The 70,100-nt window shown below is 43.2% G+C and overlaps 4 protein-coding genes across 9 annotated transcripts in view; 1 reads left to right on the top strand and 3 right to left on the bottom strand.

Annotated features, from left to right (window-relative positions):
• CCKBR (cholecystokinin B receptor) overlaps positions 1 to 6,660 on the bottom strand; it is a 15,913-nt gene extending 9,253 nt beyond the window's left edge. Inside the window, exon 1 of the mRNA XM_031962071.1 lies at positions 6,459 to 6,660. Within this exon, the coding sequence (XP_031817931.1) occupies positions 6,459 to 6,597 (139 nt within the window). The 5' untranslated portion in view covers positions 6,598 to 6,660. The remainder of the gene's footprint in view (positions 1 to 6,458) is intronic.
• Positions 6,661 to 17,580: 10,920 nt separating this feature from the next.
• CNGA4 (cyclic nucleotide gated channel subunit alpha 4) lies at positions 17,581 to 29,453 on the bottom strand. 3 transcript variants are annotated; one of them, XM_031962068.1, is made up of 7 exons: positions 29,275 to 29,453; positions 25,768 to 25,860; positions 25,420 to 25,521; positions 25,137 to 25,243; positions 21,506 to 22,151; positions 18,855 to 19,204; positions 17,581 to 18,393 (listed from the first exon to the last, which is right to left on the bottom strand). In XM_031962068.1, the coding sequence occupies exons 2-7, from the start codon at positions 25,827 to 25,829 to the stop codon at positions 17,975 to 17,977; spliced, it is 1,686 nt and encodes a 561-aa protein (XP_031817928.1). In that variant the 5' UTR covers positions 25,830 to 25,860; positions 29,275 to 29,453; the 3' UTR covers positions 17,581 to 17,974. The 3 variants fall into 3 exon arrangements, with proteins under 3 accessions (XP_031817928.1, XP_031817929.1, XP_003765370.1); XM_031962069.1 differs by lacking the exon at positions 29,275 to 29,453 and adding an exon at positions 28,739 to 29,233; XM_003765322.4 differs by lacking the exon at positions 29,275 to 29,453 and adding an exon at positions 27,120 to 28,706.
• A 189-nt stretch (positions 29,454 to 29,642) lies between these two features.
• On the top strand, positions 29,643 to 51,195 carry FAM160A2 (family with sequence similarity 160 member A2). 4 transcript variants are annotated; one of them, XM_031962063.1, is made up of 12 exons: positions 29,644 to 29,769; positions 35,299 to 35,583; positions 35,972 to 36,610; positions 36,850 to 37,008; positions 37,365 to 37,451; positions 37,725 to 37,892; positions 42,337 to 42,416; positions 42,765 to 42,931; positions 43,403 to 44,218; positions 47,900 to 48,078; positions 48,475 to 48,637; positions 50,641 to 51,195. In XM_031962063.1, the coding sequence occupies exons 2-12, from the start codon at positions 35,350 to 35,352 to the stop codon at positions 51,009 to 51,011; spliced, it is 3,063 nt and encodes a 1,020-aa protein (XP_031817923.1). In that variant the 5' UTR covers positions 29,644 to 29,769; positions 35,299 to 35,349; the 3' UTR covers positions 51,012 to 51,195. The 4 variants fall into 4 exon arrangements, with proteins under 4 accessions (XP_031817924.1, XP_031817923.1, XP_031817926.1 ...); XM_031962066.1 differs by having other exon boundaries at positions 29,683 to 29,764; XM_031962067.1 differs by lacking the exon at positions 29,644 to 29,769 and adding an exon at positions 29,791 to 29,996.
• A 148-nt stretch (positions 51,196 to 51,343) lies between these two features.
• C3H11orf42 (chromosome 3 C11orf42 homolog) lies at positions 51,344 to 54,221 on the bottom strand. Its single transcript, XM_031962070.1, has 3 exons — positions 53,133 to 54,221; positions 52,183 to 53,044; positions 51,344 to 51,645 (listed from the first exon to the last, which is right to left on the bottom strand). Exons 1-3 carry the CDS (start codon positions 53,202 to 53,204, stop codon positions 51,515 to 51,517), a joined length of 1,065 nt encoding a protein of 354 aa, XP_031817930.1. The 5' UTR covers positions 53,205 to 54,221; the 3' UTR covers positions 51,344 to 51,514.
• Positions 54,222 to 70,100: the final 15,879 nt, after the last annotated feature.

Below are 70,100 nucleotides of genomic sequence, written 5' to 3'. Positions count from 1 at the left end.
CTAATCAAGATGCTTTTAAATTGAAAAAGGAAAGGGAGAGAGAAAATGGCATGCTTGCTTGAGCATGGGCTTGCACACACACACACACACACACACACACACACACACACACCAATCCAACATTCTAAAGAGGGAGGTCAGTGCAAAATAGGAAGAAACCTTTCAATAAAAAGCACCAGTAATTCACAAAAAACAATATCTAAGAAGAGAATCAACAAGAAAATTCATGACCTCAGATGTCTATACACAAATTCACAAAGTACAGGAAATAAATTGAGAGTGAATGAAGCATTCTAATGCAAGGAGGCAAATCTGATGTCATGGTTATCACTGAGAATTGATTAGGATGGAACTCTTGGCTGGATTAGAGCTATGGCAAGGTATATCTATCTAATACAAAACGAATAGAATGAATCAAACAGGATTATATTATTGAGGATACATTTAGGTGAAGAAATCCAGGACTCGAGAGAAAAAAGCCAATAACATGAAAAGGAGAGCATTTGGGTAAGAATCAGTGAAAGGAAAGACAGAAACCACATTATCGTGAGTGTTGTATAGACCATCCGGACAGAAAGAAGAGAGAAAATGTTTGGAAAACACATAACAAACCTGGGATGGCAGCACAGTATTGTAGTGATAGGAAGACTTTAATTATTCTAACATTCATGGGAGCTCTTTCTCTACCATGACAGAATGGTTGATAAATGGTTGCTTTGCCTTAATGAGAAAAATCATTCCACAACTGGCTGAGGAAATGATAAGGGAAGCCATTGTTTTGAGGCTAATACTGATTAACAAGGAGAAAGTAGTTGCTTGAAGTAGGAATGATAGTACCCTTTGGAGCAAGTGCCCCCTCCACCTAATGTCTGAGATGCAGCTGAGATTATGGAAGAACGGATTTCAGAGAATTCAAACAAAGAAACAAAGTCTTATTAAGAGCAAGATATACCACACTAAAAGCATTTTCTTTCTTTTTTTTTTAAAATAGAGTTCCTAGGATATCAAGAGACTATTATAGGCACAATATACTTAGATTTAAGCAAAGCATTTGACAGTTTCTTAAAACTATATTTTTGAACAACAGCGAGTTGTGGGTTAAATGACTTTATTTATGTTATGATTTATATATATTAATAACAGCCTTTTATTTTCAAAATACATGCAAAGATAGTTTTCAGTATTCACCCTTGCAAAACCTGTGTTCCAAATTTTTCTTCCCCTCTTCCCCTGATCCCCTTCCTATACAGCATAAATGACAATTTAGTTAGGTGAATTCAGGAATTTGTTGAATAATGAGACCCTGAAAGTAATTATTGATAGCTTTATGTTAGGGTGAGAAGAAGGTCATTAAAAAAGAAAAATGAGTGTTTATTAAATGCCTACTATGTGCCAGGAAGTGTTATTAAATGCTTTATAAATATTACATCATTTGATTCTCACAACAACAACAATTTTAGGAGATAGGCACTATTATTATCTCCATTTTATAATTGAGGAAACTGAGGCAAGGTTAACTGACCTGCCCAGGTCAAACAGCTAGTAAGTGTCTGAGATTGGATTTGAACTCCTGTATTCTTGACTAGACCGAGAACTCTTATCTATTGCACTATTATATTCTTGTTTCTATGCTATTTAACATTTTTATCAATAAAACACAGATGAAGGTTAGAATGATTATCAGATTTGCAAATGACAAAAACATATTAGATAACAGAATAAGGACTTAAAAGATCTCAACAGGTTAGAATGATGAGTCAGCCCTTAACAAGAGGAAATCTTACAGGAACAAATATAATGCCCTGTTTTTGAGTTCAAAAAAATCAGCTTAATAGATACAGGATTAGAAAAGGCATGGCTAGATATTGGTTTGTCTGAAAATGATTCTAGGGATTTTAGTGGATTCCAAGGTCAATATCAGGCAACAGAGGGACATGGTGGCCAAAAAAAATCTAAAGTGAGCTGAGACTGAATTCAGAGAAATATAATGGCTAGGACAAGGGACATAATAGTTTAGGCTATTGTTCTGCAAGGATAGACCATGTCTATAGTATTGTACTCAGTTTTGTGTGCCACATTTTAGGAAGAATATTGATAAGTTAAAACAGTTGAGAAACACAAGGCCTGCAGGCTTATAATATTTATGAATGTTATCTGAGTAATATTAAAATATAATTGGGAAAAATTTAATTAAATCCATAAAAATACAATAAAATACAGATAACGTTAATATGTGATTTTCTAAGTCAATATGTGCCCACAGAGATTCTTATGTATGGTTTAGTGATTCTCATTTCTAATTGAGCTTGACACCACTGAATCAGTGTCCTAAAGAAAATAACCAGAATGGTATGGTCATTGGAAATCATTCTATTACACAATTGGGGATGTTCGGCTTGGATCGGAGAAAACTCAGGAGAGACATGCTAGCTAAGTGCTTGAAGGGCTGTCACTTGGAAAAGAAATTAGGCTTGTTTTGCTTAGCTCCAGAGATTAGCATTATGATCAGTGGGTGGGAACTGCTGAGAAGAAAAATTCAATTTGATGTAAGAAAAATTCTCTAACCATTAGAGCTTTTAAAAGTAGAATGGGATGCTTTGGGAGGTAATGATTTCCTTTTCACTGGAGGTCTTCAAGTGGAAAGACTGGTTTTCTACTTGATAGAGATATTGTAGAAGGATTTCCTGTTCATGTACAGGTTGGACTAACTGGCTGGGAGATCTCTTTCAGCTCTAAAATTCTGCAAAATCAGAAGGGGAAGTATTATTAGCACATATGTCAGAGGAGGAAACTGAGGTTCACAATAGTAAAGGACTTGCCCATAGTCCCACGACCAGTAAGTATCAGGACTGAGAGCATCTATAGATCATCAATGAAGTGCCAGAAAAGATCTCAAAGGCCATCTAGTCCAACAAATCTCATTTCGCTGAAAAGGAAATGGAGGCCCAGAAATGTTAATGTTAGTTAGGATACAGAGCATTAGCAGTAGGTTCCGAATCCAGACCCTGGGATTCCAGAGCCTTGGCTTTTTCCTGTTAAACTGCTTTCCCATGGGCCCAGTCAAAACTTCAACTTCAAGTGTAGAGCTTCTTCCATTACATCTCAGTGACACTTTGTTGTGGAAAGCAATTTTTCAATGTGAAAACATGTTTACTTCTCTGTATTTTCCTCTAAAATAGAGTCAAGCATTCTTGGTCCCATCAATATGTTAACAGCCAGTGCAGCATTGATGACAAATTATTGGACTTGGGGGAAAAAAGATCTCAGTTTGAAGTTTTTCTCTAAATGTTTCTAGTTCTAGGATCCATGACAAGATGCTTCCGTTCTCCAAGCCTTAATTTTCTCATCAATCAATCCATTACTAAGAATGTTTAAGTGCATACTACAGGACAGATCCTATGCTAAATACTAGCATTACACAGATGAAGTAAAAAATTCTTGCCTATGAGGAGTTTATTTTCTGTCATCTGTCCTGCCCACTTTTAAAATGGCAGCAATGATATTTACACATTTATATTTACATACTTGTTATGAGAAAGTGCTTTGTAAATCTTAAGAACTATAAAAATGTGATTATAATTTTTATAATGATGTATTTCATGCCCAATTCTTTTTTTTTTTTTTTTTTAAACACTGACATCTCTTTGGAACTCACTTCATTATACAGATCAGGAAATGAAGGCCTACAGGATACAGTGACTTGTCCAAGGTCACAGAGCAAACTAAGGACAGTGCAGCTGTAAAGAATTTTAAATCCTATCTCTAAGGCATACTTCTTGTGGGACCTTAAGCAAATCATTCCCACTTGTTAGACCTCAATTTTCCTATTCAAAAATGGGGGTGGACTAGGTGACCTCTGAGGTCCCTCCCAGATTTGGATCCATGATGCTAGCATCTTTGCAGGACATCAGTGCAGCACTCTCCAGCAGCCAGAGGGGTGGGTATGGAAACCAGGAGGGAAAGAACTTTTCTCTGAAGGGGACAAGAGGATTAAAGAAAGTAGAATGCTAAAGAAGGAGATGGGATTGAAGATCAAAAAACCAGCTACACTTGGTGATCTTTGGGACCCTGGGACAGGGCTCAGCCTGGGAAGGAAGAAGCTAGCTTGGCTGTCTGAACTCTCTTCATCAGGGATGATGACCAAAGCAAGTTTAATTACCAGGCTAAACTAAATATATGAGCACAGGGCAGGGAACCTCCCCCTTTTTTCATTAGCTGAGTCCAGCTACTGGATCTAATGTCTAAGTCTGCCTGTCTTCCGGTCATCCACCTCACTCTCTCACTTTCCTGTTTTAACCTCACTCCCTCTCCCAAGCTCCACAGGCTCACTTACATGTATACTCACCCATCTCTGAGAACCCTCCTTTCCTCTCATATACAAACACACACATATTCCCCTAGCTTAGTCTTCCTTTCCACTCTTTCAGACACTCTTCCACCTAAGAAACCCTCCCATATACTCTAGTACACAGTTTCCTAGCTCAGTTCTCTCTCCCTCCTTTCTCTTTCCTCCTCTCTCCCCCTCCTTTCTTTCTTTCTCTCTCTCTCTCTCTCTCTCTCTCTCTCTCTCTCTCTCTCTCTCTCTCTCTCTCTCTCTCTGTCACACACACACACACTCCTATCTCTCTCACATATATTTCTGTTTCTAAGAGAAAATTAGTAATTTGCCCCTGATATTGCATAAAAATCAGACATCTTCTCATGAGGTTTTACAAATATTGCTCCTCTTCTCCAGGGATATATACATATATATAATCTGAGGAATTCCTACATGTGGAAACTCCTTGGTTTATAGCTTGTAGTTGGGAGAATTGCCTGGGTGACTAAGAAGTCAAGCCACTTACTTGCCCCTAGTTTTCTGGGATCCAAGGCTGACCTCTCCACTAGCCCAGGCTAATATTTATCATTGAAAATCCCTTCAAGATTGGAAAAGTGCTGTGATGCAACGTCTCATTCAACCTGCATGACAATCGTGTGAAATGGACGCTCCATTTTTCCCTATTGTAGGTTAGTTATTGATTCAGACCTAGAAGGGACTTACAGGGCATCTAGTTCAATTCCCTTATCATGGAGCTAAGAATCTGAGAATCTGAAGTATCTGAGGCCTAGAATGGCTAAATCAATTGACAAAGATTATTTATTAGAAGGTGTCATAAGTATTATTCAAATCAGGGCTCCTCCAAATCCACCATATTATGTTTGTTGGGGGTTCATAGGGACATGCCATAGGAAGAAGGAGAAATCCCTTGGGGATCTCTGATCAAAGTGGTGCTTGGACTAAGAAAAGATTGAAAGCTTCTATTCTGCCTCCATTCATCTCTGTATCTTTCCTCTATCTTGATCTCTCTAGGTAACTAGTTTATTACTTTTTATTCATTTCACATGATTTATTAGCACTTGATGATTTTCAAAGTTTTTACTGTTCATTTATCCCAACATCCTTTCAGTGATACCTGCCCCAGAAGGTACATACCCTAAATAGAGAGAGATGAAAACAAAGCACAAGTGCAAACTAATTGCTCGATTTCTATATGCCCTGAAGAATTCCCAGATGAAGGGCATGAATAAAGTGGAGTCAAATTGGGAAGGCACCTTGGAAAAGGTGACTCAGGTCTTCCAGGAAATGAAGGAGAAGGTGAAAGCGCCAGGAGGGGCACAAAGGCCGGGGTCCTATGGAAGGCCAGAGGATACTGAGGGGCAGGGGAGGAGAAACCAAGAGCACAAGGAGGATGGGTGGGGGCAGAAAGACCAGAATCTGGAGGTGGATGAGGGGTGGGCAGGGACATCAGAGGGTTCTGCGATAGTGGCCAGGGAGGCCAGGAAGCCGGAGGAGCTAAGGAGGAGGAGGGGAGTTTGACTGAGGAATTTAAGGGGATGGGGCTCTGAGTAAGAGTGTATGTGAGAGCATCCCACAATCTTGGACATGGGGATGGGGTGGGCACTAGGCTGCCGGGGGAGGGAGAGGACAGGCCATGGGACAGGGAGGGTGGTCAGTTAGAGAGACTCCCCAAGGAGAACGTTTTGGGGAGAAAGGTACCAGATCCTGGCAGGAGGAGGAGGTCTGAAACACTGGGAATTCAGTAAACTGGGGTGTTTAGTGCTCTGGGCCTCCAGCGCCTCTTCCGCTCCGGCAGCTTCTCGGGGGTCACTATCAGGTTTAACATACACTCCCTTTGGGCCCTGCACGCAGAAGACTTGCAGGTCAAGAGTTTTTGTCAGGGATTTCTTCGGGCGCTCTCGCCCTTGTGCCCCCCGACGCTCTCCGTCAGCCTCACCACCCTTGCTGCTGCTCCCTTCGCCCCAGTCGCTGGTGGGGCCCCCGGGGCACCGAGGCTGAGGGACGGGCAGGGGAAGCCGGAGAAGGGAGGGGTGGGGGGGCAGGGACTGGGCTCCTCGGTGGGAGAGGCACGGGCACGAGAGAGGCGGAGCAAGGGGCACTGAGCAAGGGGAGCGCTTACCTCGGGGCGACCTGCCGGCTCCGGAGCCTCCCCGGGGAGAGTCGCAGCTGCTGTTGGCGCTGCTGTTGGGGGACGGGGAACCCGGGCCGCACTGGGGCTCCGGCCCCGGCGCGCTCCGGTTCAGCCCCAGCAGCTCCATGTGCCCGGGAGGGAAGCGGGCCTGGGACAGACCCCTGCCGCCCGAGAGCCGAAGGGGCCGCGCTTCCACCTGCTCCGGCGCCTGCCCCCGAGTCCCCCGCACCGGCCCCTCGGGTGCGCGTCCGCTCCGCCCTCTGCCTCCGGCCGGCACCTTGCGCTCCCACGCGGATCTCTCCCCCCTCCCGTCCCTTCCCCCTAGGTCTCTGCCGGACTCGGCAGATCTCTTCCTGCGGGTTTCTTCCGTGCCCCCCCAAACCCCCCGTCTCCCTCCCCTTCCCAGGGGCTCCCAGCCTCGCTCCCCCGCGGCGGGATCCGCCGCTGCTGCTGGGGCCGGGGGGCCGGGAGCCCCGCCTCTCTCCTCCGGAGCCTGGCGGAGCCGGGGTCCCGCCCCCCTCTCCGCCGCGGGGCTGCTGGCCGGGGGCGGGGGGTACAGGACCGGGGGGGCGGGTTCTCTTTCCTGCCGCTCGGGCCCCGGAGTCGGGCGCGGGGCTGCGGCTGCCGCTGCGGCGGGGGAGCGGGGGCGGGGAGGCGGGAGCGGGGGGCTGGATCCCACGTTTTAATTGTACTACTTAAGCCCTGCTACCGTATCGGCCTAAGGGGCGCCAAAATGCAGAGCAGGGACCCGGGAGCCTTGTTCCATGCGGGGGCGCGGACCCGGGTCCTCCGTCCCAGCGCACCCCGTCAGCTCTGGCGAGCCCGGCAGTACCCCGGGTACCCAGTGACCTCCCCAATAACCCTTTGCCCCCAAGACAGCTGACTGAATAACCCCCCGGGACACCCCTTCGGTGACACCCTGGGCTCCGGGACAGCCACTGCCAGGCCCGGTCGTGTTTCTGGTCCCGCAGCCCCAGGGACACACCAGGTGACAATGACACTCTCCAATGGTCCTCGGCACTCACTCGCATACTCTCCACCGGGGACAGACTTCAGGGAGCTGTGACCTTAGAAAGGACTCTGCCTGGGGGAGGGGGCTCCCAGCGGCCGAGGACCAGTGAGCGCTCCCCTTGGTACCTGGCAGCAGCAGCACTCCCTCTGTTTGTTCTTGGGAGCAGGTGGAGATGTAGATAACCAGCCCAGACTTCCCACGGGGAGGAGGGGAGGGCGGAGGGGATGGAAGGATAAAGATGGAGCCAAAGTGGGCTGGGGGCACGGGGTTAGAGTGGGGTCCCTCCTCTAGCTCACAGGATCCACTCTGGGCTTGTTCGGAGTCCTCAGAGGTAAGAAAAGAGACTAGGAGGGGATGCTTGCCAGGGGGGCCTCCAGCCACACCTGTGAGGGCATCTTCCCACTCCCCCTCCAGTCTCTTCTATCAGCTGCTTGGCTCCAGTGCCCCCTCCCCACATCTGGGGGGGAGTCTCATTAACGCCCCTTCCCCCATGGTCGATAGCCCCCAAAGGCTGGGGATGGATGCAACTGAGGGGATGATGAGGGCAGGAGAGAGGAAGGGCAGGGAAGTGCTCTGTTTAGAGTATTCGGTTCAGGAGAAGGAAAGTTGAGCCCTGGGTATATTACAGCAGGGAAAAGCAGGAAGTGCAGAAAGAGCTGGGATTGATGGGAGGGCACACGCTGTGCGGGAAGGGTGCCCACCTCTCCCCCACCTTTGTCCTCTTCAGTCTCCTGACACTGCTACCTCACCCAGCCCTGCTGACTCTCAGATCTAGGGCCTGCAACCCTATTTGCTCTAGCTAAGGAGTCCCAGGTGGAAACACTGATAACCAGACGGTATTTTCCCACCGAGAAGGGGGAGGGGTGAATGAAATTGGAGGAAGACAGATTACCCGCCTGGGAATAGGGGGTAGAGCCCAAGGGACTAGGAAGGAACAGAAATGAAGAGACTAGGGTGGGAGTGGGGTGAAGAAAATGAGACAGAATGATGGGGAGGGGGTGACATGAAGATTGAGAGGAGAGAGAAAACAAGAGTTAGAAATTCGGCAATTAGGGACAAGAAATGATGAAAATCCTAAATTATAGCCTAGTAGGAGGGTCAATCCAATTCAGCCCAACATATATTGTGAATTCTGAGCAAAGCAGAGTGCCCTAGGCACTGGAGGTATAGATAGGTAAATATAATGTAGTATGAGGGATGATTGAACCAGATTAAGGAAGACTTCACTAAGGAGGAAGCACCTGAACTGAGACTTGGAAGAAAAGACACAAGTGAGATGGTAGGGCATCCTGGGCATCAGGTACACTTATAATATACAGATATAGATGGGGTATATTGGATGTTTCTGTGGGAAGCCCTTTTTGGAAGTGTTCATCCACATTTGGTGTTCTTTTAGCTCTCACCTGTGGCTGCAAGAAGCTGAAGCCTTCTTGGCTTTGTGTAGTGACCAAAACCTACTAAAGCAGTTTCAGCAGACAAGCTACACTGGGCTTTGAGACTAACCAAAGACCTCAACCTATTGGTGAGTTGGGGTTATCTACCTGGTGGAATGGGCATATGAGAACAATGTGTTCCTATGACCATGAAGATAAGCTGAAGCAAGTACGGTGGAAAGCTTCAAACTTGGTCAGACGTGGAATATTCCAAGGTCATCCACTGCATTCTGGGCCATCATCAGTTGTCTTGCCATTTGTCTTGCTATTGGACTTCTTCAACCCTGGAAGAAAGAGTAGTACTGACAACTTTGTAAATTCATTTAAATTCAATTCTTGCACAAGTCAACATATCATCTCCTGATAGCACAGCAACTCTTCAAGGTCATCATACACCTAATACATATTAGAGAAAAATCTCTCAGATATCTCTTCTCCAAAAGGATCTATCAAATCATGAGTCTGAGATAGTCATAGCTTTTCTCTGAAGAAGGAAAGTATTTATTTCTAGAGCCCAAGCTCTTTTGAGACACAGAACAGCCAGATAGCCAAGTTACACCCATAGGTAATTGAGAATTCTTTATCTGGAGCCAAATTGCAGGATTTTGATTCAGGAAATTATCTGACTTAGGGTTAGAAATTTTTTGTAACTCCTGCTCTACTCCTTCTGGAGTATTTGGAAGGAATACCAATTTTGGATGGAAGAATCTTGCCAAGAAATTTCACTAGAGTTGGTAGATTACTGGGACTATGATTTTTCTCAACCACATAATCTTTTTGGTTTCCCTTGTAAATGAAAAGAGGAAGGTTTTGGGAAAAGATGAGAACAGAAATTCTAGGTAGAACAATATTGTGAAGAAGTATTGTCTTCCATTTCAATCTTGTGTGTGTGTGTGTGTGTGTGTGTGTGTGTGTGTGTGTGTATCCAGAAACAAACCTAGCCTTTGAGTTTTCCCATAGAATGCTGAGTCTGAGGAACTACTAACAATCTAATTTGTATGTCTCAGGATGGGTACTAAGCACTTTATAAATAATCGCATTTTGGGGGCAGCGAGGTGGTGCAGTGAAGAAAGCGCCAGCCCTGAAGTCAGGAGAATCTGAGTTCAAATCTGGTCTCAGACACTTGCTGCACGCTTCTTAGATGTGTGACCCTTAACTCCAATTACCTCAGCCAAAAAAAACCAAAAACCAAAAAACAAAAAAAGCAAGAAAATAAAACTCATTTGACTGGAACAGAAAATTATTAAGGAGAGTAAAATAAAATATGCTTGGAATGGAGGCAAGTAAGATGAAATACAGGTGGAAATGTAGTTTGCAACCAGATTTGGCATCCCTGAGTCCCCACTTCTATTGGCTGAAATCATAACATGTCCTGCTGCATGGCTCTCGAGACAGAATCATTCTCTTACTTTTAAGGTTTCTCTCATTCTTGTGGTCCTAGGATAGACAGATTATGTCAAATGACTCCCTCAGGCTTTGGTTGGAATCATTCATATGTCTTATAGGTATGAATGCATATATGAAGACCTGGTATTGCAAACCCTAAGATAGGGAGGGAGAAAATCAGCCTTTTTTTTTTTTTTTTTTAAGTGACAGGCACTGTGTTACATACTTTACTGATGTCTCCAATGCATCCTTACCATAACCCTTGGAGGAAGTCACTATTAATATCCCTATTTTGCAATTGAGGAAATTGCAGTTAAGAGATTTGCCTAGTAAGTGTTTGAAGAAGGGTATAAACTTAGGTTCTCTCGATAAGACCAGTACTCCATCTACTATTCCACCAAGCCGACTCAGCTATCTCCCAGTTAGGAACTAAACCTTTGATTTCATTGATATAAGGTACTCCTTAAGGGAAAGGGAGGAGAAACTCCTTCTATAAATCCACATTGGCATTTTCTCTGCAATTTATAGTCATAGACTCTAGACTCTAGATCTAGACTAGAGAACTGAGATGTTACATGACTTGGCCAGGACCACAAAGCCAGGGAGTGTCAGGACCAGCCTGAAACCCAGATCTTCCAGACCTCAAGGATGTCTCTCCATCCACTCTGCTGCCTCTCAGAGATGAAATTACACAGACTAAAATGGAACTAATCGCCTTCTTGCAACAGCTAACAAGATGATGTTAAGTTTCCCAGGGGATAGAGCTGATAACAAGTAGGAAGAACCGTGAATTCCCGTACAGTATAAACAGAATGATTGTCACCTTTCTCCTCTGGGTCCTCTCACCTGAACTGATGAGAAAAGGTGACTCAAGGTTTTTTTTGTCATGTCCTGGGCATGTTTTCTAGAGCCATCTAGATGTTACAACTTTTGATTAGAAGCAATAGATGGGAGTTACAAGGTGGTAGGTTTTGACTTCACAAAAATAAAAACTTCTGAGCAATTAAGTTGTATGAAAGTTCAATAGATTGCCTTGAAAGGTAAGAGAATGATTCTGTCTCGAGAGCCATGTTCCTGGAGTTGCTCAAGGAAAGTCTACCCTTAGCTGGGAATTTCACATTCAAACTTAGGGTCTAGAATTCTGAAATTTTAGTTTTTAATTTCTCTTCTTCTCTTCCCTTTCCTGGAGGTTTATTCACAATAAACTAACACTTCCCCCTTTTCCTGACCTTCCTTATATGACCTCTATTATCCTCATCTACCTTTCTTCCTCTGGCTTTGCTACCCTTCATTTTCAGCCTTGACCCCATGGCTTGTCACTTCTACTACAGAATCTTTTAAATCTCTTTTCCTTTGATCTTCCATCTTTTTGTCAGCTTTAGTTTCCTCCATTTCCTCAACATCAATTGCAAGATGTGTATGTAGATAGATAGATATAGATATTGATATATACACACATGTGTGTGTATATCATGGGGTTGTTGTATAAAGATCAAATGAGATAATATTTGCAAATTGCTTAGCATACTGCTTGGCACATGATTAAGTGCTTGTATATGGCATTAATAAATATTTCTTCTCTCCCCCTCCATCTCTTCCTTTTTCCTTCTTAAGCTTCAAATCCTTATTCCTTGGTAACCCCCACCATCTGATTTCTTCAATCCTGCTTTAAGACTGTTGAGCATAGTTGGAGAAAATGTTGAACTCAAGATAATTTCATTACCTATGGATTCAAGGCATATAACCTTAGCTGCTAATTAGTTAACATTAAAGGCCCCGTTTTCAGGAGAAAAATGTGTTCAGGACATAATTTTAAGTTTAATCTGTATTTTTTTTTTTTTTAACATTTTCAAGCTCTTATTTGTTGTGTTTGTGGATTGCTAAAAATTCACACTAAAAATTCAACGGGAAAGATTACAGCTGGATGTAAAACTCTGATAGGTGAATTTTTAGCCCATTTTGTCAGGATCCATGCCCTCATGCCAACTCCCAGCTACCTCCACACTCCTCAAAGGCTGGTATACCTTTCACCTCTGTCAATTCCTCTTCATATTTTATCTTTTCCATTATGACATAAGCTTTGTGAAGGCAAGTACTGACTGGCTTGCTTGTATCTGTATCCCTAATGCTTAGGTTTATGCCAAGTGCTAAATAAACACTTTATCCATCTATTTATCTTCCTGTCTATCCATCTAACCATGTGTCCATCCAACATTCTCACCATCAACCTTATCAGAGTACCCTTCCAATTACATGAAACCTAGCCTCTTGATGGTGATGATGGTGGCAGCAATGGCAGTAACAGTAGTAGTGGTGGTAGTAATAATATGTAAGAGCCAGTATTGAATATCAGATGAAGAGCTGACTTTGGGATTGGGAAGATCTGACATATACTGATTACATAGATATAAACAATCATGTAACCTCTCATAGCCTCCAGACAACTCTCTAATGCTCTATGACATAAGGCAAGTGTCTATTTGCATTGTCTTCGGAGTTCCCTTTATCAAATGGAATCATGGTCTGGTCTAATCTCTTATAATTCTTTTCTCCCCCAATACCTTGATACCTTTTTTCCTTCTTATTAAGGCTAAATGGTCTCCTTGAGTTCTTGATCTCATACCTTTTCATGTCTTCCAAGACTGCTTCAGAAGCCATTCCCTGTTTCTCATATTCACTTTTTCCTGTAGCTCTTGGCTTTTTCTTTTTTGCTTACAAAGAATGGGTATAACCAAAACTAAAAGTTTTTTTTAAGCATTCTTTTATCTTTCCAATTTACCTAACTACCCTGCCATCTCTCTGCTTCCTTTCATTCCTAAACTTCTTAGTTGTCTATACTTGAAAAATGTTTCTACTTTCTGACTACCTGATTTCTCCTTAACCCCACCCCATTCAGACTTCTGACCTCACTACTGAAACTGCTTTCTCTAAAGTCGCCAACAATATCCAATTGCCAAATCCAGTGTTTTTTCCCGTTTCTAATACTCTATCTTTATCTCTAGATTTTGGCACTGTTGACTAAAATCTCCAGAGGTGTGACTTTAGCTTTACAGAGATGTCTTACCTTCCTAGAACTCCTTTTTTAGGTTTTCCTTCTATGTCTTCTTTTTTCTACTCCTTAAGATGAGCATTCTCCAAAGATCTGCCCTCAGCATTCACTTCTCTCTCTACAATTTCATTCATCTCCATGCTCTTAATTATATCCCTCTGCAGACAATTTCACAAATCTACAGCTTTAGTCATGATCTCTCTTATAAACTACCTATTACATCATTAGATATCTCACTAGCACTTCAAAATAATATGTTCTAAACTGAACTTATCATTCTCTCTACATCTATTCTTCTTCTGATTTCATCAGATCTGCTATGTTCAAAATTTTGCAGCTTCTTTTGGCTCTTTCTACTCCTTCACTATTCATATTCAATCAGTCAAATTACCAGGTACTATCTAAACCATGTTAAATACATTAAATACAATCTCTATTTCCATTGCTCTTACAAGTTCAGGCCTTCATTATTACCCATCTGAATTATTGCAGTAGTAGTTTTCTCATTTCTACATCCTACCCTCTCCAATCTATTCTTCATATTATTGCCAAAATAATGTATAGATCTAGTCACTTCACTCCCATACTTAAAAATCTTCTGTGGATACCTATTGCCTCCTGAATAAAGTTTATGTTCTCAGCATTATTCTGAGATGAGGTGTATGTTCTCTATGTAAGGTGTAAAACTTCTCTTTTTCCCTATTGGCACTATGGAAACCTATTTAATGAGGTTTTATTTTTCCTTGACAAGGAGATTTCTTCGAGAAAGTATGGATTTCTTGCCTTGTCCTAAATTGTTCCATTAACACCATGCTGAGCAAGATTGAATGATTCACAGCCAATTCATACACCTAGACTACACTTTGGGAACTGTGATTTTAAAGGGCAAGTTGGAAAGCTGTAAGAGAGGAAAATCAGAGTTGGAAGGTAAGACAGACAGAAGCTAAACATATATGGACTCCATTTCCTGGAACGGAATCTGCACAGCTGGTGGTTCTAACAGGGAGCCAAGAACTGCTGGGAACTGTGGGGCTCCAGGTAGTGGTGTTTAACAGAGGAACCAGAGGAAGGAGTTTCTAGAACAAATTTCCTGGATTTGGGGAAGATTTTTCTGGTATAAACAAGATCAGCAGCCAAGAAACAGCAAGGGACAGAGTCTTAATGTAGAAGAACAAGCTTCAGGCCTGGTCTTTTGCTATGATCTATGTTAAACTTTGAAGGTCCATGGAAAGGGATCAACACTCTAGTGAATGTAATTAGTTTCTTTCACTTTGTTGTTTTTTGTTTTGGAGGAAAGTGTCATACCCAGAGTGGTATTTGAATTTTGAAAGACTTTATAGGTCTCTCAAGGGAAGCAGGGATTCACTAGAGACAGAGAATTGTCTGGATTGTTTGTAGGCTCAGGTATTCTTTCCATTTTAAAAATCAGGGCAAATAAAACCTATTCTATACTACATGTTTTCTTGGACTAAGTATTTAAATGATAGCTGAGGGATTCTTCTTTTTTCATAGAAATCTAGAAATGATTGGGCAATTCCTGTTATTCCCAGAGAAAACCTGAGGGGTTAGAAGCAAAAAAAGAAAAAAAAAAAAAGAGGATTACTAAAAGTCTTTCAAGTTTATGGCTGGCCCATAAAAACTCAGGGTTTTGATCCTGGGTCACTCCTACACTCTGATGTGTTAACTGAATTTCTAGTCTCATCCCTTTGATGCTATAGTAAAACTAGATATTTCTTTCCTCCTCAGATATGCACCATTTACTGAGGCTGGATTCTATGCCTAGAATATTCTCTCTCACTATTTTTGTCTGGTGAACCCATCCTTTAAAGATCAACATAAATGCTAGCACCTCCAGGAAGCTTTCCATTTTTTTCCTCTGTTGATAACAGCATCCAAAAATTCAGTTCAACAAACATTAGATACTTTTATTATTTGTTATATATCGTTATAATACCATATGTTATTTATTAGGTTTTATTTGCCAGATGCTAATGATTTAAAGACAAATTAATTCTTGTCTTTAAAGAACTTTTTCTCTAATAGGCCTCTCATCACTATTTTATTTTGTAACTCTCTAATAGATACTTTTAGTTACTAGACTTTTATCTGGAGGCAGCATGGCATAAAGAATGAGAGCTGGCCTGGGGGGTCAAGAAGATGTATATTATGTCAAGTTTCTAATTGGTGCTGGTTGTGAGACAGAGCAAAATTCTTTATTTTCAGTACCCTAGACAACTCTAAAGCGTTAGTTGCAGAGCAAATGATTGCTCTATACTGGTAGAAAGATTAAAACCATAAATTTGATCTTGAACAAAATGCATTTCTCATGTAATATTCCATTGTTCTATTTTGGTCTTAATCTCCCTTGCTAGATTGCAAGTTCCCTGACAAAGGGGCTTTGTTCTCTCCCCAGTCTCCTAATGCACTTTTCTATTCTGTTTGTTGATCATTGAATTTGCTTCTCATGTTGATTGTCAGGTATGGGTTCTCTTCCAGACCTGATATCCTGTGAGTTCAGACGATGAAGGATGACTGACTTTGAGTCCTGACTTTGCCATTAAGCTGCATTGTATCTTGAGCAAATGACTCCTTCGTGCTTTAGGATTTTTTTTTTTTTACTTAGGTGGGAACTGTACCAAAATAATTTCTAAGATTCCTTCTAAATCACATACTTATGATTCTAAAAGTTCAGCACCTATTCTCAGGGAAAGGAGAAAAGGGACAGGAAATAAACAGGGTTTTCTGACACCAGAAACTGCAAGGGAATTCAGTAAAGGTCAAAGAAGTTTTTAATGTCTTTATGGCCAGCTCACATTGAGAATATGTTCTTGGGGATCAGAGAGAAAAATACTTTTCTTCTGCTAGAAGCCAGAAGAAACCTCAAGGAAAATATTGGTAGAGCAGAAACAAGATGTGCTAGGAAGTAAAAGGTAAGAGATGAGGCCCCAAAGGGAGAGAACCTCTAGAAGAGATCAGGGAATGGAGCTAACACAAGGTGGGTTAAAATTAAGAGAAAAGAGAATTAAGAGAAGATAAGAGATTAAGAGAAATTAAGATATAAGAACATTTGAAGTCAGAGTCCTCAAACTTTTTAAATAGGGGGCCAGTTCACTGTCCCTCAGACTGTTGGAAGGCTGGACTATAGTAAAAACAAAACCTTTATTTTGTGGGCCTATAAATAAACTTCATAGTCCTGGGTGAGGAGGATAATTATCCTCAGCTGCTGCATCTGGCCTGCGGACCTTAGTTTGAGGACCCCTGTGACATGCGGGCACATGGCAAATGGCTGATTTTCCAAATAGATCCAGGCTCCATGAGAACTGTAATATAGTTTTATCATAACCACTGGTCTCAAAAACACTTCAATATTTTTTAAACAGAGTATCCCCCACACCGTTTGCCCTAAAATTCCAACAAACTTCTGAGTATTCAGCAGTAGTCTTATAGATGAGGTTGAGAGTCAGAACTAGTGACAGCACAAATCATACCTCAAAAGTGGCAGTTCTTTGTGCTGGGTTTGAGATAGGAAATGTCAAGACACAGAATAATTTTGGGCAGAAGGGTCAGGAGTGAAGGGGATACAGATGGAACAACTAACTTTGACACCAATGTTTTATCTACAGCTTTTACTATGTTTTGCATTCTGTGCTATCTTTAGCTACTGGATTAGATTACCTGGAGAAATTATTATTCCCTCTGGCTTCCATGCCTCCGTCTCCCTACTTTCTAGACTTAAGAGTGGGAGAGTCCTCCTCTAGGCATACTATCCCTCATCTCTATACCCTCCCTCCAGGAAAGCCCCTTTTTTTGTCCCCAGAGTCACCAAAGACAGTTGAAAAGTTTGAAATACTTTACTGGAATGCAACATAGTCATTATGCATTCAATGCCATTTCTGTTACCTTTACAAAAGCTTAGGGTTTCCTAGAAGGCAAGTTTAGTGATGGTCTCATCTGACTGGAGTGTTAGAGTTCTCAGACTGAGAAACATATGCATAAGACTTACTTAGGAGGGTATATGTGGCCTTTTCATGGAAGTACTTTCTCTTTCTGCATAGTAGAAACCTATCTGTGGAAGACTGCAGGTTTTCATGTATGGGAGGCTGAGAATGATTCACTACTTGTCTTTCCCTTGTAATTTATTTTGCTATTCTCTTCTAAATACTTTGCTTTTTGGAGAAAAAAAGCATATGCAAATGTGTTCTGGGGCACATGTGTTCATGTGACTGTGATAATCTCTGTAAGAGACTGAGAAGACTGGCATGAATGTGTGTGGGAGCTTCAGTGTGTATCCGTGGGTTAGCACACAGCCATGTTTCAGAATTGTCAGTGGCTCACGGTGCTACTGAGTGTGAACTGGAAACTAAGTGTGTGGCAGTGCATAGAATAGTTGAATGTGTATTTTTTTTCATCTTTCTCCTCTTTTGGGGCAAAGAAGAGTAACTCTGTCTGTAGTTTAATTGTTAAGACATGAGGATATTTATAGATACATTTTCCTATATCTCTGGGGCTCCTCTGAGGTTTGTGTCATCCAAAGGCAAGGGTCATAGGGGGTCATCCTAAAGCTGAAGTTAAGAAGGAATATGTGTGTGTGTGTGTGTGTGTGTGTGTGTGTGTGACCTTGAGTCTAAGAGGCCTTTTCCTCTCCACCATCCCCCTCATCATCAGCACCTTCCCCAACCTCCTCAGGAGCTGGCCATTCCCGCGTCTGCCATTCTAGTCGCTCAATACGATAAGCTATCTTAAGGGCGCTGGACTCCAGTTCAGCCAACAGGCGGGCAAACTTGGTCTGCAGGTCATCTAGCTGCTGATCAAGACCACGCAGGCGGTTATCCGTAGCTTCCTGCAGTGCTATTTCAGCTGCTTCTGCATTTACATCCAGCTTGTTCATCTTAAGCAGGATCTCGCGGCCCTTCTCCTCCATGACAGTCTGAGCTTGTGGGTACTCACTCAGCACTTCTCGAAGGTCTTCCTTACTCAGGCAGAACAGGTCAGAGTAACCCAGACTCTTGATGTTTGCAGTCCTACGGTTACCAGACATATTCCCTGTGATGGAATGGCAAGTAGGATACAGTTGTATAGTGTGATCCTAGGAATGAGCTGTGAGTAGGTGGATGGGAGATAAAATCCCTTCCCCACAATTAAGCCTCCTCAATTCCTCTAATCCTTTCCTCAGGGTTCAGCCTCCCCCATATCCATTAAAAATTCTTATCTGATCCTGTTCCCAAAGAAAGACTCTTCTACACACTATTTTATTTTCCAAAATATCTGGAGGACAGACCAGTCTCTTCTGCCTTCCCTCCCAAGGTCACCACTGGTCCTCCCGCTTTTCAGATTACTGAATCAAGAGCCCCTTCCTTAGGTCTTTTCACCAATCCCCATCCAATACACCCAGCATCTTTAAGCCAGGTATGTCTTTCCCAGGGGTCTTTCTAGACTCAGGATCTATCCCCAGATGGAATCAGGATTTCCTTTCCTAGGCTGTCATTTGAGCCACCTTTTCCCACCTTTGATATTTATGATGCTGATCTCCCCGAAGTAAAGTCCGGCACCCAGCACTGCATACTGAGTAACACCGTCATCAGCCACCACGGCCAACTGGCCCTCTCGGATGATGTACATTTCACGGCCAATATCGCCCTTCCGGCACACGTATTCTCCTGGTGAATAGGTCTGGGGCTGTAGCTTCAGTACGAGCTCCTCCAGGAGGCTGGCCTCACAGTTCTGGAAGATTTGCACACGACTAAGGGTGGGCAGGTGCACAGATACAGCCACCTCAGCCCTCAGGCGCTCAGGCAGGTGCTGCAGAATCGCCACCTCATTTGTCATTTTCTTGTTAATCTGTAGGTGTTGGTACCTAGAGTGGTAACAGAAATGGTGGTGGGCCATGGGCAGATGGACTCTTCCCCCTGCCACGGGACTCACACCTTGTTGCCTCTGCTTCATCCTAGATGCTCTGCCTGGCCCAACATTATTTCTCCTTCATGGGCACCACATCAGATCCTAGCTCCTTCAGTAATCATAGAATCTCAGACTATAGAGGCTAATAGTCTCACCTCAGCTGGCCTAACAAATAGCTCCTTTCTATTCTAACAAATAGAATCCCTTCTACAGATGGGGTAATGTGACCAACCTCACCTGGAAGTTCTACAGCAATAGGAACTGATACCTTTCAAGAAGCTCATTTCTATTTGAGTTAGCTCTAACTTTTACAAAAATGTGTGATTTTTTTTTTTACCTGGAACTTAAATCTGCCTTTTTGCAGCTTCTATCCACTGTTCCTAAGGCTGCCAAGCAGAACAAATCTGATTTGTTTTTTATAACACAGCTGCTCTTCAGATATTTGAAGATTCTGATCATAGGTCCCCCAATTCTTTTCTTTAAACACTCTTAGATCCTTCAAACAATCCTTTTCTGTGAAGCCTTACTGTTTATGCAAGTCAACAACTAATTAATTTTCTTCAACCAATGAGATAATTTATGCAGACCAGTTTCAAAACTTTAAAGAAGTAAATCAACATTAGCTATTATTACTATTAATCCATGTGCAGGTCTTTTGACATCTCCTAGGAGCAAAGCCTAGTCTTGTCTTTAATTAGGAAGAGTTTACATGAGAAGTGAAGATTCACATGTATTTGGGCATATGTGTGGTTTTTCACATGGCAAAGCCTGGGAATCTAACAGTCCCAGGACTCTGTGCAGGACAGGCTCAGTATGGTGGAAGGAGAAATGGATTTGGAATCAGAAGCCTCTGTTCCATTTTTGGCTTTATTAATTTATCTGTAGCAACTTCTTAGGCCAGAGGCTCTTCATCTATAAAATGCAACAAACATTAATCAAGCATTTACCCTATGCTAGGGACTATGCTAAGCACTTAGAATACAAAAAAAAGTGAAAAAGGTTCTGGCCCTCAGGAAGCTCAAATGTTAACTGGGTATATATAATTTCTACATTCCTTCCAGTTCTAAACTACTATTTGGAGGTAATAGGGAGCCAAGAGAGTTTCTTGAACAGGGAAGTAGAAGAGGGAATTAATCAGATGTTATGTTTTAGAAAAATCAGCTTGGTGGGTCATCCTTCTTACCTGGCTCTTCTCTACTTTTCCAACCTTCTTACGCCTTCCTTCCTTCCATGAACTACCAACAAGCTACACTGACCTACCTGTAGCTTCTTGAAAAAGAAACTCCATCTCTAATCATCATTATTATTCAAGATCTGTCTCCCATCCCTAGAAGGCTCTGCCTCTTCACCCTGGTTTTTACTTTACTTTGGCTTCCTTCAATACCTTTCCCAGTTTTCCCAGCTGTTAATGTCCCCCTTCATCTAGTCTGTATATATCTCATATGTATCTGATTATTTACATGTTTTATTCCCATTAGAATATGAGTTCTCTAAAGATAAAGATTGGTTTTTGTGTGTCTTTATATCCCTAGTACTTAGTCTGACACATATACATGCTTAATAAGTGCTTTTTGAATGACTCCCACAATCCCAAAATCTCAAGAATAAAAGGGTTAAATAGTCTAGGTCATTCCTAAATAAAAAATCTCTTCATTAACATCATAGGATTATGGTATTTAGAGTTAGAAAAGCCGTGAGTCCAACTTGTTTTTACAGATGGAGAAATAGAGATCCATAGTTATTCAGTTCTATATTCAACTTTACCCTTGTTTCTAAGATCTTAGAAGTAATTAATAAGGCTCAGGCATCTCTAATTCCAAATCCAGTGAATTTTCCACTATAGGACATTGTTTCTCTTTCTCTGACAAATGGTTATCCAGGTTGATATCTCTTCCTTCAGTTTCATGAGAAGTCCTACCACTCCTTCCTCTGTATCCTCTTCTGCTTTCCTAGTCTCCCATTTCCCCTTTATATTCCTATATTCCTACCACCATGCTTCCAATAATCAATGACATACCCTTTGCTCCCTGTCCCTGAGTACCTCCTCCTTGCTATTGCTGCCTTCTTAACCTCCTTCTTCCTATGGCTGAATTCTAAGCAGTAAAAGATACTTCATATCTTTCAAAGCCTTCCTCTTTTCCAAGGAACATGTTCCAGCAAGCAAGTGCTCTCCATAAGACAATAGTCATTGAATCCTCATGGCCAATATCCTCCCCTTGCCCCAACACTTTCTACTCTCTCAGCACTAGACCCTCACCAGTCAATGACTCGACGCTCCAGTCGGCGGTTGACATGCTGCAGCTTCATGTACTTCTTGATAAGTGCATGATCAGGGTAGAAGGCAGCATCAGCTGTGTTCATATTGTAGATGACTGAGCTCATGCTACCCATTATGGTGGCAAAGCCCATGACAGCCAGCAAGAAGTCACCCACCATAAAAAGGTACTCTTCTTCACGGGCTGGCAGGGGGGTGTCACCTACAGTGGTGAGGATGAGGGTAGAGAAGTAGAAGCTGTAGAGGTACTGGCGACGAAGACGTTCAAAGCCTGGCTGTGCTGGGTCAGGATATACCCAGGCATCTCGCCCAAAGCCCAGGTATTGTGACAATGCAAAATATAGACAGCTATTCCAATGGATGACAACAAAGATATAGAGCATAAGTTTGGCAATTCGGAAGGCATTGGGATATGCTGTACGGGTTTCTGTTCGGTCAAAGGCCTCAAAAAGGCGTGGAACTCGAAGAAAACGATTGAGCCTCAGGGTAGGTGTATGGGGGCCCAAGCTCAAGTATGCCAAGTCTGTGGGCAACAGGGACAATATATCCAACAAGAAATTTGATGTCCGCACATAGCGCTGTGAGATCTGACCCTTGTCCAGTACCAAGATGCCCTGTTCCAGGAACCCTGAGGTTAGAAAGGAGTAGCAGGGTTAGTTCCAGTATTGGAATTGCAACAAAGAGAAGATGGTGGAGTGAAGGCAGGAAGCTGTTCCAGTCTTTCTGGACTGAAACACCTGAAAACCACCTGAAAACCAGGTGGAATGAAAGCACTCTCCAGTTCAAGACAGATTAGAAGGACTTCAAGAAAGGCCCATCTCACTGGGGTGAAAGGGATGCTCAGCCCAGCTCAGACTTTGGGAAAGCCAGTGAGAAGGTCTTAGTCACAGCCATTCATCAAATGAGACCCTTAGTCCTGGCTCAATGGTGAAGCAGACCAGAGGGTGGCCTCCAATCCTAGCTCAAATTCAAGGCAAATTCTGGGAAACCAGGGTGCTTCCTGGATTAAGCAGGAAAAGCTCTTCCCTGCTGTGAAAAAAAGACCAAACACAAAGGGCCCCTGTGCTCAAAGCCAAGGCTCAGAAGTGCACAGGAAGCTTGGGACAGTATCCCCTTTACCCAGGAGCAGAGCTCGACCATAACACTCACAAAAGAGGAAATACAAAAAGGCAAGGGAAGAAAATAATCAAGAAACAGAAAAGAACCTTAACCATAGAAAGCAGAAAATGAGCAAAAACCAAAAAAGAACTTTAACCATGGAAAGCTACTATGGTGACAGGGAAGAGTAAAACATCAACTCAGATGAAGACAAAATGTCTGTAGAGGTCTCCAGCCCAAAGCAGCTTCTTGGAAGTGTTCATAAAAGATTTTATTTTATTTTTTTTGAAGTATTCAAATGTCTTTTTATTGGAAAATGTTTTTGCAATACCAAAAATCTAAAAGACATCTATGGGAATTGGAAGCACCAATGCATATAATTATTTGGATGTTTAAGGGATAATTATGATGCAGAGATTCTGCATACTCTCATAAAAGATTTTAAAAAGCAAATAAGAGAGGTAGAAGAAAAAATGAGAAAAGAAATAAGAGGTATATAAGAGAGAGTCAACAGCTTGGAAAAGAAAGGCAAGTCTTTAAAAAACACAATAAGCCAATGCAAAAAAAAAAAAAATCCAATGAAGAAAATAACAACTTGAAAAGTAGAATTAATCAAATAGAAAAAGAGATGCAAAAGCTAACTGAAGAATATCACACATTAAAAACTAGAATGGCAAATTAAAAAAGGGCAAATGGAAACTAACGATTTTATGAGACATCAAAAATCAGTCAAATAAGCTAAAAAAAAAAATGAAAAACTAGAAGAAAATACCTCATTGGAAAAAGAGCTGACCTAGAAAATAGATCCAGGAGAGACAATTTAAAAATTATTGGTCTACCTGAAGGTCATGACCAAAAAGAGAGCCTGGATGGTATCCTTCAAGAAATCAAGGAAAACTGGCCTCATATATTAAACCCAGAGGGGGAAATAGTCATTGAAAGAATCCATCATTCACCTCCACATTATTGCAAAACTCCAAAAATGATAATCTTAAGGAAAAAATACTCTAAGCTACCAACAAAAACAATTCAGATATCAAGGAAAAACAGTCAGGATTATCCAGGATCTGGCAGCTTCTACAATAAAGGATCAGAGGGCTTGGAATATCATATTCTGTAAGGCAAAAGACTTGGGGTTATAACCAAGAATTAACTACCCAGCAAAACTAAACATCATCTTTCAGGGGAGGAGATCTTCAATGAAGTAAGAGATTTTTAATCATTTTTATTGAAAAAAAAATAGAAATAAATGACAATTTGATTTTCAAACACAGGACTCAAGAAAAACACAGAAAGGTAAACAGGGAGAAAAAAATGTATTATTTAATGGTTAAATTGTTTACAATCCTAGATGGGAAAATGACATCTATAATTCTTGAGAACTCTGTTACTGGGGCAGTTAGAGGGTGAGTACATGGACAGGGGGTGGTGTGGTTGTGAATGGACTCTGATGAGAAGAAGAAATTAATGGATAGAAAAATAACTGTACTGGGAGAAGAGGAAAGGGGAGGTATAATGGGACAAATTAGATAAAATGAAGAGGCACAAAAGACCTATTACAAAAGAGGGAAAGAAGGGAGGAGGATGAGCATTGTCTGAAGCTTTATTTCATCAGCTTTGACTCAAAAAAGGAATAACTTAATCCATTCAGTTGGGTATAGAAATTTATCTTACCCTATAAAAAATAGGAAGAGAAAGGGGAAATAAAATGGAGGATAGAGCACTAGGAGAAAGAGATAAGAGAAAGGAGGAAGGAAGGATGATACAAGGTAGGGCAGGTAGAGGGTGAGGGGGTTAGAGAAGATACTACTAAGAAGGGACAGAGTGGAAAGAGAGAACAAAAGTATACACAGGGGAGAAAATAGGATGCAGGAAAATAATCATAACTATCAATGTGAATGGGATGAACCTTCCCATAAAACAGAAGCAAATATCAGAATGGATTTTAAAAAATAGAGTTCTACCGTAAAAATAAAAAAGGAAATGCAACAAAGAGCCAGAGTGGGGCTCATACAAATTTTTAAGGTTGATAGAGAGATTAGCAGGCTTCAGTGAGATTAATGGGGAGACTTTTCTGGGTCTTTTTAGTCTTTTACAATATTTAATAAATGATCCCAGTACCATGCCTCTGTAGGGTTATCTCTCACAGTTAGAATGTACTTCCTCTATAACTCTGCCTCTTTACATCCTTACTTTCTCACATATCTTAGCTGAGGTGCTGCTTCCTAACTGAAGCCATCCTCAACCCACCTAATTATTAGTGTTCTCTCCCTGCTCAAATTGTCTTATATTTAATTATCTGTCCACAAGTTATTTATTATCAGATGCATGTTCCCCCAATGGAATGTATATTCTTTGGGGTCTGAGCTTAGTTTTGTGTCCCAAGGCTTCATACACTGTAAGTACTTGATAAATATTTGTTGAATTGAGTCATAGGAGTAGAGGGTTTGGTAGGATAGATCAACTGGAATCAAAGCATTGGGAGTGGAAGAACCTAGGTTAGGATATCACTTACCAGTGTGGAAGCGCACAACAATGTCCATTAAGTAGAGCAGGTCACTTATATAGTCCAGGACCAGCCAGACCATCAAGTATCCATGCTGGAGGTCTGGGAAGCAGGCTCTGGGGATAAAGGAGGGGATATTTTGAGAGGGACCTGGCTTCAGGATCTAGTAGTGAAAACCCCTCTATTCCTTCCCAAATCTCCCAAAAGCAGAACAAGAAAGCCCCCTTTCCCCTTCTTCCACACCCTTAGATTTTGCCAAGTGCGTTTCTGTGCCCTTATTTTTTCTTCTTACCTGCATACAAGAATTATGAGGTTGTACATGACTGGGAACACCATAGTGTTGAGCCACCAATAATACTTGTCCCCTGATGGATCCAAAACAGGCACTGACTTCCTGGAGGTAGTAAAGGGGGAGTTTTAGAGTATGACCATTCTAGAAGGCCCCCAGAAAGAGAGAATTATGGGACTGTAGGCCTGGTGTTGTTTGTGGAAACAAATCCCCTTCCCCTTCCTCATCCCCCAAGTATTTGAGCTCTGAGCATCCTCCTTCCCATTATACTTTTAATACTTTTGTTCTACTAGAGTATTTTCAACTTACCTTTCCAACACATATACATCTTAGGGTCCCGTCCCCTCTCACCTGGGTTTGGAAGGTGCCCGAGGAGATGATTCCTTGGTGTTCACTTTGGACTCTTGACTCATGTTGTTGGAGTCTAGGTCTGGCTACAGGTATCTGTGGGAAGAGAAGAATGATTCTGGAATAAGAAAGATTCTATCATGTCTATGGGAATAGAATAATTTTATGGAATAGTGATTAAGGATTGTGTTGGTTCAGTGGAGATAGGTAATCTGAGAGGATAAGGAGGCTCAAGTTTCTAAGAGAATAGAAAATTCTGAGGGAGAGTCAGTTTTGGGGGGAGGATTCTGCATAGTTAGTGGAAGATCTATGGAGCTGAAGAAGTTGAGAGGGAAATCAGTGAGGAAGAATATATGAGTTGGTAGGGAGAGAAAAAAAGATTCTGAAAGGTTGAGGAGAAAAGAACATTTTGGGATAAGGTATATAGATATATAGGAGGAAGATTAATGGAGAAGATTTGGGGGATCCTGTGGAAGATTTGGGAAGACGTGGGGAGGGAAGACTGATTTTGTGGATTTATGGAGAGGGGAGTACATCTCTGAGGGTAAGAGGAAAATACCAAAGGCCAGTAAAAGGCTATGAAGAAAAATTGGGGGAAACAGTGAGAGGAATTCTAGGGAAACAGCATAGGAGGAAGAATTTTGAGGCATCTATGAGAGTAAATAATTCTCATTTTCTTTTCTTTTAAAAATCTTTTTGAGAAAATAATTCTTAATGGCGGAGATCTTGTGGGAAACAAAGGTTGTGGGCAATTTATGGGGGTGTGTATAGTATAAGAACTGAGGAGAAATTAGATCCCGAGGGGCTTATAAGAAGAAAAAAAATTACGAGAGAGAGAGAGAGAGAGAGAGAGAGAGAGAGAGAGAGAGAGAGATTTTCTATACAAGGATAGAGGAAAACAATATCCTGTGGGTTGTTCCAGAGTGGGGGGGGGGTGTAAAGATTCCCAAGTTGGCAGGATATAAATGATTTGGGAGGATGATTTTGGGAGTTTTTACATGGGAAAGATTTCTAGGAAGTTTATGGTGTTTATGGGAGGGAAGAAGTTGATTCTGGAGAATGATCTATGAGAAGTAGGGAATTCTGAATAGGTTTTATGGGAAGAAGATTGCTGGGAAAGGCAAAAGAAGGGATAAAGGAAGACTGTAGGTATTTGAAAGCAAGAAAGATTCAGGAGGTGTTTGAAATGAGGAATCTGAGATTGATCTAGGAAAGAAAAGGAAGATTCTCAAGTCTGTCAGGTTTGAGAGAGAAGATATGGGATTTAGAAGGGATGTATCAGTGTGGCATAGCAGAAAGAGCATAGAATTGGACCACGGAGACCTGAATTAAATACTGGCTTTGTTATTTTCTACCTGTGTGATCTTGGACAAACTCCTTAGTCTCTTTGGTCCTCAGATTCTTCATCTGTAAACTGAAAGAGCTGGACTAGATGAGAGGTATCAAAGTCATGATTTGTAAAATTCCTGAGTACAGCCTGAACCAGATTAATATGTAATTGAAAAATATTGAACAAAATAAGTAAAAATAACAACATAATGTTCATTTGTGAATTTCTATGGCAATATGAGACCTGTGGGGATCTGTTTCTGTTTGAGTTTGATTCCATTGGGCTAAATGACTAAAGTCCTTTCCAACTGGAAATTCTGTTATTTTACAATTTTGGGAGGGTTGCATATAGGAGGATTAGGGTGGGGAGAAATTTGAGGGTTTTGGTGGGGGAAGACGAAGAAAATCCTGGTGGAGTCTGGAGAAAGAGGAGGTGGGAAGAGGAAGATTCTTGGAAGGCAAGAGGATGGGGAAGTAGTTTTCTCTTATCAACAGGCTTAAAAATATAGCAGAGTGTTAAAGTTGAGTCCTTTAGCTTCAGTTTCCTCATGTGTAAGTGGTGGGGTACCTGTATCACATTTTATTGTAAAGCTTTAAAAATAATGGATTTAAAAAGGAAAAATGTCCCCAGGAGAATGTTATTAGCTCTTTGAAGATAGGGATATCTAGGTAGCATAGTGAGTAGAGTTTTAGAGTAGATAAGGGCCTGGGAGTGCAAATCCAGTCTCCTGACACATCCTAGTTGTGTGCCCCTAGGCAAGTCATTTAACCTCTGTCCTATAAAATTGGGTGCTATTTCCCAGAATTATTGTGCGGATCAAGTCTAATACTTAGCACAGATCATATAAAAAATGATTGTTCCCTTCCCAAAGTCCTAGTCCTTAGCATGAAGGTGCTTAATGCTTGTTGAATTGTTTCTAAGGCAGAAAAAAGTTCTCTGTATGGAAAGAAAGGAGTCTGGGTGGGAGATTTTTGAGGTAGGGTCCTTTGGGAAGAAGTCTGGGAGAGTCTGTGGGGAAGAAGATTCTAAGTGGTTGTTGAGAAAATAGGATTCTGAGATTGGGGAGAGGAAAGGAAGATTGGCTATGTGGCTGCTCTAAGAGGATTCAGACAGCTTTGTGGAGTGAATTTTTATCTGTAAGTGAGGGGAAGAACATAGTGAGGCATAGGATCTGTGAAAAGATTTTGTGGCTCAGGAGGGTAGGGAAAAAACGGTGGAGGAATCAAGAAAACTCTGGGAAGGGAAACTGTTAATTTCTGGGGAAGAAGATGCTGGGGAATCGTAAAAGATGGAGATCTGGGGATTTCTGGAGGGGAAAAGATACTGGGGGGGGGGAGAGGATGTTGGAGATTCTGAAGAATGGAAGATTCTGGATTTCGGGAGAGAGGATGTGCAGAGAAGAGACGTTATGGGTTAGCAGAATGCAAGATTCTGGGATTTCTGCAGGGTGGGGAAGGGTAGAAGATAGGGGGTTGTGAAAGACGCAGGGTTCCGGGAGTCTGATGCTGTGGGTTGGAAGCAGAAGAAAGATCCCAAGGGTCCGAGTGGAGAGGATTCTAGGGGTGGGGAGAGGAGAGAGGGATTCTCCCGCTCCTCGCTAGGGGTGGGTGGGCAAGGGCAGGGGGGGGTCCCCCGGGGTCTCACTGGCCGCGGCTCTTCAGGTGATCCGTGTCTGGCTCCGGCGTCTCTCCTTCTTCGCTACTGAGACGCTGGAGCCTGAGCCCGAGTAGAGCCCGAGCCCTAGAGGCTGAAACCCCAAGTGGCCCCTCTAGTTTCTACCCATACACCTCACTAGCACAGAGGACTCGGGACCTCTGGCTTTGCCCCGCCCTCACCTGGGTTATGGACTCTGACTGTAGCCCGTCCCACCCAGCTAAGGTCCCGCCTCCTGTTCGGCCCCTTTAGTTCTAGCACGAAGGCGGCTCCGCCCTCTCCAACTACTGAGTTTAACGAAAAAAAAAAACAGAGAAGGCCCCTCCCATTACCCAATCCCTGGCCCAGCCACATTAGGACCGCCCCCTCCAAGCCCCACCCGTTTACTCTCCGCCTTCAATTTGCTTTTCCCCTTTTGGAGGTTCCGCCTCTTTCAAGTTCTTGCGTGAGAAGTTCCCGCCCCACCGGGTTCGCCCACTGCAGGCCCCGCCCCGTATCTCGCAAGCCCCGCCCTTAACCAGGCCCACCCCATTCCATTCCCTGGTCCCTTGGGCAGGCTGTGCTGGTCTTCTAGGGCCCGCCTCTCTTCTTAGCTGAGGTGTGAACCCGGAGGGCTGGGCCGGAAGTGGGGCTACGGCGTCTCTAGCCAGGACTCAGTTCCTTTTCCAAACAAAACCTTTCCCTTCCTTCCTGTTCAGCTCAGCCTCGGCCCCCCCCGTGCATACCCCGCCCCCATGCGCCGGCCGTTGCCAAGGGATGCCCGTCGTCTCCCAGGGCGCTCGCTCGAGCTCGGGGGCCGACCAATGGGAAGGCCAGCTATTCCTGATGATGCAAAGAGCGTGAGACGCAAGGCGGTACCTGAGCGAGGTGACGTCGGGGGGCGGCGTCCCTCCGCCCCGAGGGGCGGGGCGCGGGCGGAGGCGACCGGGCAGCTATGGCGGCGGCCTGAGAGCGCGGGCGGCGGTGGCTACTGCTACGGAGTCCGCACGGGGTCAGCGGCGGCGCGAGAGTGGAGCGGTGAGGTCCGGCCTGCGGGATGGGGCGACTGGTGACGGCTTGGCACCGGGAGGCCCCTTGAGGGGGCTGAGTGTGTAAAGCACTGCCGGAGCGGGGGGCTGAGTGTGTTAGATTTCGGTGGGGGGGGTGTCTGTGTGTGAAAGGCCCAGAGGGAAGGGCTTATGCACACACACACACACACACACACACACCCCTGCATCTCGGCGCTACCGGAGTGCGGAGCACGTGACAGGTGGGGGGCGCTATTTGGGCCCCGGGGACCCATGACAGGTGGGGACATACATGACAGGTGACAGCGATTTGCATAGGGCGTATGCAGAGAGTGACTGGACCCGGAGGGCTGAGGGTTTACAGTGCTGACGGAGGGTGGTAGGAGATGGTTATGTGGAATACGAGGAAATGGGATCCTGGGCAGGAAAAAGGGGGAGGGGTCTGTTACTGGCTTACTTTCTCACCCTGTTCAGTTATCTCGGGTGAGACTCCAGAACCTTTCAGTCGGGTGCTCCAGGAAATATTTGTAGCCCCTTTGTGACCCGTACATCCTTTTCCTTGGTTCCAGAGCAGACGAAGAAGAGAGGTGTTCTCGTTCCTTAGGGAACCAGGGCAAAATAAACAAGCGACCCTCCCCCCAGTTTGTCATTTTGACTAGAGCCTGTAGAGTTTGTTCTTAGATAGCCCTAATCCGGCCATGGAGGCCAGTCCAACTTTGCAGCTAATAAACCTCCTGCTTCTGTCGAGGACTGGACTTCCCATGTGGCCAGTTGCCATCCACCGGCGAAGCAAACTGTTGGCCTTGCTCCAGTTTTACCTAGAACCTGCCTCCTTGTTTTCCTTGCCTTCAGAATTGTTCTGTTATTCACCTTCGCCCTCATCTTCTTCCCTCTTGATCCCAGGAACTTCTGTTATTGGAGCCGTCATGTTCCTGGGACTTAGGGACGTGGGGGAGAGGAAGGGAGCATTAAGACTCTCAGACGTGTATGAATGACAAGCAGTTTTCCGTGTTAGCTTGATTCTACCTAAATTATTGTCTCAGTTCTGGTGTCTCCCCGTTTTCTGGGAAAATGTCAGATGCACAAGTATATTCTTAGCGAATCCCCTCCAGAAGTACAGAAAAGAAACCTTTCTCCACTGAGGCAATATGGAAACTTGCTATATTCCACGGGGGGAAAGGAAGATGGAAAGCCTATTGAATGACTTGTTAGTGGTGGAGTGAGTACAGAATGATGATAATGTCCTGGTGAAGGCAAGGTCATGTTGCAAGTTTGTGGGGAGATTTTCTAGAACTGACCCAAGTTAGGGAGTTTTATCAGGTGTTTCTGCAGATTAGCCATTGATTAGAGCCTAATTAAATTTTTCTTTTTTAATTTCAGTAATCTTTATTGTTACAAGTTTCATTAATGATCCAGCTTAGAAAAAAGACATTCATAGAACTCAAGAGCTAGGAAGGACCTTAGAGGATCCTCTACTTCCGACTGCCCCTCCACTGCCGTTTTATAGATAAGGAAACAGAGGCCAGAGAAGTGAGTTTACCCTAAGACTGTAGTAGTAGCAAATAATGGAGACTATATTCTAACTTGGGTACTTTCACTCCAAAATTAATTAGTAAACTACATATGGAAAAGTCAGATATATTCTAAATCTAATAAATACATTAGGTAATTATTCTAGGGACATTCGGAGAACATTTCTTTGAAGAAGTACCTTGGAAGATGCTCCTGAGGTGGCTGCTGGATGGTCATCTTTCTTAGAGTTGTATAGAGGATTCCTGCTTTAGGCAGAATTTGAACTGGGTTACCTCTGTGAGGTCTTTGGACTGAGACTCCATGAGAAAAGTGAATTTTGAGCCAGGACTTGAAAGATGTGCTGTACAGGGATTGTTGAAGAGGAGGATCAGGAAGGAGTGTGTTGAGGGGGAAGAAGGGTAGGACCTAAGTAGATCCCAGATACAGGGGTGTACTTTCTATAGTCTTATAGATTGTGAAAGGTGGCATCTCAATTGGAAGAATATTAATGAATGGGGCAAAAGGACTGTTCTTTTCAAGTATTTGAAGACTTTTCTTGTGAAAAAGAGATTAGACTTACTCAATTTGACCTCAGAGAACAGAACTAGAAGCAATAGGTAAAAGTAGAAAGAAGATCTCAGTTCTGTTAAGAAAAACCTAAATAATCAGAACCGCCCAACAGTGGAATGGGCTGCCTAAGAGAGCAGATAGCCTAATTGGGGCAAGTATACACCTACATAAAAATAATTAACAATATTAGGTGGGGGCAGCTAGGTGGCACAGTGGATAGATCACCAGCTCTGAAGTCAGGAGGACCTGAGTTTAAATGTGACCTCAGACACTTAACATTCCCTAGCTGTGTGACCCTGGGCAAGTCACTTAACTGCAATTGCCTCAGCAAACAAAATAAAATAAAAAACCAGTATTAGGTGGCATGATACTAAATGAATGGGTTATAATGGTTCAGAGTGAGAGATCAGTGCTGAGCAGGCAACACTCCTGAGGTGTGATAGGAATGGAGCTGGGATTTGGACAGGTCAAGAGGAAGAAGGTTGATGGAGGCTGGGTGAATGGAATGAACAGAGGTTCTAAAGAAGGAAGGGCCAAAGTATATTTGGGGGACAGTAAGACTAGAACAAAGGTTTTATGTAAGGGTGTAGTAGACATTAAGATTGAATACTTGAGATAGGGTCAGATGTGGAAGGCTTTGGATATCTGGCTATGGAATTTGTACTTTCCTCAGGAAAGAATGAAATACACAGGATAAACAAGAATTGCATAGTGAAATAGGTGAGAAGAAGCAGTGACCAATTTCAATTTTAAAATTATAAAGGAATATCTTATACAGGCTCATTTGAGATTTTGTTTTGTGTTCATCACTGTGACTGGATCATTGAAATGAATGGTCCCTTGTTAGCTATAGTTTGTTATATTCCAGACTGAACTTCTTGAAGCAGTACTACCTTTCTCTTAGGCTTCTAATTTCAAAACCTTAATAATTATCTTTGATCCTTTCTCCTCAATCTCATTCAGTTTTTTGATTAGATCTATCTTATTCAAACAGTTACCTAAATTGAATGCAATTAATTTTTAGGGACAAATAAAAGTTTCTGCACTTAAGTTGAAAATCTCCTGCAGAAGTATAGTATAAGGGAGTCAATATTATTATTAATCACCTGTTATGCCAACCACTGTACCAAGTGCTGGGGATACAAAGAAAAGTCTAAGATAGTCCCTGCGTTCTTAGAAGGTAGGAATTTAGCTGGGACTTGAAAAATGTCAGGGAAAGAGACTAAGAAGTAGAGATGCTTGAATGGCACACAGTAAAAATGTTTGGAGTCAGGAGATGTGATAGGCAGCAGTACCTTGAGAAGTAGCAGTATCCTCTCAATTGAAGTTTTAAGGTAGGGAAGAAGTATTTATTAAATAACTAATATGTACCAGGTATTATGATGAAAGGACTACAAATATATATTATTTGATCCTCAAAGGGAGGGGCTGTTATTATCCCTATTTTATAGTCAATGAAATTGAGGTAGGTAGGGTTAATTGACTTGTCTAGGGTTACACAGCTAATAAGTTTCTATAGCCAGATTTGAATTCAGTTCTTCTTGAATCTAGGCCCAGCACTATATCTGCTGTGTCAGATATAGAGGCACAGCAGAGGACTACATATTTGGGGTGTTATAAGCAGAATTCTTTACCAGATTGGCCATAAGACAGCTTTTGAAATGTCTTCCAATTGGTAGATTCTGATTCTTTAAATTACCTTGAGATCTTATATAGTTTCTGTCATGAGTGCTGTAAAGGAGATTGCTTTACAGGTTTGAATTGTAATAGATAATCTCTAAGGTCCTTCCAACTCAGAGATTCCTTGATGTTGTGATATGATCTGGTTTAAATAATATTAGGATGAGGGGTAATAGACAATGGGGAGGGGACTAAGATAGGGACAGTGTGGCTTACTCGAAAAAGTTTTATGCGCCTAAGTGCATAATTTTTTTATATGATATCATTCAGGGGCTCTTCTAGAGCTAGGCGAATGCATTTCTGTCTTTGTATTTTTCTGCAGAGGGGACTTCATTTCATTTCTGCTATGGGGAATTTTGTTTAGAGTTGTGGTAGAATGTGTCTGGCAGATTCAAAAGCAGATGCAGGTAGATGAGCTTTCCTGACAAATGCTGTGGAAGGAATGGTAGTTAGTTCTGTTGAAGACCTCTCATCTAGGTGGGGTGAGATCCACACCCAGAGCAAAGGTTGGTGACTGAGACTGGGCCACTCCCTGGTGCCCCAGTACTAAGGGGTAGAATGTAGTGGACAGGTAGACATCTCAGCTACTTAGTGCCCGTGTGATTTTTTTTGCACTTCCTGATTTGAGTGTCTGGTTTCAGGTCAGTGGCCATCTCTTATACCTTCTCTTCTGGCTTTTTGGGCCCAAGTTCCTGTGATACTGGACTTTGTCTTTTACTCTTAAGACCTTTCTCTGAGGATCTGTTTCTATGGCATAGTATATTTGGTCTGGTATATTTGGGAGGCAGCACTGCTATCTTGTGCTTAAACAATGATCGTGAAGAGAAGGTTAGGAATTTCAGGCATTGTTCTTCCTTGATCATGTACTGTCTCCTGCCTCCCAAATCCACACTCTCTGTAGATTAACTGGGGAGTGGGATACCTAGTGAGTAGTAGACAGTGAGTTGTGAATATCTGTAAGATGTTTAGCTGGTTCTAGACTAGCCTAGATAGAGAGCTTTGAAGATTTTTCTCCAAACTGTTCTCCAGGAAGAATAAGAGACTTGTTTACCAAGTGGACTATGTAGAGCCTACTCTTAGTTCCTGGTTGCTGTGGAGTTCCCCAGGGAGGAGGAGTGGGGGTGGCGGTGATGGAGGCTTACAGGAGAGGCCTATCCTTGCCAGGATGGCAGACGCCTCCCTGAGTTCCTCTTGCCTCTGATCTATGCCCCTCATTCCTCCTTATACTTTGTGTGGCTGGATGTTGTGGGTAACTGATGGTGACTTTCAAGTGATTGTGTGTGTGTGTGTGTGTGTGTGTGTGTGTGTGTGTGTGTCTGCATGCACATGTACACATGCATGCTTAGAAGCCCAGTGCTACTTTTACCTTTTTAATATGACTTTTAAGCTTTTGGTGGGAGGAGGGGTACATATTTTCCTTTTTCCTATCAGCCACCCTGAGCCTCTTCTGAATGTTAGCCTCTTGAAGAGAGAGTGTATTAGTGTATGTTTATTCTGTTTATATGTGTAATATGTGTGCCTCCATTCAGGCAGCAGACATAAAGAAAATCAGTAGGGCAAGTAGTCTCTCTGGGAGAGACTGAGATGGGGACGGAAGTAGGTGCTAAGAGACTTTGTTCTTGGAAGACGTGGAGTTATTGATGCTTATCCCTATGCCATTTTGCTAAGGTATCCCCCTTCAATTGGAATGTTAAATTCTCTCTAAACTTTGCGGCAGGTTCTTAAATCTGATTGAACTATGCTGTACTTGGTTCAGCTTTTTCTTCCATTTTATCCCTATAGTCTGATGTATGCCTCTGCCACCATGGAGGATTGTGGATCCCTCCAAACTGGATGAAGCGAGTGGAAGCCACAAGTGGAGGGAGCCCTCAGTTGGCAAACCCCAGGAGTGTGGTCCCTGGGACCCCAGCCAGCCCACCCTTCTACCCCATGGAGAAGATGAGTTGGTTGAGCAAATTGGCCCCTCGGGGCCCTGGACACCGTGCTCCCCGAACTACCAGTCTGCAAGCTCCTGTTACTGCTGATCCAGAGACTTGCCTCATGGTCTTCAAAAACCACTGGTCTCAGGTAGGACCCTACTTGATTACCTGTATCTGTACAAAGTTCTTCTGGCCTGCTCCTGCTCAGTGACCCCATTTTAGTCCTGACTTTTCTTAATAAGTGCCCTGTATCACTTTTCCTTAGTTCTCTCCTTAAACCACTCTCATTATGTGTATTGTGCCCTTTCTTAGTAAGGCCCTCCCTAAATGTGAACTTAGGGAGCCAGAGAAGATCTGAGTGTAGTATTTGTGGTAGCAATGGGGAAAAAGGGAGGCTGGTTTTGGTTTCCAAGACTGTGCCTTGTTCTTATGTAGGTGAAGAGGATATCATGAGGTAATACCTGCAGGATGCATTCCTGAAAAGGTCCTAAGAATTGTATCTGTAGTTCTCTAATTTGCTCTCCTCTGGTTTGCAGGTAGTTAGGATCCTGGAGCGAAGAGCCCCCCAAGCAGCCCCTGGAGGGTCCGATGACCTCAGTGCTGTGCACAATCACATGTACCAGATGTTGACCCTGCTGGTGGAGGACCGTGCAACCCCTTCAGCTCCCACCTCCCCAGGCCCCCTTCTGGAGTTTGCCCTTCACGAGGACCTTCTAGCAAGGGTGCTAACCTGGCAGTTGCAGTGGGATGGGCCTGGGGATGGGGTAGGGGCTGAGGAAAGGAGGGCTGAACAGCTGAAGCTGTTCGAAATGCTGGTGAGTGAGGCCCGGCAGCCACTACTGCATCACCAGCCAGTTCGAGAGGCTTTGCTGACCTTGCTGGAAGCTTGTGGTCCTCCCACTAGTCCTGCACTGGATGCTGGCCTTGTGCTCCTGCTCAGCCAGCTGTGTGTGTGTGTGGCTCGGGAGCCTGCACTACTTGAGCTCTTCTTACAGCCTCCTCCTGAGCCAGGAGCTGCACCTCGCCTGCTGCTCTTCTCCCGCCTCGTCCCTTTTGTGCACCGTGAAGGGACACTGGGTCAGCAAGCCCGAGATGCTCTGCTGCTACTCATGGCACTGTCGGCTGGCAGCCCCACCGTAGGCCAGTACATCGCTGACCACTCCTACTTCTGTCCGGTCAGACCCCTCTTCCCCCACAGTGGGTTAAGGGAGGGACTTAATATGTTATGGCCCAGTCCCAGGGATAGCAGAAAAGGCAAGGATGAGCCCTGGGACCCCATTTCTCCTTTATCCATTATCTTCTATTTTAGACATCTTCCAGGGAGCTAAGTGACTACACTTAGGGTGGGGAAGGCTTTGGTAGGGTACAAATCATTTGGTAACCAGTTTGTTTCCTCCATTTTCTGTGGCTCCAGGTGCTGGCTACAGGACTGAGTGCTCTGTATTCATCTTTACCCCGAAAGATAGAGGTTCGGGGGGATGATTGGCACTGCCTGAGGCGGGAAGACTGGCTGAATGTGCCAGCCCTTGCGCTCTTTATGAGCTCCTTGGAGTTCTGCAATGCTGTGATCCAGGTAAGGAGAGTCAAGAAGCAGCAGTGGGATGGGGGACAGTGGAAAACTTGCCTAAAGTTATATATCTCAGTTATCCAAATATAAAGGGATATTATTAGGAACCTTTGTATATGAATGTGTACTTTTAAGTTGTAGGGAGGACTTGGAATGCTTCCTGGCAGCTCTATAAAAGAGAGAGAGAGAGAGAGAGAGTGTGTGTGTGTGTGTGTGTGTGTGTGTGTGTGTGTGTATGTGTGTGTGTGTATGTGTGTATGTGTGTGCAGGTAGGGGGTGTCCCTGGAGATTCCTATAATTCCTTTACTTTTCAAGGGCTTGGGGGTCAGATTACCTTCTCCCTCACCATCAATTTCCTGTAGGTGGTTCATCCAATGGTTCAGAAGCAGCTGGTCGATTACATTCACAATGGGTTCCTGGTCCCTGTCATGGGCCCTGCCTTGCACAAGGTGTGGAGCAGGACAGGAGGTGGGGATTGGTTGGGAGTGGTATTGGGTATATCTTTTAAATTTCATCCTGATTCCTCTGGCCTGGGGTTGGTGGTGGTGGAAGATTACCCTCTTTCCTCCTTCCTTTTTCCCTCCCTCCCCTAATACACACACTCTCCTCCCATCTTCCCCTAGTTCTTACTTTGGGGAATAGTTACCAATTTGGGATATGTGTGTGTAAGGGGGGGGGGTCCTGATTCCCATCCCCTTCCCCTCACCCTACCCCACCCCCAGAGTTCTGTGGAGGAGATGATTGCCAGCACAGCGTACCTGGAGCTATTCCTTCGCAGCGTATCCGAACCTGCCCTACTCCGAACCTTCCTGCGCTTCCTGCTGCTCCACCGGCATGATGCTCACACCATCCTTGACACCCTCGTCTCACGAATCAGCAGTAACTCACGGGTATAATTCCTGTCCTTGGTCATGGCTACTGCCCCTAGGTCAGGGTGCTTCTTGATTTTTGTCTGCTTTCATATCCTGATTGCTGTCCTTTGACCCACCCTACATCATCTCATCTCTGAACAAGGCTCCTATCCTCCTTGGATCTTAAGATTTTTCACTTTGGCTTCATGCCTGCACTGATTTCCAAATAAATGCCTCTTCTGGTTACTGTTCTCAGGAGATAATTATTCTTTCCACTTTTTTCTTTATCATGATAGGATCCTATAATCCCCAAGGTATCTACTGAATCTTCTGTCCCCATTTATCTTATGCATGCTTAATACTCACTTCTAATGGCAATGACTTAGATGAATTCAGGTTTTCTTATATAAGCTGATAACTCATTTAGGCTCAGTTGCCTATGTGGCCTTTTGATCCAAGGAGTAGTTATCTGTCTATTTTTAGTTTTCTCCATTCATTAACAAAGACCTATTAAATATCTACTGTGTTAGCAGGCTTTGTGTGGGATATGAAGTTGATTAAGTTACTGGTCATGCTTTTATGGGAGTTATAATCTAGGAGAGGAAATAGGATTATAATACAGTAAAACTAGGAAGGAAGGGGCTAACACTCAAACCAGAAGCTGGGTCTATTTTCTTTTCTTTAAGGAGCTATACCCATACAGTTTATGAGGGTAAGGTTTGAATTCTTCTTTTCTCATGGCTAACAGTTTATACTTGACCTCTGTGATCCCAAGATACCTTTATACTGTCTTTGCCTGATTATGGACACAAATCTTTCTCTTAGATCACCTGAATTTAGATTTTGGGGATAAGCATGCAACAGGCAGGCCTCTTGTGGAGGAAGTGTCTCAAGAGCAGTCCTACTACCACTTTACTTCCTTCTTTGAAGCAGATAAGATAGTTTTTAAAAAACCTATTAATTTGTTTCATCAAAGATTTTGTCAGTGATGAGTACTTCCATAAACACATATCATAATCTTTTTTTACTTCAGTAGATAGCTTTTACCAATTATGGCAAAAAAATTTCCTCATGTTTTGGTCATCCTGGTGATTAGCTTTTCTAAACTTTGTTATGTTGATTCTAGTATGAAAGATGTAGGGCTTCTCACCAGGCCCCTTTTGTAATAACTCACATTCCATACATTAGAAAGGTAGGAAATAATATACTCCCATTTATACATGGGTAACCTGAGGTTAAACTTTCTCAGAGTCACATAGCTACTAATAGCTGCTCTTGGTTTTAATAATAGTTGTTATTTATATAGCATTGTAAGAGCTTTAGCAGCTTTCATGTGAACCTCACAGCACACTGAGGTTTTGGTTCTGAATTTCTCATAGGTAAGGAAACTGAGGTTCAAAAAAGCTGATAATTTTTGATGCTGTTAGGAAGTGATAGAACCAGGCCTTGACCTCCCACCCTCAAATCCAGTGCTCTTTCTAGGTTGCTTGTCCTTATAAGCTGGTCAGCTTTTAAGAATGTCTTAGAATTCTCTCTCCAAGATCAACTTCACAATGTGTGTTCTCAGTTTTTTTATTTTTCCCCCTTCTTTAACTTATTTCCCTTAGATCTAGAGGGAATCATAGAGTTCTTCCAATCCAGGTATCTCATTTTTACAAACAAGGAAACCTAGACTGGTCAAGTGGTTTGCCCTAGGTCTCATAGTAGTAAGTAGCCCTCAGAAGCTGAGATTTGAACCTAGGTCTTCTGATCTCAGAGTTAATGATATTTCCCACTTTGGAAAATCTGTAATCTCTGCTGTTGAGCTAAGGGGAAGAACAACTGCTGGACTTCAATTCCAGGTACTGCATTTTAGGAAAGGCATTGCAGATTGTGAGAGGGTCTAGAGGAAGACAGCAAAGGATGATGAAGGATCTCAGTTTCATATCATGTGAAGATTGGTGGAAGGAGCTGAGGATTGTCTGGAGAAGCAGAGATTTAGGATTGGCATAGTACTTTTGTTCACATGTGCAGGCCTCTCATTTGGAAGGGAGATTGGCTTTCTCCTTACAAGAAAAATGAGGGGAAGTTACAGAGTGAGGTTTCATTTGAAAGTTTTGCTTTATGCCAAACAATTAAAATTTTCCTAAAGTGGAGTGGCCTGCCTTAAAAGGTCTTCAGGTAAAGGCTGGCTGACCACTTATTGGGAATAAGCGATTCCTGTACAGGAGCCTATTAGATTAGTTGACTTCAAAGGTCTCATGTAACTCTGAGATTCTGTGCCCATACATAGAGAGAATTTGGGGGGATTGAGGAACCCCAGAAGCCAAAGAGAAATTGACTGCTATAATTATAGAGGCTCTTTTGCCTCCACAGATCTTGGGAAGGGGGGCAATTTAGGAGTAAAGAAAATAATCAGGCAGTGCTCATCTGTAGAGGTACTATATCTCCCTCCTCCCCTGAGTCAGTACTTCTTAGGAACATCTGTACAGACAATTATACTTCATGGCACAGCCTTTCCATTGCTGCCCTACCCCCTCTCCCCATTCAAAACTCCTAGAACTTCCTAGTTTCTGTTTCCCAGCTTCTTTTTCCCATCTCTCCCCTTTACTTTCCATCACTGATATGTCTAGAAGGAGGTTCTTAACCTGTGGTTCACACATTACTCCCCCTTATCCCCTTCTACCACAGAGGGTCCATGGATAGATGCTAAGGAGTACCTGAACTTGGAAAGAAGGGGGAAAAAATTACATCTTAATTTTCCCTAATCTTGAATGGAAATTTAGCATTTCTTTCAATTATGAACTGAATAGCACAGATATTATGGGGAGGAAGGGTCCATCATCGTTACTGGATCACCAAAGGGTTCTGTGACACAAAAGGTTAAGCAGCTGTGCTGTAGAGCAAACAAGATGAAAGATGACTCAGACTCTCCTTGTCTGGGGCTCCTCCTCCTTCCTAGGGCAAACCTTTCTGGTTACCTAATCTCTCCATAGATAGATATTCTGCTACATTGTCACTGAATAGTTTGACACACTTAGTTACAGGGTATTAAAATAGTCTGCAGATATTTGGGGACATGTTCAGTGTTCTGCAGACTGCCATGTGTACAGCACTGTATTAGATATCCTGACTCTTCAAAATTTAGATAAGGATCAAGATCTATATCTGGAAGGAAGCTTAGAGGTAATGAAGGCCATGATTCACAGATGAAGAAACTGGGTCCCAGAGAGATTAATTAATTAATTAATCATGATCACTCAGGTGGTAAATGACAGAACCAGGATTTGAACTTGGGTATCACAAGAAACACTAATCTCTTTCTTCTAAGCTCTCTGCCTTTCTCATGAGAATGTGTAGTCCAGTAAGGGTCCGAGATATTACCAGATAACTAGATTATCCAATGTTATAAGAAGGTGCTGTGGGAGAGGGAAGGTCACTGCCAACTTTGGGTGAGGGAGGGCTGTAGGGAGGAGTGCCCATCTGAATTGGAATAAAAAGGATTGACCTGAACTCACCAGAATCAGAAGAGGAAAGGGAGAAGATTGCAGGCATAGGGCAATAGTTGAACAAAAGCACTCAAAGGAGGCTAGAGTGGTCTATTTTATGCTGGAGTAGACTGGACTGTGGATGAGAAAGTGGTAGTTCAAAATTGTGGTACAATTTTGGTAGTGGATAGTGGGTACAAAATTGTGAAGAACCTTGAAGCCAATGAAAGAGTAATTTTAACTTTGCTTAGTGGGCAGTAGGGAGCCACTAATTATTTTTGAGGAAAGAACTAAGCAGATAGATTACTCTGGCAGCTTGTGAGAGATTTATTGATGTGGGAGGACCTGTTAAGATGCTATTCCATTAATTCAGATAAATGATAATGGAGACCTGTTTTGGGTTAAAGAATGGAACTAAAGAGGACTAGAAAGCATTTTTTGCAGTTATCCAATTTGTTAATAACAAAACTAATGAGACAAAAAAATCAAACTGATAAGCAGATTGTCCTTAGAAGGAAAGAACAGGTCTTTCACCATTGATCCTATAGTCCTTCCTACTTTCTCTTCCCAGATCTGCATAGGCTATCTCCTTATGCACTGTTGAGTATAAGATTACATGCAAATTATCCCTTGAGAGACTGCAAGACTTATAGTTTGAACCTAAGTTCAAATCTTGGCTCCATTATTTGCAAGCTGTGTGACCTTGGATAGTTCTTTAACTTTATCTGTAAAATAAAGATGACAATATTTACTAGCGTCATGGGACTACTGTGGGGAAGGCATTTGTAAATCCTAAAGTGCTACAGAAATGTGAATTGTTATTTTTAGCAGGAGAGTTGTAGGTGATTATGCCTTTTCCTATATCAACATGATCTCTGCTTGAAAGGTGGTGGAGAATAGCAGGGAATGAGAACTTTATGCAGATATCTTCCTTCTAGCTATCTGCTGCTGCCTTGAGCCTGGGGAGTGGTAGGAGTGGGAACCGTTAGGTAAGTAACGCCTTCCTTCTCCTTCAGCTCTGCATGGTCTCCTTGAGCCTCTTCAGGACTCTTCTGAACCTCAACTGTGAGGATGTGGTGCTGCAGCTGGTGCTTAGGTATTGTGAGTGGGAGAATAGCTAATAACCCCCTTGGGAATGCCCCCAGTGTACCTCCAAGAGTGCTTGGTGAAGGGAGGGCACTGTTTGGGAGACCTCAGTGGTACATTTTCCCTAGCTAGTTGTGAAAGGGTTATGAGAGAGCGTTCCAACCTAGTCTTCCCTTTGACATCAATTCCCTACCCACCCTCTCAGCCCCATCCATGGTTTTTCATTGCCTTCCCTGATCCCCATGGCTTTTGATTCCCTGGGCCCCAATCCCTCAAGTTTCCCCTTTAGTTTCTGTGCCTTTAGATGCCTTGTCCCTCAAGTATCTGACCCAAGCTGCTGCTCCTCCCTTTTTGTCAGGTATCTGGTCCCGTGTAACCATGTCATGTTGAGCCAGAAGCGAGCTGTACGTGATGTAGACCTGTATGGGCGGGCTGCTGACAAGTTCTTGTCCTTGATCCCTCGCTGCTGCCGACATCATCGTGCTCCAAGTCCACCCCATTTGGAGCAGGCTTCTTGGGCTCGAGGTGGGATTAGCCACTAGCAAAAACGGGTTGGCTTCCTTGGAACAAGCTTGTAATGGAATATTTTTGATCCCATACAAAGTCTAAGGTGGAAAGGATTTGTGCTAGCCCTTGCCTCTGAATAGAGCTCTTCCCAACTCCTAATCCCATTTTAGTTTCCGTCTTCTTCCTGTCTCTTCCCAACTCCCTCTTTGTTTTTGACTTGGTACCACTCTATCAGCTTCTCCATTCTTTTTCCATTTGGAACCCAGGGAATGAGAAGTAGGCTGGGATAATTTGAAAGGTAAAGGGAAATGGAAGTAGATTTACTTATTCTGATCTGTTCTGATATTCTTATTTGTTTTTTTATCTCCTATATTCCATCATCCTGACTCTTCCTCCCCTATCTTGCCCTGACCCTTTCCCATAATCAGCTTTCCCCCATTCCACAGTAATTCCTTCCATGACCCTTATTTTCCTCATTTGCATTTACAGGGCCTGGCAGCCCCAATTTAGATTCCTCATCAGTGGTGACAGTAACCCGGCCCTCCACACCATCTCGCCTTGCTCTTTTCCTTCGGCAGCAGAGCCTGGGTGGCACTGAGCCCCCCAGCCCCGCTCCTCGATCTCCCAGTCTGGCCCCATCTCCAGCCTCCAGCCCCGCCCACCGACCTGGCTCTGTGGAGGAGCCAGGTGAGCTGGAAGACAATTACCTAGAGTATCTTCGGGAGGCTCGGCGCTGTGTGGACCATTGTGTTCATGCCTGTCGTTCCTGGTCTGCCCCCTATGATGGGGAACAGCCCCCTGCTGACCCTAGCCCTGTGGACCCTGGCCCTGGTCCCATTGGCCCTCGGACTAAGAAACGGAGCCTGCAGCCAGAGGAAGAGGATGGGGAGGATGAGGGGGAGGAAGAAGAGCTAGGAAGTGGGGGCCATGTTGGGGCACGGATGTTGTCTCTGGGGGAGGGAGAGAGCTCTGGTTTGCTGACCTCCTTCCAGGTCAATGGAGCACTAGGACCTTGGCCTGAGGGGGCCAAGAAAGTGCGTCGGGGGCCAGGTGAGGAAGTTGGGGAACAGAAGGAGGGGACTGGAGGGTTGGTTGGGCTGGAGGGCTTTGGGAAGGAGCTAAGAGAATTGGAGGTGGCACTGAGTAATGGGGGTGCTGGGCCAGATTCTCGGCACGAATCCCCTTTACCTCCTGAAGAAGAGGAGGCAGTCTACGAGAGCTTCAGCTGTCCACCTGAACCCCTCGGCCCCCTCCTCAGCAGCCCCCTTCGGATTCCCAGTCAGGTCCCCAGCCAACCCTTCACAGGTGAGTCCTTCATTCTAGTGTTTTCCCTCATGTTCTCTGTGCTCTGTACTTTTGGACAGCATCCCATGTGTGCTCTTATTGGTATTGCCTATTTCTCCTGTTCTCTCCCTTCTGTCTTGGGAGATTCCTTGGTTTCTGTGCACCTTGGCTGGACCATATTAATCATAAGACCTCACACTTAACTAGGGTTTTAAGGTTTACTAAGTTCATTACATGCATTGTCTCATTTGTTCCTCATTACAATCCTAGAAAGTTGATGCTATTCTTAGCCCCACTTTATTGATGATGGAACTGAGACTCCAAGAAGCGAAGGGATTTGCTGCTTGGGGTCCTACAGATAGCAGGGGCTGGCGGTAGGATTCAAACCAAGCTAGTCTTGACTCCTAGTCCAGAGCTGTATTCATGCTGAGCCTGTCATGTGTCTCTTGGCTCATGTTCTCTGTGTATCATTTCAGGTATGTTTCCCCTCGCTAAGTTCTCGTGCCTTCCTTATACTGTGCTGTTTTCTTGGCCCATGTTTTGCATTTATGTCATGTCTATCATGTCCCTCAAGTGTGAAGGCTCTGGTCATGAGTCTTCCCTTTGCAGATGGTCTCTTGGCCTTATGATCTATACTTTTGTCTTCCTATATCTGATCTTATCCCCTAATTTGTGTCTGTATTCCTAGTGAATCCGTGGTGGACTGTGTTGTTTCAAGTTTTTCTTGATAGCCTTTCTCTGTTCTGTGATCTTGTCCTGTTTAGAAGGCACGTAGATGCTTCATTTATGGAAGCTATGTTCGATCACCTTTAGAAACGCATGCCATGTCTTGTGCAGGAGGCCCGTGTACGTGCGCCTCAGGGACATGGGGGAGGCGTGTATGTGACACGTCCTAGATTAGATCTGCTGCTGAAGCAGCCCCTCCGTCCTTTAGCTCCAGGATCAAAGCAAAGGGCCTGTCACCCTGTCCTCCTGATTAGCCGCCACCTTCAGGAAGTTCCACCAGGGGGCACCCTAGCTACTGTATGCTTTCACAACTTCAACCAATTAGTCACTCTCTCACCCCAAGTCTGAGGTTTTCCAAGTGCTTTCTGCTACTGAAGTGAAGAACATGGGGCAAACAACGAAACATATATTCTGGGAAAGGCTACCTTAGCTCGTGTACAGTTGGAGTCCGTTCTGGGTATAAAGGGGAGAGGCCTGTTATCCTTTTCAGATTTCATCTTTCCATTCTCTGCTCTGCTGCTTTAGTTACAGTTCTGGTTTTTACTGGACTTGACTTTATTTTCCTTATTGTTTGAAAATGGTTGGTTTTAGATTCTTAGTTCTGGACAGAGGTGGCTCAAACCAGCAGATCTTTTCCTCTTCCTTGTCTTATGTGAGCCAGGAATTTTTTTTCTTTTGCCTTCAGGACTATTCATCTTATTCAGCAACTTCCACTATCTCTTTTTGGAGTCCTTAGGACAAAAACGAAGGTACTTTTCTATCCATGATCCTGAAAATTCTTCTCTTGGCCTGAGTCTTGCCTGATCTTACTTTGTAGTCATCTCCTTCAGCTGCAAATTTTTCTTGATTCTTGGCCACAGGAAATGCTATTCTCTTCTGCTATTTCCTTGGGCCGAGTCTAGATCTTGTAATTTCCTTGACACATCCTGTTTCTCCTGTCCTGATTGGTCTGGTGTAATCACACTTAATAGTCCAGTCTCATTTACTAATTCTTTGTCTAGTGTAATAGGTTATGTTGGTGTCTTGATCCAGTTTCCATGCTGAAAACTATGGTTGGCCATGCTGCCTAGAGGCATGCCACTTTTCTTCACTTTTCTCACTTTATCCTACTTGCCACTGATTTGGTGGCAAGCCTCAGCATTCTTAAACTGAAAGAAAACTTGGAGATGATCTAGCATCTCTCATTCTGATCAATGATCCTGAAATTGTCTAGATATGGCTCTTTCAGTTCTTTTCCAAATCTTTTGACTTTTCTTTCCTACTCCTTCGATTTTACAAATAAGTAAATTTACTTGATCCTTAATGAGGCTCAGTGCCCAAGACCACAGAGCTAGTAAATGGCAGAGCCAGGACTTGAAGTGGGTTTCATGAGTCCTTATATAATATTAATTCCTTTCCCCAAAGGAGGTTACTTTCTTTTCTCCTTTCTGTTTTGAAACCAAGAGCTGTCTTTGATCCTTTGACTACCTTTGACTTTCCTGTGTTTTCTTTGTTTTCTGTTTTATGTCCTGATTAACATCTTAAGCTGAATTGAAGATTTGGCCCATCTGGGTCTTCTGACTCTTCTCCATTGGGAAAACTGATTGACACATCTGAAGCTAAATAATGATTCCCTCTGTGAAGATTTGGTAGCCAAGTCAGGAAGAAAACTGGCTGGCTAGATTCTATTCCATTTTATTTACTTCCTCACTTAACCTGTACAAGCCAGCTCCGTATAGATGCTTGGGTGGAGCCCCATCCCCTTAACTTCTGCCACCTGGATGCTTAGGTTGCTGGAATTTTCTAGTTCCTTTGCATTTGTCTCATTGTGGCTTGATACCTGTTTCCCCCAGAGAGTTAGAGATGTGGGTTTTCAAAATGATTTTATTAGCATTTCAGGAAAGATGATAGAATGCAGCAAACTTATAGAGCTCAGAATTGCTGAGTTAAAAGAGCACCAAAATGTCCTCAGTCTAGTTTTAGAGGCTGCTACCATTTCTTATGGCTTAAGTCCCTAGTTTGTACAGTGGAAAAAAGATTTGAGTTAGGAATTAAAAGTCTAGTTCTACCACTTAATATTTATGTGATCTTGGGAAAATCATTTGGCATCTCTTGACACGAATCCCTCATCTCTAAAGAGATATTGGACTAGATGACCTCTAAGATCCATCTCTAATTCTCTGATACCTCATATGACAGAAACAGTTGGACAGGATCAGGATCATAGAATTAAGAGTTTATAGACATGTTATAAATAAATCAGTCAAGTATTAAGTGCTTATTGTTTGTCAGACACTTTGAGGCACTGTGTATACAAATAAAATGACTGAAACAGTTTCTATTTTCAGGGACCTTGTGGCACAGTTCACCTACCTCTTTTGTGTAGAAGGTACAACTTGAAGCTAAGAGAGTTTAAGCTCTAATTCTCACTAGGGTTCTTAAGAGTACAAATAGAATGCTTTTCCACCATACTGGGATGACTTCAAGTTACATATTTTTGTAATGGATTCCTCATTAGCATCCCTAATAAGTAGTGTCCACCCAAAGGGGTAGGGGTGTGTATGTGTGGGGTTTCCTCAGGTTTCCCTGTAAATTTACAAGGCTGCTCATTTTATTTCTGGATAGCTCTCCTTTTGGGGGAGTTTTTCTTTACATTGAATAGAAGTCTGCCTCTACAACTTCTAGCTATTGCTCCTTGAGAAGCCAAACAGAACAAGTTTACCTCCTTTTCCAGATAATCTTTAAGATACATTTAAAAGATGATTTTCATATTCCATTGATAGTAAAAGTTATTTCTTTCCCCTGCAGTTTTCTGTTAGTCATTCCTCTCAGTAATACACAATTCTACTAACTTACACAGAAAGATATAAAGGAAAAGGAAAGATATGTAAAATCTGAGTTTTGTGATGCTTATGAATATGCTCTGCCTCATATATTACAAATATGAGCCATATCATTTTGAGAGTTATATGCAAGTCTTGTGTATCATGTCTCCAGGCCCCTTCATGGCTGTGCTTTTTGCCAAACTGGAGAACATGCTGCAGAATTCACTTTATGTCAACTTCTTGCTGACGGGGCTTGTGGCTCAGTTGGCCTGTTATCCCCAGCCCTTGCTTCGTTCCTTCCTGCTCAACACCAACATGGTCTTTCAGCCCAGTGTCAAGTCCCTACTTCAGGTAAGAAAGGAGAGACATTTTCTTTAGGAAAGGTGGTAGTGTAATAACTAAAGAGTCAGGAAGCTTAACATTCAATTCTTGGCTCTACCATTTAACTATGTGCTGTTGAGTGCTTTGCTGAGCATTGAGTTGCCTCAGCAATATGCTTGAGAGAAATCTTGGGTGGTGAAATGGAATTGTTTAGGAGATGATTGTTTGTGTACATTGGATGAATATTCATGCTTATTGTAGAAAGGAAAAATGGGGGTAACAGTAAGAGCCTGGGGCCATCCAAAGAATCCAGAGTTAAGAACTTGCCAGTTATAGGACATGGAGCAGTAACTGGGGATGAGTCTTGTCTTTGGGATCTGGGAGCAGCCTGGTATATGTAAAAACTCATTAAGTTCTGCTCTATAGGTGTTGGGCTCTGTGAAGAACAAGATTGAAAGCTTTGCAGCTTCCCAGGACGACTTTCCAGCATTACTCTCCAAAGCCAAGAAGTACCTCATTGCTCGGGGCAAGCTGGATTGGGCTGAGGGTCCTGGGACTGGATCTGTCCCTCGGCGCCCAGATACCCTTGGTGAGAGCTTTTCATTTTAATCCCTTTAAATTCTTTAAGACCTCTGATTCAATCTCTCTGACCTCTTCTGAGAGGAGTCTCAGTCCTCCATCCCCTTCTTTGCCTTGATGAAATTCAAACTATTCTGACAGCTCAGGAAAAGCCTTCACCCTTCCTCCCTCAAGTCCTCAGTCCATCTGATTCATTTTCCTCAAAGACCCAGTCCATTAATGAGGTAATATACCCCAGATTCTATTCCCTATGGAATTCTTTCTTCTGCTGAATCCTTCATTTGATACCCTGTTCCTCTGATCCTTCTTAGTCTCAGTGAAGTCCTAGAATCTGTTATCTCAGTTTCCCTCTGGGTTAGTTCTTCAGCTTCCTAGAACTTGTACCTCCTTTGGTGAGATCTTGAGTCCTTAGTATTTCCAATACTCATGTTGAGGGCTACAAATTCTAAATGATAATGAAAATAGCTAGCATTTATAGAGCACCTACTATGTGTTGGGCACTGTGCTAAGTTGTTTACAGTAATCTCATCTGATCCTCACAATAACTCATAAAAGATAAAGATATTATCCTCTTTTTACAGATGAGGATTCTGAAACAGCAAAGATTAAGTGAGCCCAGAGTCACATCAATCATTTCAACATTTGTTAGGGCTTGCTGAGCGTGAAGCTCTGTACTATGTTCTGAGGATCCATAGAACTAGAAAATGTAGTTGCCCTCATGGAGTTAATAGTCACATAGACAAAAATAGCATTAGAGTGATCATTTTGTAATAAGTGCTACAGAAAGCTTGTGCTATTTGAATTAGAGAGAAAAGATTTCTTCTGGCTTTGGACAGGCTATAGAGAGATGAAAGCTGGACAAAGCATAGAGTAGGATTAAAGGTAGAGCATTTCTAGTTAGGGGAAACCACTTTAGGAGAAGTTTGAAAAGTCTGGGAAGTTTTTAGGAGATAGCTGGATAGAAAATGAATTTGGGAAAGTGGAATTGAGACTGGAAAATCTTGGAGGTTTTCTATAAGAGAGTAGTAGGCAGATGACCTAAGAGCCTGCAGTTGTAATTCCAAATTAAGAAAATGAGGGTTTGTACTGGTGTTACAAAGATGAGGAGGAGCACAAGAGTAAGGATTTAGAACTGAAAGGAATTGTTATAAGGGACAGAATCCAATCCCTCTTCCCTCTTTTTTTTTTTAAAGATGAGGAAATGAGACCAGAGGCGTTAAGTGATATGGCCATGAATACATAGGTTGTGTCAAAGCTAAGATTTGAACCTAAGACCTGACTCCAAACTAAGAATTTTTTTATACTACCTCATGCTGGAGGAAGATGGAGAGAAGTGACAGGACTTAGCAGCCATGGGATTCAAAGATTCAGTGAAACTTTAACTGGTATTTGGTGGTTTCTGAGAGAGCAGAGTCCTTGAAGGGAGTGGTCAGAGGTGATGGAGGACAAGGGAGTGAGGGAATACAAGTGAGCCTTAGCAAAGTAGATGACTTTTTGTTAAAAGGATTAAAAATGGGAAACTTTGAGGGATCTCAAATCTGTGGTGCAAGGATTGATTAGAGAAAGCAGATGGCAGCTTTGATTCAGGGGCAGGGATGGATATTGGCTTAGTAGAAATAACTGCAAGTATGGCTTGCAGAAAAATGCGGGACACTAGACTGGAAAGTTAATGGGACAGGTAAGAGCTGTCTCTCTTGATTTCTTAGTCTTGAGGATAACTTGTGAAAAATTGGGTTGAGGAAGGGAAAGTGGAGATTAGTTTGCTGAAACGGTGAGAAAATGTGTGGAAAAGGTGGAGAGTAGACCTAGTCCCAGGAAAGCATTTCACTTCTGCTAACTTTCCCTATACTTCCATCCCCTCTCCATCCTGGTTATGTTCTTAGGGTATAGATGGAACCCAGCTTCTGGATATGTCCTAAATAGGTCTTTTCCTGAGAGTATCTAAGTGGGATTCTGACCCTCCAGCTTAACCTTGGCCCCTTCCATAATCTCCTCATTTCTCCTGCTTCCTAGTGAAGGCCCGGAAACCATCCTTGGGAGAGCTGCTCCTTCGTCATGCACACAGTCCAACACGATCCCGACAGGCAGCCCAAGTAGTTCCTCAACTGAATCGTGAAGGTCCTGGTCCATCCCTGGGCCTTGGTGGGGGTTTGGGTTCCCATTCAGCTCTGGGGACCTCACCCTTGCCCCTCCGGAGTGGCCCTGCTGAGCGTCAGGGTGAGGCTTTGCGCATCAAGAATGCTGTCTATTGCGCAGTAGTCTTCCCTGAGTTCCTCAAGGAGCTGGCAGCCATTTCCCAGGCCCATGCAGTCACCTCACCCTTTCTGCTGGAGGCCGTTGAAGAAGGGCCCAGGACCCTTGCCAGGCCCAGCCCTGAACCCTAGTCCTTCCTTCTCTATCCCCCTTGCCCATTGGACAATCAGTAGCCCAGGGAGGGGGGGCTGGATATAAGGTGGGCTCCGTTTTTAGCTGCCAAGGAGGCAGAAAGATAACTTTTTAATTTATTTGAGATGAATGTTTTATGGAGAAATTGTTGCAATATGTATAAAAGGGAAATGTCTAAGCAGCTCTGATGCCTCCTCCTCTATGCTTCCCAAAGATCATGAATGGGTGGGTGGGGGTTGCATGAACATGAAGGCTTGCTTGGGAATAGGCAGCCTCATTTCTTCCCCCAGGTCCCTTGCCTGAGATTTCAGGCTAGGAAGGGTTAATTAAAAGTAGACCTTGAGCATCCTGGGGCTTTGGCCCACCCACTCAGCACCCAGAAGGAAGAGGCAGTGTTGGTCTGGGATGGTTTTGGGGAGTTGCAGCTAATATTTATTGGGGACTAGGCTCCTTGCACCAAGCCCTTGGGTTGAGCCCCTCTCCTCCTGCCTCCCCCTTCCCCTTAGTCATCACTGTCGAATTCCGCTGATAGGCCCTGCAGCAGAGGCAGGGACATGGAGTGCCGGTCCGGGTCCCCTGGGCCCCCGCCCTGGTTCCCTGATGAGGGGTTTCGAGGGCTGAAGAGCCAGTTCTCTGTTGGGGGTGGGGGGGAAATAGTGTCTCAGCTTACCTGACCTGTGATCCCTCAGCACCCACCTATACTGGGTCCTCTTGCCCAACCTCTCTACCCTATTCAAATGAGATAATATTTGTCAAGTGCTTAGCACAGTGCCTAGCACATAGTAGTTGCTTAATAAAATGCTTATTCCCTTATTTCCCTCCCCCAGATGACCTCATGCCTTGAACCTTACAACATAGCCCTATCCATGGTGGACTTAATGTTCCTCTGGCCACCCGCCCTATACTTGTTACCCCAAAGCTCTCTCTCCCCTCCCATCCTTGGCTTCATACACTACCTGTTTCTCAAGACTCTATTCACATTCTGACCCCTCCATCTTTGACCTGCCTACAAAGATTTGAGATACCATAATACAGTCCCAGGATCTTATGCCCTCAGTTCTTTGTCCTGTCCTCTAAGGACTCAGATCCCACAGTCTAGTTAGTTCTGTTGCCCTGGGCCCGTGCCCCAGCCCTATCCCCTAAGACCTTGTGACCTGACTCCTCAGGTACCTTTTTTTTTCCCGGTACCCGACAGCGTGTTTGGCCCCCTTCGGAAGGGGTTGCGACCCTTATAGGAGAACCTGGTCGTCCGTCCTTCTGGGGGACCCTGGCTGGGTGGTGTGGGTGGCTGTTGGGAGGGTGGGGCATCAGTATCAAGAAGGGTATTGGATAGGGTTGAGGACAGGGATGGGGTCAGTACTGAGTTCACTGTGGACTCAGGACCCGGTCGGACCCAGCTGGCTTCCCGAGGCAGTTTGTCCCCAGTCAGTGGCCTCTGTGGACCTAGCATGCCCTTGGGCTGAAGTGCAAACTTGAGGCAAGAAAAGGCCACTGGCAAGGGGTACTGAAGGCGCAGCTGGCGGGGCTCACAGGCTGTGGGTGCAAGGACCAGTTGCAGCCAGGAGCAGGAGAAGACCTGGTAGATGACATAAATGCTGTGGGTGCCACGGAGCCAGGGCAGAGCTGGCTGGAGGCTCACTTGACCTGGTGGGAGTAGCAGAAAGGCCACACGTTTGCGCAAGCCCCCCAGCTGCAGGCTGATGCGACAGGGCTGCCCATCTACCAGTCTCGTTTCCTCATAGCCTACCTCAGCCCTGCCCTTGGGGGAGTACTCCCTCGTACAGTGGGCAAAGGCACCTTCGGGCCCTGAACGCTCCAGCAACTTTGGCAGCGGTCCCACAGGTAATAGAGCTCTCCGGCTCCGGCGGGGCAGCCCCAGCCCGAGCGGCAAGGGTAGGCCGAGGCGGGCCCGGATGAGCCACGGGGGTGGCTTTGACTTTTGCTTCACCAGCACTCCCAGAAGGTCATAGCACGCGGCGTCTGCCAGGAAGGGAACAGCCACCACACTGGGTCCAAAGCGCTCCTCGATAACCTGTGGAGCAGGGGGCAAGGGTGAGAGCTGGGGGGCATCTTCCCTGCCCCTGCCCCTCCCAAAGCTGTCCCACACCAGCCCCTTTCACCTTGTCTTTGATGAGGGCCCAGGTGGAATCAGCCTCAAAGAGGGACAAGGGCTGGGAAGTGCCGGCTGCCATGGTCAGTGAGGACAGCCCCCGGAGGGCAGGGGAGCTGGGCCTGCAAGCCTCTGTTCTAGGCCTGGGGCCTGAGGTCACAGAGCTGTTGCCAGGCACCAGGGCTTGGAGGCAGAACTCCTGGGTTCTGTTTCTGGAGCCCCCAGGAGGGGGAAGAACTAACGGGCCTTTGTGTCTGACTTGCGGGTTCCAGGGGAGGCAAGACTTCTGGACTTGTGAGTTCAGTTTAGGGATCCCAATGGGTGTAAAGCTCTTGGTTTCTGCTCAGATCTGGAGTTCATCTTCTCTGTGGTCTGAGAGATCCTCTTCTCGAGCTCAGTCTCGGTTTACCCCCATGTTCTCAAGTCAGTGAGGAGCTAGAGAGGGAGCTGGAGGTGGGGCATGAGGACACCATGCTTCCAAGAGGGAGGCGGTGGGAATGGGTGCCAGGAGGGGCTGGCCCCGTGGGTCCCCTGGTTTCACCAGACAGAGGCCCGGGCAACAGAAGGGAAACGACAGCGGACTCGGCTCTGTGGGACCGAATGGACGAGGCTTCTTGTTTCTGCGAGGGAGCAAGGAACTCTGCCCCGGCCCACAAGTGCCCCGGAGAACTCAGACAGGAGCTGGCTCCATGGAGAGAACTCGGGGGAGGGAGACACACTGTCCTGGCATGACCAGGAAGGGGAATAAAGCCCCAGACTTGGGCTCCTGTGTTGCCATGGAAACCGGAGCCGCAGGGCCCCGGGAATCGCGGAGGCGGGGGCGGGAAACCGAAGCGAGGCTGGAGAAGGGGGTGCGTGTCCATGGTAACGGAGCGCCGAGAACGTGTGCCGGGCTCACGCCACCGTTGGCAGGGTAACGGCAGTTTGAAGCGGCTCGGACTGCTTCCTCCCCGCCTTTCGCCTCGGACTTCACTCCCCCTCACTCCAGCCACGCGCTGCTGACCCCGCCCCTGGATTGGTCCTGCCGGGAGAGCACCCCGAGCCCGGCCTGTCCCTCGCCCCTCTGCGGAAGCAGAGATGTGGGGGGGGGGGGTTGGAGAGCGCTGTCCTGAAACGTTGGCGCGGTGCCTGGCACATCCCTTCTCCCCTCCCCTTCCTTCTCGCCAAACCTGTAATGACTGTCCCCTGATTCACTGTGACCTGGTCTAGATCCCCTCAGTTCCACTAACATTATGTGCCTACTGTCTGCCGGGCGCCGCGCTAGCCTGAGGGGCAGGAGGTGGGAGAGAGGGGAGGAACCCCAAAAACTTGCTCTCAGGCACCTTACATCCATTCCCCCGGGTTCCGTAGGAAGGCAGCTTCCAGTTCCACCTCAGGAATCCCCCCCCCCCAAATCTTAGCAGACTGAGTTGTACCGGAGGGAATGAATCCCTCCCCTCTGGGGGTCCTCAGAGCGTGAATGGATCAATGTCCTTTGAGCCCTCACTGGGACTGTCTTCCTGGGAATTCTGGTTGAGGCCAGAATAAATGGCCTCTGGGACCTTTTCCATCCTCAGACTCGTAAAAGCAGCGTTTGGTACAGGAGCTTATTAGCTGCGAGGCCTTCGTCTATAAAAGGCTTTGAAGTCTGCACAACATCTTATATTAACCCCTTTAAGCTTCAGAGTGACCCTGAGTGGTAGATTGTGCTTCCCATTTTATGGATGAGGAAACGGGGGCAGACATCAGTTAAGCGCCTTGCTAGTGTGTCCGAGACTCCAGCATGCTATGCACAGTGCTATCCAGCTCCCACCTAACCTTTGGCAAATGACAACCCACTTTTTTATTTTAGAGGGATGTTGGGAGGGCTCCAGGAGAGGGAAAGAAACGCCTTTCCATCAAACACTGCTGTCATCCATTGGTCTCTTAGGACAGATTGGCATGAGGGAGAGATGCCATTCTATCCTGCTTCCTCCTTTCCCTGATCTAGCCTGCCTTCTGGGGAAAATGAGAAACAACATCTAGTCCCCCACAGTCTCTGTGCTTGAGCTAACACCCTAAGAAGAATCCCCTCTGAGGCTTCTGATAATCTATTTGAACTCATTCTCCAAAGATTAGCCAATCCGGGCCCACTCATAACTCCACATCCCAGGGATTCTGAACTTCCATTCCCCTGCTGCCTTCTCCCTATTTCCATCCCACCCAACTTCTTCCTTCCCGAGTTCCTACTTTAAAGCTATCCATTGTTTTCACTAGGCTCTCTGGAATGCTTGCTCTGACGGTAACAAATTTGCTTTCATCTTAAATCCCTTTTTCTACCCTTTCCATCTTCTCTTTCAGGCTCTAAATGAAATTTAGTGCCCCGTGTGATGACATAGTCTCATTGTCCACTTTTTCCAGCACTTGAGACATTTTGACTCATTTCTCTTTCTGGGAATTGGAATGTTCCTTACTCCTAATTAACAGTCCCAAACTCCCCCTCTATAACTTCCCTTAGTAACCTTCTCTTGGGGAGTCATTCAAACCATATTTACCACCCAATTAAAATCCTGACATCAAGGACACTCCCCCTTTTTCCTTAATGAGTTCAGTAGCTGGCTCAGTTCTCTCTCCCAATTCTTGCCCTCATCCTAAGATTTTTATAATATATAGATAGATATGGATATTACTTTAAACACCTTAACCTCTCAGTCCATTTATTTGCTCATTTTCCATGACCTACTCTTCCTTCCTCACCTCAGTTACAAAGATAGTTGATCTTGCCATAACCCAGTGTCTGTGTTCCTGAACACTGAAATTCCCTTAACTATTCAATGTGTTGTCATTGCATTTTGCCCTTTGCCTTGCAATTCAAAACTCTGTTCTTAATCCTCACTTTATACCTTCAAATTTCTAAATCCTTCAATCCTTTTCCAGATCATTATCCTTGGAAATGTTATATTCTCTTGATCCCATGGTCACCAATTCAACTCTATATTATTGTTTTCTCTTCAGTCCTTTCTCTGAGTTCCTTCCCCTACTATCTCTTCTGGCATTCTTCTCATGTGGTAAGGTAGTCCTTACCCTTGCCAAGGCAAATTTCTCTACGTGGACAAATTATCCCGTTTCACTCCATAAAATCTCTGGCATATTGCCCCTTCCATCATCTACATTCTCTTGGTCCCTCCCTATCTACTGGCTGTCTCCCTACTGCCTACAAACACGCCCATACCTCTCCATCAAAAATACTCTTTTCCTGCTAGCTCTTAAGGCTAAAGTTCTTGAAAAGTTTAAACTTCTTGAAAAGCTAAACTATAAGTGATGCTTCTGCTTCCTTTCCTTTCAGCTCTCTATAATTTAGCTACCAACCTCATCAATTAAAACTTCTCTTTCCAAAATTACTAATGATCTCTTTAATTGCTAAATCTAATGGCCCCTTTTCCTTTCTGAGCTCTTCTCTGCTGCCTTTGTTGCTGTCAATCCTTCTTTTCTTGAAACTCTCTTCAGTAACACTACTATCTTGTGATTCGTCTCCTATCTATCCAGCCTCCTCAATTTATTTTGTTGAATCTTTATGTAGGTCATATATATTAATTGTAGGCTTTTCTCATGTCTCTATCCTGGGTTTTCTTCCCTCTATATACTCTTTATTTAGTACTATCTCTCTTGGCAATCTCATCATCTCCCATGGATTCAATGATCACATCTTTATCAGTGATTTTCAAATCTATTTAACCAGCTCTTAACCTCTTTTTGAATTTTTAGATAGCCTCTAGAAATACATACTTAGTTGCTTATCTTCACTGACATCTCAAATACCTGTCCCAAATTGATTTCATTATTTTTTTTTCCCCAAACCTATAAACTTCTTCCTCATTACCCTTTAATGTAGAAAATAGCACTATCTTTCCAGTCATCCGGGCTAATAATCTATTTTTGATTCCTTAAATATCCAATCTATTGACAAATCTTGTTGATTTTTACCTCTTACATAATATACATCCTTCTTTTTTCTGACAATGGCCCACCATGCCATTGTAGGTCCTTAATGTCTCATCCATGGACTGTTGTATTAGCCTTTTGGTGAGTCTTCTTGCTTCAAATTTTTCCCTGTTCCAGCCCATCCTCCACTCAGATGTCAAACTGATTTTCCCAAAGCATAGGTCTGATCATGGCACCCCTCCCCCCCCCCAAATTCAATAAACTCTATTGACTGCCTATCATCTTTATTATAGGATTATAGATTTTCTGTTTGCCTATCAAATCCTTCTTTCCCATTTTTCCAGTTCTTTTTTGAATACTCCATGATCTAGTCATACTGATTTCCTTGCTGTTCTTCAAGTATAATATTCCATCTCCCAACTTGGTGCATTTTCACTGGCTGTTGCCCATGTTTGGAAATCTTATCTCAATCTTTGTCTTCTCTGCCTCCCTTCAAACCTCAATCAAGTTCCACCTTCTAGAACAGGAGTGGGGAAGCTTTTTTTCCTGCCAAGAGTCATTTGGATATTATGGCATCATTTGCAGACCATGCACAATTATCAACTTAAAGAATTAAAGCAGTGGGCAGGTTGGAAAGGCCAGATCAAAAGATGTCATAGGCCTTATGTAACCTATGGGCTGGACACTCCCCACCCCTTTTCTAGAGAAAATCCTTCCTAGTCCTCCTTAATTTTAGTGCTTTCTCTCTTAAGAGGATTCCCAGTTTATCTTTTATAAATAGTTATTTGAATGTTGTCTATCCCATTAGACTGTGAGTTCCCCCAGAACAAGGACTTTCTTTTGCCTTTCTTTGCATCCCCAATACTTTGCAATGTCTTTCACGTGGTAGGTACTTTTTTTTTTTTTTAAAGCTTTTTATTTTTCAAAACATGCGTGGACAATTCTTTAACATTAGCCCTTGCAAAACCCTGTGTTCCAATTTCCCCCCTTTCCCCCACTCCCTCTCCTAGATGGCAAGTAGTCCAATATATGTTAAACATGGTAGAAATATAGGTTAAATCCAATATATTTATACAATTATCGTGCTGCACAAGAAAAAGAGAAGCAAAACAAAATGCAAGCAAGCAAGCAATAACAAAAAGAGTGAGAACATTATGTTGTGGTACACTCTCAGTTCCCACAGTCCTTTCTCTTCATTAATGAACAAGTGGAACTGGTTTGAATCATCTCGGTATTGAAGAGAGCCACTTCCATCAGAACTGATCATCGTTTAATCTTTTTGCTGCTGTGTATAATGATCTCCTGGTTCTGCTCATTTCACTTAGCATAAGTTCATGTAAGTCTCTCCAGGCCTCTCTGAAATCACCCTGCTGGTTGTTTCTTACAGAACAATAATATTCTATAACGTTCCTATACCATAACTTATTCAGCCATTCTCCAATTGATGGTCATCCACTCAATGTCCAGTTTCTTCTACTACAAAAAGGGCTGCCACAAACATTTTTGTACATGTGGGTCCCTTTCCCTTCTTTAATATCTCTTTGGGATATAAGCCCAGTGGAAACAATTTGATAACTTTTTGAGCACAGTTCCAAATAGCTCTCCAGAATGACTGGATAGATTCACAATTCCACCAACAATGTAACAATGTCCCAGTTTTCCCACATCCCCTCCAATTCCTGTCATCTTTTTTTTTTTTTTAATAGTAACTTTTTATTGACAGAATCCATGCCAAGGTAATTTTTTTTACAACATTATCCCTTGTACTCACTTCTGTTCCGATTTTTCCCTCCCACCCTCTACCCCCTCCCCTAGATGGCAAGCAGTCCTATACATGTTAAATAAATTACAGTATATCCTAGATACAATATATGTGTGCAGATCCAAACAGTTTTCTTGTTGCACAGGGAGAATTGGATTCAGAAGTTAAAAATAACCCGGGAAGAAAAACAAAAATGCAAACAGTTTACATTCATTTCCCAGTGTTTTTTCTTTGGGTGTAGCTGCTTCTGTCCATCATTGATCAATTGAAACTGAATTAGGTCTCTTTTTCAAAGAAATCCACTTCCAACGTGGTAGGTACTTTATAAAATGGCTTGTTGACAACCTGAAAGTTTAATGCAAAACCATTTATTATTGCTTACTAGGTGCCTAATTGTGCTAAATGCAAAGGATTTGAATAGATAATGGAGTCAACAGCTATTTCAAGGAGCTCCCATTAGAATTAGGGGAAACATCACTTATAGAGGGGGTTCCACTTCTAGACTAATACAAAGGTTCAGGAGTCAGAAGTCAGATAAGTCATTATGGACACTGAAGAAGCAATGGCAAGATAGTTGATTCCTGACCCAATGAATATTGGATTCAAAAGTTAGAGTGTATTAGAGATCTGTGTTATTTTAGGGATGGGAAAGGATAGAGGATTCAGCATTTAACTGAGAGGGGACTTCCAGTGACTGGTGGGAAATGGATAATGGGAGAGAACTAATTGAAGCCTATTCTTGCTGGGCCCTTGAGCTGCTATTTGTCAAAGTGTTTTGTCCGTTTTAAAGCACTATAGAAAAGGGAGTTATTTTTAGTAATCAAGAAATGTTAATTAAACATTACTGGTATTTAGAAGACTGTTCTGTATCCTGGAGAAGTTGCAAAGTCAAATTGATATTGATAGCATGCTGTCTCCACAGAAATCACAATATAGTAGGGGCCTATGATAATTCAAGAGCAGTATATTTGTTTGTTCCTGTTATGTTCCAACGTTTGTACTCTTGCCAGGGATACAAAGATAGCTCTGAGGATGAGCTGCCATTCTCAAAGTGCAATTCTCAGTCTAAAGGACAAGTACAGAAACAACTATTGATACAAAGAGTGAGAAATAGGAAAAGTCCATGCCAAGTGCTGGGAGAAATTTGAGAAGGGAAAGATCCCTTTTACCTGGGATTGAAATTCTAACAATTCGGTAACCCTAAGTTGGAGAGCACAGAATAGTATATTATAAGAGGGACTTCAGAGACATCAAAATTATGTGCTGTTGAATGGGGAAGTACCTGGCTGGAATCCTGGGGAAACTGGACTTAGTGAGTTAATGCTTGTGCTTTTCTCACAGAGACATATGAGTTGGGCAGAGGGGAATTTTAGTATTATTATTTAGTATTAGTAATAATATTAGAGACCCCTTCCCTAGACTGAATAGTTGAGACCTGCACTTCCCTGCCCCGTATTGTCTCTGGGACTGTGATTTTGTTTTAAGGGTGGGACCTTAGACCTTTCAAGCTTGTATTAAGAGTATGAATTTCTCCTTTATTATCTGAGATACTCCCATCCTGCCTTTTCAAACAAAAGACTCCAATTCTATCTCCTGAAATGGGATAGAGGGAGAGGGAGAAATGGGAAGAAGAGTACCTTTATATGAGTCAAAAGCGAAACATGGCAGCCCTCAAAAAGCTAATGCAGTTAATAAACTACATTGAGAAGGCATCATATCCAGGACAAAGGAGCCAATCATTTGTTGTCCTCTGCTCTGGTGGGGCTCTAGAATATTGTGCTCTGGGTACCACATTTTAGGGAACACTTAAAAAACTTGGAGTTTTATACCTTCCAATGGACCAAGGTGGCTTTTATGATGAGGGGCCTTGAGATCATGCCATTTGTGGATTGGTTGAAGGAATGAGACAAGTTTAGTATAGACAAAAGAATTAGGGAGGACAGAACATCTATCTTCCAGCATATGAAGGTCTATAATATATGCAAGAGGGATTGGATTAGATTTATGAGTTGCTTGAGGGCAGGGATGAGGTTTATATTTTTCTTTATATCTGCAGCTTACCACAATTGGAGAGGTGGTGGTGGGGTGGGGAGGTAGGGAGAGGAGGAAGTGAGGTTCAGGAGGACTAACATCTCTGATATGACAACTGCAGAGCCCTTTTCAGGGCTGTTTAATCTACTTTTGAGGTCCACCAGATTCCTCCAACTCTTACTTTTGGCTCCAAGAAATAGTAGCATGCACAATGACCACACTCCAGTAAAACTGTCTGGGTAGATGGTATCAGCCAGGTTTGAAGATAACTAATAGGTCTCAAATCTATCAGTGAGTTGGGGGTGGGGGGGTAGTGTCTATCCCAAGCATGTAAAAGACTTCTGAATGCATGGTTGAGAATAATTTGTTCCAAAGTCCCTAAAACCTAATCATCAAAGGTACCAAGGTGTGATATCACTGTATCACAGGCCATAACTTTGTCTAACTCTCCCTGGTTTCAATCTAACAAGCTATCCCATGATATCATTGTGTTGGGGTTCCAAGGAGAACCCCCCAAAAAGGTTGAGGTTCCAGACCAGTGTCTCAAAAGAATTTGTAGGTTTGGATCCATCTCTAAATGAAGGGGCAAAGTTTATTATATAATTGTAAGGACAATCGAAGTTTCAAGGACATTTAGCAAAGAGCAAGAAATTAGATAATTTTATGGGATTGAGAAACTATGATTAGGTTCAAGTCATTGATATGCTAATTTTGAGGAGTGGTAGAAGTGGGGTTGCACCCATTAGTGAATTTTTTAGCTTCATGAAGACTATTGAATATAGGTGGAGCAGGTTTCATCTTGGGGAGGTGGAGTGGATCCCATCATTGAGAGGTGGAACAGCTCCCATCATTGAATTCTATGGCTTACTGACCTACAGATTGTCCTCTGACAGCCAGCACTGTTTGTGGCACTCCCAAGGTAAGGTAGCCTTATGGTTTCTCACATTCTCCCTACGAACTACATCTCATCAACTGGTTCTCCTTGGGAAAAAAAAAAAAAGAACAATAACTAGCTGTTGTATTCCTGGGCAAGTCACTTAACCTCTGCTGCCTCAGTTTACTAATCTGTAAAATGAAGATAATAGTACCTATCCCATGATTGTTGCTGAGGATCAAATGAGATAATATTTGTAAAGTGCTTAGAAGAGTGTTTTGCTGTTGCTCCAACTTTATTTTCAGAGAGGACCAGTGACATCACAAGGTGATATCTGAGTAAACTGGATTAAATGAGGCAGAGTTTCACAGTCATCAGTCTCATTTTTTTCTTCCAGAGTCATCAAAGTCCATTGGTCTGACAAAAGTCAAAAGCCTGGCACATGATAAGCATCACATTAATTGGTCAATAAATGTTTATTAAACACCTATGTGTCAGGCACTGTTCTAAATGTTGGGGAAACAAAAAAAGGCAAAGGACAGTCCCTGCCCTCAAGGGGTTTACAATCCAGTGAGAGAATACAACATGCAAACAAATATAAACAAAACAGACTATAAATAAATAATATAAATAAGAAAAAATTCATATGAATTAAATGTGAATTTTAGTTGGAATTTAAAAGAAGCTGAAGAGGTTAATAGAAAACAGAGGAGGGAGAACATTCAGGATGCAGGGGTCAGACGGCAGAGAGAGTGCCCAGAGCTGAGATGGGGAATGACTTATGGGGGAAATAGGAGTTTAGTTTCACTGGATTGAAGAATATATATATATTGGGAAGAAAGGTATTAAGACTGGAAATGTAGGAGGAAACTAGAGTGTAAAGGGCAACAGAGCATTTTGTATTTGTTCCTGGAGGGAAAAGGAATCCACAGGAGTTTATTGAATAAGGAGGGCAGTGGTGGCGTCAGGATCAGATCTGTGCTTTAGGAAAATGATATTAGTGACTTGGAACGGGGAGAAATTTGAGGCAGACCGACCCACCTTCGGGCTATGGCAATAATCCAGGTATAAGGTGAAATGGCAGCAACAGAATAATGACAGTGTTAGAGGAGGGAAGGGGGCTTAGTCCAGAGAGGGTTCAAAGGTAAAATTGACATCGACAGACCTGGAGAGTGGAAGACAGAGACAAGAGAGAGACAGAGGAGAAAGAGGGAGAGATACAGAGAAGAGGGAGAGACCAGAGAAAGAGAGAGACAAACACAAGAGACAGAGACGAGAGACAGATACTGAGAGACAGGAGAAAGGAAAAAGGAGAGATGGGGAGAGAGAGAGACAGACACAGAGACAGACTGAAAGGGACAGAGACAGAGACAGAGGTAGAGACAGAGAGACAAAGGAGGAGAGAGGAGAGGACACTATAGAATGGTATTACCCTTTAAGTGATAGGGAAGGTATATAAAAGATGTTATCAATAATAATAATAAATACTTGTTTATGCTGCTGACTTCAGAGAGCAGAATTAGGAGCCGTGAGTAGAAGTTACTGAGTGTTGAGGTCAGGAACCAAATGTTGAGGTCTAGATTTGGGGTACCTAAATGAAATTAGGGTTTAGTTAAGGTCTATTGGCAGGTTTGGGGTACAGAGAGTCAAACAGAGTTCCCCTGCAACCCCCTTGGATTGGGCACAAGGATACGGCGGTATAAGGTCTACTAGCGGCGCGGAATTCCCAATAAAAGCATTTATTGGCCAGGAGAGCTAGATTGATAAAAGAGGTTTATTACTGAGTCTAGGAGTAGGAGATATGTGAAGGTAGAGATAAGGAGGGCACTGGACAGAGGGTCCTCACGTGGCGACCATGTTTGGAATCTCTGCAAAGAGGGGTTCCCTGTGTGGTCCTTTTAAGCCAGAGACGTAGCTCGAGGGACTTTGGGGTGTAGCCCCAAAGTTAGCTCAGATCCGGATGGGGCTGGGACAGGTCCGGATCTTCTATTGGAATTCGAAGGGACCAGGATTTGTGAGTCAAAGGATAATTTATATTAACTGGGGGGTGAAGGGGGTGGGGGTTGGGAATCAAAGATTGGAATCTTTCCCGCATCACTGAGGACCAGATTTTAGTCTGATATTAGGAAGAAAAATCCTAATAATTGGAGCTGGCAAAATAACAATCTTCTCCCTTGGAAGCAACAGAACCTTTCTTTATTGAAATCCTTTAATAAGAGACTGGATGACCAATGTCTAATTATGTTATAAAGGGTGACTTTTATTAAAATTCAAAGTGGATTAGATGATCTCTGAGGTTTCATCGCACTCCCAGTCGCTGATTGTGTGACTTTGTTCTGCGAACCTTTGGGAGCCATCAGAAATTCTTAAAAGGGGAAATAATAGAAATGGTGGTTTTGAAAGGTTAGTCTGACCGCATAGGAAGAATCCTTTTATCCTCAAAGACAGGCTGGTTGACCCAGGTAGTTTTAGAATTGAGGACGGCCTCCTTCTCCAGCCCTAGATTACCAAGGCTCTCTTTAATCTTCAGTTTTGGGATGCAAAACCTGTATCCTCCACAAGGCCTGAGAGTAATCCTAGTGATGATTGCTCACCAGATCTAGGGGCAGACCACACTGACACTATTAGGGCACACACGGAGGCAGACACAACAGCTTTTATTTTATTTTATTATTCTATTTTATTTTATTTTTTATTATTCTATTTTATTTTATTTTTTATTATTCTATTCCATTTTATTTTATTATTCTATTTTATTTTTTATTATTCTATTTTATTTTATTTTATTATTTTATTTTATTTTTTATTATTCTATTCCATTTTATTTTATTTTATTTATTTTGTTATTATTAGCTGCGGACACTGCTTTGTGCGTTGCTTGATGATTCGCATGGAACTTGAAAGGGGAAGAATGCAGGACTTAAAGATTTAAACAACAAATAGAATGTAACCCCCCACCCTCCTAGAATATAGACCCCCTGAGGCTACTTCATTGATGTCTCCGCTGTAGAGCACAGTCCTTTGCCTGTAGAAGGCATTTAATAAACGTTCGTGGCATTGTACACCCGAGACGAGTAAGCGGAGGTGTTTTTGTTCTTGCGGGACCTCGGGAGAGGAAAGGGAATTAGGGAGGGGCCGTCCGTTATGACGGTAGGGGCGGAGAAGGGATAAAATGACCTCTAATGAACCCATCAGCCTGGGTGCGGAACCTTTCTCTGGGAACCTTTTTCGCGGCTGCCGGCAATTGAAGAGACAGCGCCACCTGGTGGGTGCATGAGGAGAGTTTTGTGTCTGAAAGACAAATGCCTGACTATCCATTTGCTGAACCGGTTTTTTCCTGTCTTAAAATGTATGTTACAAAAATTTATTTAGGCCTAATGCTGGCGTTATGATAGGTGAATTACTAATGGAATAAAAGAAGGGTGCTCAGGGGGCAGCCAGGTGGCGCAGCGGATAGAGCACCAGCCCAGAAGTCGGGAGGACGTGAGTTCAAATCCGACCTCAGACACTTCTTGGCTGTGTGACCCTGGGCAAGTTACTTAACCCCAATGGCCTCAGCCAAAAAAAAAAAAAAAAAAACTATATATATACCAGTGTGGATTGTGGATAGAGAGCCAAGTTCAGTCCTGAGTAACTACTTAATATCTGGCTGCCCAGGTAATTTGCTAAATGCACTAGGGGAAACAACATGTAGGGGGTCTCTTATGCATGTATGTACGCATATATTTACAATATAATATTTGCATTGCAATATATATGCACTGATTTACATTAATGCATATATAATTAGGCATATTAGTACAGATTCACGCATGTATACATACATTACATACACACATACACACATGTAATTAGGGGGAGGTAGGAGGCTCAGAAATTCTTCACATAGGAGTGTGGTGCATGGGCAGAGCCTTGAAGAGGTGGAGAACATTCGAATCAGCCTTTAACAAGTTAACAAGTCTTTAACAAGTTAAAAGATGTGGGAATGGAATGTTTTGTATGGAGAACAGGAAGTGGGCCAAGTTGGCTTGGAAGTAGAATGTATGAGGGCGAGTGACGTGAAACGCGTCTGGAAAAATGGGTTTGAACAAGATTGTGAAGGGCCTTAAAGTCCAGATGCAGTTCTTTATGCTAGAGGCCACTGAGGGTAGCTAGCGGGTGCTTCTCAGGCAGGGAAGTGATTTGGTCAGGGACGTTAATTTTATACCGCGTGGAAAGTGGGTTGGTGAGGAGGAAGGGCAGAGACAATGGGAACGAGCAGGAGACCATTGCAATAGTCTGGGTCCCTGTCGGTCACGACCCCATATGGAGTCTCTTAACCGAGTGTGGGGAATGTGTTATGTTATAGAAAGCATTCCCAATAAATGTTTGATTTGTATGTTTTATATACCTATGCGCCCGAGGTCATGTGAAGATTTCTCGGGCAGACCGTTTAAGAAGTTTCGGTTTACACGAGGGCTGACTTGGTTTTGAATGAAATAGGAGACGTGTCATGGAGCTTAGGATGGGTTACATCTGGCAGTTGATGGGATATATTGGATGAGGGAGAATGTGGAGTTGAGGATGATTCCAAGGTTACCTAGGTAACGGGAAGGATGGTGGTGCCTTAGAATTAGGCAAGTGAGGAAGAGGGTGTGGGCCGGGGATGCTCCCTGGGGAGCCCTTGCTATCAACTTAATTTTTAGTGCATGGAAGAATGGATGGCATACTGCTTCAATGCTCTAGCGCCCTCTTCAGGATCCCCTTCACTCCCCAGGCCGTGATGCTTTTCCTTCCAGATTCTCTGGTCAGGTTAGCCCCCTTTCTGGGGTGGTCCTCTCTTGGCTTCTGCCCAACACTATTCTTTTTTTTTTTTAATAACTTTTTATTGACAACCCATGCCAAGGTAATTTTTTACAACATTATCCCTTGCACTCACTTCTGTTCCGATTTTTCTCTCCCTCCCTCCACCCCCTCCCCTAGATGTCAAGCAGTCCTATATATGTTGAATATGTCACAGTATATCCTAGATACAATATATGTGTGCAGAACCAAACAGTTCTCTTGTTGCACAGGGAGAATTGGATTCAGAAGGTAAAAATAACCTGGGAAGAAAAACAAAAATGCAAACAGTTTACATTCATTTCCCAGTGTTCCTTCTCTGGGTGTAGCTGCTTCTGTCCATCCTTGATCAATTGAAACTGAACTAGATCTTCTATTTGTCAAAGAAATCCACTTCCATCAGAATACATCCTCATGCAGTATCATTGTTGAGGTATATAACAATCTCCTGGTTCTGTTCATTTCACTCAGCATCAGTTTGTGTAAGTTTCACCACGCCTCTCTGTATTCATCCTGCTTGTTATTTCTTACAGAACAATAATATTCCACAACATTCATATAACCACAATTTACCCAACCATTCTCCAACTGATGGGCATCCATTCATTTTCCAGCTTCTGGCCACTACAAACAGGGCCGCCACAAACATTTTGCCAAACACCATTCTTTGGGAGTTCTTGTAAGTAGTTACAGGAGGCAGACTTTAAGTTAACAAAATAATTTGGCAATTTGAAAATTAGAAAACAATCTGGTAGAAATTAGATGAGTATAATATCTATATTCCAATAATCTTTAAATAGATATATGATTTAGATTTAAAGGGTTACATCATAAATTTCACACCTAATGATAGGAGATTAAAACCAAATAGAAGATGAAGTGAGTCCATTTTAATTATATAAAATTAAACTCTTTTTGCATAAACAAAACTAGAAGAGAAACACAACAGAGGGGGAAAAAACTGCAATAAGTTTCTCGACAAAGATCTAATAAGAGCCATTTTCTAATAGAAAAACTGCCAAAAGAACATAAATAGAAAGAAATCTTTCAGAAATCCAAGAAATCTTCAAAGGAAGAAATCCAAGATAAGTCACCAACAATTAGCAAAATACAAGTTAAATAAAAATAGGTTCTACTATAACAAAATAGGAAAATCACAATTATTGGAGGGGCTATGGAAAGAAACCCATTGATGGGTTTGTGAATTTGTCCAGTCATATGGAAAGCAGTTTAGAACTATACTTCCTAAGTCACTGAACTTTGCACAGCCTTTGACTTAGCAATACCACTACAAGGCTTGTACCTGAAAGAGAGAAAAAGAAAAGGAATTATACATTTTTTATAATAGCTTTTTTTTTTCAAAATACATGCAAAGATGGTTTTCAACATTCACCCTTGCATATTTTTTCCCCTCCCTCTTCAACTTCCCTTCCCCTAGATAGCAAGTAGATTAAATATCGCTATTCTTTCTAACATATTTCCACATTTATCATGCTGCACAACAAAGCAAACACCAGCAAGGTGAAAATACTATGCTGTGATCCACATTCAGTCCCCTGGATGTAGGCTCTCTTTAACCACCACAAGTCTATTGGAATTGGTCTGAATCACCTCATTGTGGAAAAGAGCCATGTTGATAGTTTTAGTTCCAAATTGCTCTCCAGCATGGATGGATCAGTTCAAAACTCCATCAACAATGTTTCAGTGTCCCATTTTCCCCACATCATCTCCAACATTCATCATTATCTTTTCTTGTCATGTTAGCCAACCTGACAGGTGTGTAGTGGTATCTCAGAGTAGTCTTAATTTGCATTTCTGTGATCAATAGTGATTTGGAGCACCTTTTCATATGACTAGAAATAGTTTCAGTTTTTTCATCTGAAAATTGTCTGTTCATATCCTTTGATTATTTATCAATTGGAGAATGGCTTGATTTCTTATAAATTTGAGTCAATTCTTTATATATTTTAGAAATGAGGCCTTTATCAGAACCTTTGAATGTAAAAATGTTTCCCTAGTTTATTGCTTCCCTTCTAATCTTGTCAACATTAGTTTTGTTTGTATAAAACTTTTAAAACTGAATATAATCAAAATTATCTACTTTGTGATCAATATAAATGAATTAATTTCAGTGTATAAAGTATTATAGCATTTTTTTCAATGTCTAAATCTTCACTGGCATTTTTTGGTCCATTTATTCTTACTCAGTTTTTCTTATGATTTCAATGTGTATTCAGCATATCTACTCACTCCCTCCTCTGGTTGCAGGCTTACTGTTCATATTCCATTAAACTATCAAGCTCAGAACACTTGCCACTTATTAGACAATCTAAACTGCAAGCTAGTATTCCCTGTACCTACTCAATTACTCACTACAGTGTTAGCTTTCAGTCCATGCTCTTTCATTACACCCAGATACCAAGTTCCTCCTGCCAACACCTTTCGTCTCCAAAGTACTCATGTTGAGAATATTTTCTGACATTTTCCTAAATGGGGTAAAATCAGCAGCTGAGCACAGCTGTCAGCCCTCATACCTTCAGGTGCATATCTATAGCTTCTTACTTGCTCCGAAAGGTTTTGTAGTGTTGACTTTGCAAGTCAATAATTGATGCTCACACTAAGTTTCACCAGCACTTCCCTATCTCAAAATGTTCAAAATTTAGTGAGTAATGCAATCTTCATGTGGCTTATTTTTCCCTCTGCATTTTTCTCCTATATTTTGGTAACAAATAAACATGTGAAGCTAGGATTTGATTTTTAAATTTAATTTTATTAATTATCTAGACTTAAGTGATGGATAAAACATTAAAAATATAGATTAAATTTGAAAGTGTGTGTGCCATTTTTTTTGGGTGGGAGAGTCAGTTGTTAAATATTTACAAGTATATACCTATGGAAGGGTATTTGAAGTCTTTTTTCCCAGTGCATTGGGGACATTTAAAAGCAGATGTTTTAAAAATAAAATGCCAATTCCATTAGACTTGTTATGGAGAGAGCCATCTGCATCCAGAGAGAGGACTATGGGGAATGAATATGGAGTATAATATAGTATTTTCACCTTTTTGTTGTTGTTTACTTGCTTTTATTTCTTTCTCATTTTTTCCTTTTTGACTTTATTTTTCTTGTGCAGCATGATAAATGTAGAGATATGTTTAGAAGAATTGTACATGTTTAATCTATGTTGGATTGCTTCCTTTCTAGGAGAATGGGGAGATGGGGTGGGAGGGAGAAAAATTTGGAACACAAGGTTTTGCAACAATTTGGAACACAAGGTGAATGTTGAAAACTATCTTTGCATGTATTTCGAAAAATAAGAAGCTGGGGGAAGTTAGGTGACGCAGTGGGTAGAGCACCAGCCCTGAAGTCAGAAGGATCTGGGCTCAAATTTGGTCTCAGGCATTTAATACCTCCTAGCTGTGTGATCCTGGGCAAGTCATTTAATCCCAATTGTCTCAGCATTAAAAAAAAAAAGAAAAGAAAAGAAAAATAAGAAGCTATTATTATAAAAAAAGAAAAAAAATAGGAACACAAGGTGAATGTTGAAAACTATCTTTGCTTGCATTTTGAAAAATAAGAAGCTATTATTATAA

This window comes from Sarcophilus harrisii, chromosome 3, assembly GCF_902635505.1.
Source record: "Sarcophilus harrisii chromosome 3, mSarHar1.11, whole genome shotgun sequence".
NCBI lineage: Eukaryota > Metazoa > Chordata > Mammalia > Dasyuromorphia > Dasyuridae > Sarcophilus > Sarcophilus harrisii.
This window is presented reverse-complemented; position numbering and strand designations above follow the sequence as displayed.

Coding starts and splice junctions, on each gene's coding strand:
- FAM160A2 (XM_031962063.1), top strand. CDS start 35,350: ATGAAGCGAGTGGAAGCCACAAGTGGAGGGAGCCCTCAGTTGGCAAAC. Junction 37,009..37,364: donor TCTGCAATGCTGTGATCCAG/GTAAGGAGAGTC, acceptor AATTTCCTGTAG/GTGGTTCATCCAATGGTTCA. Junction 48,638..50,640: donor TCGGCGCCCAGATACCCTTG/GTGAGAGCTTTT, acceptor CCTGCTTCCTAG/TGAAGGCCCGGAAACCATCC.
- C3H11orf42 (XM_031962070.1), bottom strand. CDS start 53,204: ATGGCAGCCGGCACTTCCCAGCCCTTGTCCCTCTTTGAGGCTGATTCC. Junction 53,045..53,132: donor GGGCCCTCATCAAAGACAAG/GTGAAAGGGGCT, acceptor CCTGCTCCACAG/GTTATCGAGGAGCGCTTTGG. Junction 51,646..52,182: donor GGGTACCGGGAAAAAAAAAG/GTACCTGAGGAG, acceptor CACCCCCAACAG/AGAACTGGCTCTTCAGCCCT.
- CNGA4 (XM_031962068.1), bottom strand. CDS start 25,829: ATGAGTCAAGAGTCCAAAGTGAACACCAAGGAATCATCTCCTCGGGCA. Junction 25,244..25,419: donor CTCATAATTCTTGTATGCAG/GTAAGAAGAAAA, acceptor CTTTATCCCCAG/AGCCTGCTTCCCAGACCTCC. Junction 22,152..25,136: donor TGTTGTGCGCTTCCACACTG/GTAAGTGATATC, acceptor TTCTAACCTCAG/GGTTCCTGGAACAGGGCATC.